Below are 65386 nucleotides of genomic sequence, written 5' to 3' on the forward strand. Positions count from 1 at the left end.
TCCAATTACAGCCTACCTAAAAGTGCCAAAGAAAAAGTTAGCACTGACTATAGACAAATTAAAGAACCCCTCCTTCAAACCCAATGCAATGTGTGTGTGTATGTGTGTATGTGTCTGTATATGTGTGTGTTTATGTGTGTATGTGTGTTTCCTCATAATCATTTCTATGCATCTATATATGTGTATGTGTGTGTATGTGTATGTGTGTGCTTATGTGTAAATGTGTGTGTGTGTATGTGTGTTTCCTCATAATCATTTCTATGCATCTATATATGTGTATGTGTGTGTATGTGTATATGTGTGTGTGTGTGTGTGTGTGTTTCCTCATAACCATTTGAATGCATCTATATATGGGCAAAGATTTATGCTTCATTTTGTTATCCTTTATACTTTTTGGCATTAAAATTGTCTTTATTATATAAAATTATAGTGGTAATATAATGTTTAATGTTCTTATTTGGAAAAATGAAACATTGATGATTCTGTATTATTAAGTGAGATTTAGAAAATTTTGCTAGGCTATGAGATACAAATGTGGAAATTTTATGGCACAAAGTATCTCCCAAAGCAAGTCTGTTCACTGAAATTAGTGTGTTAATTAAAGGAACTAACACACACTTGATCACTTTGAAGAAAAGGGAAGTTGATCAATCTTTTAGAGGACATAGTCACAAATAAGTTTCCTAATCCATCCTGGATTTCACTAGGTGCCTGTGTCAATTTTTAATTTTGATAATTAGGAATGAAGTTGGGATACATAAATTAAAAATAGCTGGTAGGTAACCAAGCCTCAGTGGAAAATTTCAAGGCAGGATCGGTGTGGGAGAGCATACAAAAGAGCATGGCTAGGCAGTTCTATGAGCAGACCAAGGACGCCATGACAGTCACTTCTAGCACCTGCTAACACCGAAGTGATGGTCTTATCTAATCACTGTATCTTCTGTTGACATTGCCTTAACAACTCTTTGCAGGTGAGGCTTCCAGCCGCCAGGTGAAGAACAAAACACAGAATCATAGCAATGGAAACGGATACACAGATAACACAGTGAAGATGGGCCCCCAAAAAACCAATGATGTGCTCAAAGCACCAGGCTGGGAACTGCTTACATACTTTAAACATCTGTGTCTCTATGCCAGTAGTTGTAGACCCAGGTGTTTTACACCATGACGAAGGCAACTTTCTAAAAGAGAAAGCATTGCCCAGGGGTGGTTTAATCCCACCTTTAATCCCAGCACTTTGAGGCAGAGGCAGGAGGATCTCTGTGAGTTCAAAGTCAGCCTAGTCTACAGAGCAAGTTTCAGGACAGCGAGGGCTACAGAGAGAAACCCTGACTTAAAACACAAAGAAAGAACAAAAATAAAATCCAGGAGAAAGCATTTGGTTGGGGGCTTGCTTATGACGTCAGAGGTTTAGTTCATTATCACCGTGGTAGACAGCATGATAGGAGGCAGGCAGGTGCCAGGGCAACAGCTGAGGGCTACATCCAGATCTGTAAGCTGGGGAGGGAGGGAGGGAAAGAGGGAAGGAGAGAGAGAGAGAGAGAGAGAGAGAGAGAGAGAGAGAGAGAGAGAGAGAGAGAGAGACTGACTAGGCTTGGTATGAACCCTTGAATCCTCAAGGCCCACCACTTCCTCCAACAAGATAGACCTTCTAATGCTTCTAATCCTATCAAACAGTTCCACTCCCTAGTGACTGAGCATTCAAATACATGATCCTGTGGGCTCATTCAAACCCCCACACTTGGAACTTAATAGCATGCCATCTCATCATTGAGAGTTTGATGAGACAAGGAAAACACAGGGAAACGGGAGATTTGGTTCTTGACTCTATGGAATGTGTAGTTTAGTAGACCCCTTGCCAGAGACAAGACAAAAGACAGCATAGGGTAGGGCATCCACACTTGACGGTTTCATTCTCCCACACAGTATTAGTTCATCATACTAAGCCAAGCTAGGATGTCGAGGGGAGTGTGGACCCTGCGAGAATGTAGAGGCGGGGTCTCGTCTGAACTCATTCGCTCTCATCAGCACCCTGTGATGACACAGGGGTCCTCTACTTCACAGGGGTGGTTCAGTGAGTTATTCTAGATCACAGAACTGATGAGTGGCTGACCTAGCACTTATAACCCAACTCCAGGGTCCAGCCTCTTTGTTGTCCATTGCCTATGGACACATATGATAGGGAAAAGTGAAGCCTGGGAACAGAATCCCCAGATAAAATCTGTTTGCTTCAAGTAACCTTAAAATAGAAAGTTTTAGCCCACAAGCAATGCATGCACACGAGTGTGTCGTGTGCACATGCCCCCGTGTGGACCTCTGCTCCAGTGCTGGTTGGATTGGACTTTCATGGATTTCTATGTCAACTGATCCATCTAAAGGGTTCAGAAGCAAGCGTTTTTAGTTTTCTATCTTTGGTTCCTTTGACTGTTAACTCTTTCTGTCCATCTGTCTACTGATCAGTCCAACCCATTTTCTTTCTATCTGGAACCTTCTGGCTCCTTCGTGCCTTAGGACTGGGTTATTTTGGTTATGTTTTTACTGTTTATTTTTTCTGTCTCCTCCAGCTGGCGGGCCCTGCTTTCTCATGGTCAGACACACTCTTCTGTTGTGAGAGGAGGTGTCCTCCTCCCTGTTTCTTGCCACTCAGTTCTTGGCCATTAACTGTGATCCCCATCATAGCCAATACCATGTGGGAGAGCAAAACCATCCTCGGGGGGTGGCCAGCTGACCAGGGAGCTGGAGCCATTTTTACTGGAAGTAAAATCTGCCTGGGAAGGAAAGAGTTGCCTAACAGGTTATTTCAAGGTGAGGAGAGTCATACGTAGACTTTACATATGAAAAGCAGATGCTGTCTCATTTCTGATTTTGCTTCTTAGCAGTCTTCTGTATTTCTGCATGGTTAGTATTCCTTGACCTTAGAATTTGGCTCTTCCCTAAATGCAGAAATGCTTCTACTACAGCTCTTGCTGTCGTGACAAATTCCACACATGCAGAAGCACATGATTTCTATCATACAATTTCATAGGCTACAGGTTTCTCTGGGGTCCCGATGGGTTGACATTAAGTTGTTGACTGGGTTGGTTCCTTCCTAAGGCTCCAGGAGCAATCTGTTATCCTGCTCTTTTAGCCCCTTGGGATGCATTCAGTTCTTCATGCTTGCATGTAATGTGTAGTTTTGTCTGTACCACTTTGTGTTCTTGGCTGGTCCAACTTGTGTACCTGCCCAGGAGCTGAAAACACACACACACACACACACACACACACACACACACACACACACACACACACACACACACACACACCAGTTATTCTTAAAATGCCGTGGCTAACTCAATGTCCTCCTCTACACTTGCAGACTGGACATCTTGCACCTTTGTGGTGGTTTCCCAGCTTCTAGGGGTAACTGTATACCTTCATTCTTAGCTTCTACCTCCATTTCAAAGCCAGAAAATGGGGGTCAAGTCTCTGTTGTGGGCTGAATCTCCCTGTGATTCATCTGTTTCGTCTCCCGTCTTCCCTTCTCTCTCAGTCTTCCCCTTAAAAATAGACTTATTTTCATGTCCTTCATGCACACACACACTTGCAGATGCCCATGAAGGCTAGAAGATGGTGACAGATTCCCCTGGAGCTGGACTCCATCATGTGACATGGGTACTGGGAAACCAACTCTGTGTCCTCTGTAAGACCAGTAAGAGCTCTTAAATGCTGAGCCATCTCACTTGTCCCCACTCCATACCCTGCCCCCTTTCTTTCACTTTAAAAAGCAAATGTTACGGGGCTGGCAAGATGACTCAGTGGGTAAAGGTGATGCTACTAAGCCTAACAACTAGAGTTTGATTCCAGGAGCCCACCTAGTAGAAGGAGGAAACTGACTCCTCCTGCAAATTGTTCTCAGACCTTCACATGCACCTCACCCCAAGCAAATACAAATATAACAGGAAGAACAGGTCACTAGAACGTGTTAGAATGTCACTGCCCCAGACAATCCAGGATTGGCCCCCTCCCTCTGGGTCTCTCACCTTCTTACAAATCTTCAAAGTGCCTTTGTCATGTTGGGTGACACATTCACAAATCCCAGAGATTAGCTGTGGGTATCACTGGGCCATCTTCCTCCTGCCACACCCTGTAAGTCTGTCTTGGCTTACCCACCTCCACAAACCCTTCTATGACTGACTTGCCTTGGTTTCTTCCTTTCCACCCTCGGCTCTCTGCCATTCTCAGGTTTACTTCTACCTTAAAAACAACGCCTCACTTTGGTGGGGATATACTTCTATGACAGGCACAGCAGTGGACACCAGTAATAAACACCTGAGGGCTGAGTTGGTAAGGTGCTTGCCTGGCATGCATGATGCTCTGGATCCTGTGCCCAGTGCTGATAAATGCCTAAAATCCTAGCGCTTGGGAGGTAGAGGCAGGAGGATCAGACGTTCAAGGTCTTCCTTGGTTATGATGAAGTAAATTCGAACCTGGAATACTTGAGGCATTGTGGCATCTGTCTTCAAGTAGCTCACAATTGCACGTGAGAATTTAACTAAAGATAATTTGTTAGAATATGTTTTGCACGTATCAAGTCTCTGTAACATTCCTCTTCACTATTCAACTCCTCTTATACTCAGAATAGAATAAATACTGTAACTGAAAACTGAAAAGGCTACACCTGCAGGTGACAGGACGTATACCACTTAGGGGACACTTGGGAGTGTGCAACAGACTGTGGTGTGGTCTACGGCTGTGAGTCCGTGTAAGTGTGGCACGGACTGCTGTGTGTCTGCTGTTTCTTGCATTCCTCCTTCCCAAGAAAAGGATGCTTGGTCAGGGATGGCCATACAGCCTCAAACCTCGACTCCTTTCTCTCTTGCTTGTTTAAGTCTCTGTAGCCAGCAGTTTCTTCCCTTTCACTCCAAAATACCACCTTGATGTTGCTTGCCCTTAAAGCTAAAACCCCTTTCCTCCACAGTCTCAGATCTTGCTATAATTTATTCCAACATTTATAGAGTTCTTGTACATTCCGGGTGCTTATCTGGTGCTGGGGATTCAAAGATGAAAGGGTTTCTGTTCTTTAAAGCAAAATCCATTTTTGTGGCTTTGACAAGCCGGGCACACTCTGCTGCCTGACCCTTTTTTTGTTTCGTTTCTTTAAGCCGAACCTTCACAAATCCATCCGCTAAGCAGATCCTTCCGTTGCTGAACTGAACTGTTCCTTCTTTCAGTCCTAAGGCACCTGGCTGAATCCTCTGTTCCATTTACTCTGGTGTCCTCTACTAAAAATGACGTGCTGGCTAGGCGCTCCCAGTATCAGGAGGCGAATCTCTGTAAGTTTGGAGGTCAGGCTGGTCTCCATATCACATTCTGGAACAATCAGGGTGACATGATGGAGAGACCTTATCTTAAAACAAAGAGCAAAACAAACCAGGACATAATAATGTTCTTGACCCCAATGTCCTCACGTGCACGCAAGACCTGCCTAATCCCCCAGTATGACTGGGAATCTGCTTGAGATGTAATATTTTTCACCTAAGTAACACAAATGCATCAGGAATGTCCGGGATGGAGGCTATTTCCTCTGAAATGAGGAAAGGAATGGCACTGCCTGGACCCTGCTGGACCAGAAGTCAGTCCCTCCAAAAAGGTGGTCTTTACTCAGTCCAAGAAGGTTTTAGAGGGTGTACAGAGAACAGAGAACATGATACTGGGGTTCAGGTGAAGTGTCTTCGACCTTCTAGCTGGCCCCTCAAAAACAGCAGGAGAAGCACATTTGCCTTCTCCCTGTAGGTGGCGTTCTTCATGAGCGTGCTCATTTCTTACCCTTAAGGAGGCTGCCATTTCTGCTGGGTATATTCAACACTAGAGATGCAAATTCTTGGAGTGCATGCTAGCCCTAGTGACTTGGAAACCTGGGGTGTTGGCCTCTCCATTAGTATTTTAACAAACGCACTAGAGGATTTATTTTATCTTAAGGCAAGGTTCAGATGCCTACCAATGGCTACGATTCAAGGTTAGTTACGTGAGTCCCTCTCTCCTCAACCCGCACTAGTCTCTCTCATCAGCATTTGACTCCTGTCAGAATTAATCTTCTCTGACTTCTGGACCACTTCTCCCGTTTTCTCTCCACCTGACAGTTGCTTTCCTCTTCATCTTTGTTCTGCTTTTCTTTCCTTTAAATGTGGTAACTTCTTCAGGATCTTCCCTCTCTTCTCACCATTGCTGAGGGACTCCCTCTGTTGCCACCAACTTCTGTTTTCAAGTAGAGACAGCCTGCCTTTCCTTCTCCTCTTTATGCCCTGATGGAGCTCAACCAATCCATCCCCAACCTAGCACAGTATAGGTTTTACTAGCGCAAACCTGTTCTTCTGTCTGGGTCTCTCCAAATTTACAACTTTGATTCTCAAAGACAGAGTATAGTCATTCTCACCTCCTCCTTCCCATGCACTGTAAGTCTGAGTTCAGCCCCTCCCAAATCAAGTCCTGTTGATCCAGCCCCCACAAATCTCTATACTGGCCCCTTCCCCTCAAGTCTGTTGTTTTACTTGGCTTCTTGTCCTCTCTTACCCTTGAATTTCTGGTGCCTTCACATTCCTCCAATTCCTCCCAACTCAGTATCTTCTCAAAACACAGATCTGAGAATTAAAGTGACTCCCAGGTTCTAAGAGACATCACTCACTACTTACCAGACCATTAAGGCATCTCCAAGCTCTGTCCGTCACCCAAGCCACTTCTTAGCCTCGAGTTCAATCATCCTTTACTGGTAAAAAAAAAAAAAATCTGCCTTCAGCCATCAGTATACAGAAAGAGGGCAACTCCCAGTTGGAATTTCTCTTCCTCTCCTCCCTCTGTTAGTGATTTGAGCACTTCACTCATTTACGCAAGCATCAGCTGCCTGAATCTTTGTCCCTTCCTCCAGTCATCTGGCACGACGAGGATATCTATTCCCTGTAGCACATAGTAGGCTCTCAAGGGTGGCTTGTTATATTGAACTGGCTGTGCTGAAACGGAGCAACATTTTAGCAGCAGCCAAACGATGGATGATATGAGCGTCTATGGGAGACAGGAGTCTGACGGGTTGTAGGGCTTGGTCTCTACAGTAGTGCTGGTCGCATCCTTTGGAGAGCGGCTTGATTGAGGAGTGTTGGCTTGCGGGAGGGAGGGATGGTTCCCTGGACATCTGAATCAGTCACAGTTTTACCCTCTGCAGCCCACCATCTCCCTCCCAAGAAGGCAGAGGTCTCTCTACTCTTCATTAGCTGAGCTTGACGGCGTGTTCCCCAGCCACGGCTTTCTTTGGTCTCTTCTCTCTTCCACTGTTTGGGATCTCCTTGTCACCCTCACTGTCTGGCTGTGGTTGTAAACAGAGCCAGGGACTGTCAGCCTGGGGCTGGTGCAGTGAACCCATCGCATGAATGTACACTCTAGAATCCTGAGAAGGGTCCTCCCTGCCTCTTAGAAGCACTCTGGGCACTGGCCCAAGCTAGCCGGAAGGTTGTGCTCCTGACTACCCCAGTGGTACTTTACAGACAGAATCATCACATGGCACATTCTCTCTACTCTTCTAAACATCTCCTTTGATCCTGTTTTTGCCAGCACAAGCCCTTGGTAACTCATTGTGCACATGGCAGAGGGAGTAGTCTGGCTTGCCTCTGCATGAGGTGACAAAGGACACTGAACGTTTCCTGCCTAATACCCATCCATGTCTAATATTCTCCTCATCTTCGAGGAACTTGGGAACTGTGCTTGACACAAATTGCCTGGCCCATTCTCAATGCTAAGTCTAAATAAATGGCTTTTCTGGTTGCAGAAAAGGGACAACCTTGAAGCTTGGCCAGAAATGTGGGGCTGTGTTTGCCCCTTCCCTCGTCACCAAGCCAATGCCCCTGCCTTCGTGTGGTCAGTGGAAAGCAGACCACCCTCTCTCTCTCCCAGGTTGATGACCTCAGTCACACCCTTGTGCTCTCTGTTCCTGGCTGAACTTGCACGGAGCCACCAGCCCCTGCAGAGTAGCGCTTGTAGTCAAGTCATCAGCAAGAGAGCCACACAGGCATTGCCATCCTGCTGGAGCCTGCGGTCCTCCCCCAACTGCGTGGCTGCGCATCATCTGTCAGAGTGCCCCTCTCCCCTCCCTTTGCCTCCCCGCCCCCTCCCCTGCGCTCGCTCGCTTGCTCTTTCCCTTTTCATGAGATGCAAAGCCCGGCGCGGAGCAGAGCCCTGGGAGCAGCATGTTGCAGGAGCTCTTCTAGGGGCCCGAGGTGAGGCGGCCACGCTCCACCACCCTCACCCATGTACCAGGAGAGGGCTGACTCTGTCACTCAGGGCTTCACTGAGCCATGCACAGCGGTTGTCGACACCAGCCACATCTTTCCAGCTGCGTTGCCCACCACCAGACAGGTAAGACGAAAGCCGCTGTTTCTCTCGCAGGGGCTGATGGATTCTTGGACCGGCCAGCTGAGTCTTACTGGGAGAAGCAGGACAGACAACAGAGAGCAGAAAGCCACGTCCCCGGTCATAATCTCCACTTATTTTCTCCTGCTCAGAGCAGGGAGGGCAAGCCCTGCCACCCTGGTCCAGATTAAGGATGCAGGGATAGCCTGTTCTTTCTAGTTAGTAGAGGATTCTCTTTCTTTCCCTTCCTTTTCTTTTTCCTTTTCTTTTCTATCTGTCTCAACCTCAACTCCTCAGGACCCCCAAAGTCTGCTTTCTGTCAAGCAAGGATCCTGTTTCTGGCCTCAGATTTCTTGGGGGGGGGGGATTTGTCCCTGAAAATATTGTCAGTTGATGTCTGCACCGTGCCACAACCTTCTTATTTTAGTTCCATTCAGCTCAGCTGTTGTTTGGAACGGGGGTCGCCTGCACAGCAGCCTGGCTGCACGTAGCATCTGTCTTGTTTCTAGTCAGCCAAGCAGGTCGGCTCTGCTGGTGACTAACACTAAGTGACACATTCCGATGCAAAGGGACTCACAATGGCAGTGAGCTGGAGGGAGAGTAAAATGCATCAGAGGGTCCCAGTTCCTAAGTAGCAAGTTAAGGACACATATACCAGCAACAAGAGGTGGTGGGTTCCTGGTGTGGTAACTGCTGGTTTTTTTTTCTTTTTTTTTTTTTCTTTTTTTTTTTTTTTTTTTTTTTTTTTTTTTTTTTTTTTTTTTTTTTGCGTGGGGTGGGGTGGGGTGTCATGTTGGGGGAAGGAGGTTGTTAGTTTCTGTGTTAGAACTACTTGACATCCATCTACTGTCTGGCCATGTACTAAAGATCAGGCTTTCAGGTCCTGGTGTGCTCTCTGTGACTTTGTGAGGCTTCTCTCTGCAGAGATGCAGGAAAGCTTAACCTAGCCTGAAACTTGGCTTAAGTTGGGGACACTTGTTCTTACAGATTTGGAAACCTTTAGGGTTTTCTCAGAGGTTACAGCGGGGGAGGTGGGAGCATGGGCACTATTCCCCAGGTCGGGTCAGTGATTCGGAAAAGTTAAAAATCTGACATCGGACGACGTGGGATTGTGCCCAAGGTGGCGATTATTCTCCTTTTCGAAATCACCCCAGCCCATGACTATCCTCGTTGTAGTCTGGTCTTTGCTGGCGGTGTCCCTCTCTCTCGGAGTAGGCTTCCTGGAAGGAGTTTGTGTCTGGGTTGGGGCCTGGTGGGTGTCAGGTGAGTGGGGAATAAACTTTCTATGGCCTATAACTCAGAGCTGCCGGGCCAAGGTGAGTTCTACTGGCTATCAGACCCTTTCGGCTTTATTTTATTCCTATTATTATTATTATTATTATTATTTATTATTATTATCATTATTTAATGACACTCCCGCATTAACTACTTTCCTGTTGGCTGTGATAAAATACCTGAGGAAAGCACCTTGAAGGAAGGTTTATTCTGGTTCACAGTTTGAGGTGCAGCCCATCACAGCGAGGAAGACGCGGCAGCAGGAATATGAAGCCGCTGGTCACGTTGTGTCTGCAGTAGATTGCAGAGAACGATGAATACAGACGGCCAACTCCCTCTCTCCTTTTTACTGTCTGGGAGACCAGCCCATAGAATGTTGCCCGTAGAATGTGGGTTTTTCCTACCTCAACTAGCCCGATCCAGACATGCCCAGAGGTTTATCTCCTAGGTGATTTTAGATCCTGTCAAGTTGGCAATATTATCCATCACAGCGACTAACATCACAGAAAGGAATCTGAAAACACACGCAGATTCTGTTTAGTAAATCTCCTGCTCATGGGGCCACGTCTTTCTCTCAGGGCTCGGTGAACCCCAGGGACTGGGTCTTTAGCCACGATAGCCATGTTAGGAGTGCCAGGTGCTCTTCAGAGACGCTCAAGAGTGTGGCCGGCTGGTTAAGCAGAACATGCTTCATGAAGTCACTCCTCCCTAAAACTGTGATCTCAGTGATGGGGCGACAGGTGGGGGTGCAGAGAATTGCTGCTAGGGTAGAAGAAGCTCTGGTAATCCTGGATTGCAGACTTCCTACCACCACCAGCTAATTCCCTGGGGCCCTTTACCCAGAGACACTGAGCAACTTCATGCTGGTAATCTGGAAAATGGGCGCAAATAACAAATGTCGCTACTCCCGAAGGGTTTTGTGAGATTCAGCTAAAAGGAATGAGATAAAATAGCCTCCTGTGCTGAAGATGCCCCGAGAAACTCTGTTCGGGAACTTGCCCTTTGTTATGAGGTTTAATGCCCGAGTTCTTGGGAGATAAGATGAGGCTCAGTGAGGTTCAAACCCACGATCAGATTCGGCTGAGAAGTGAACGCACTGTCTTGACTGCACGAGTGAAACATCTGTGGTGTATGGTGGCCTTCCAGCTGCCAGTATTGGTCCTGACTTATTGGGATGGAAGCCAGGACCTCATTCATTCACGATGGTCCTACACTCTACCTGAGTGAGCTACATCCCTGGAGGTGGAGCATTTTCCCCCATGAGTTCCACCTCTGGAGATGCTGACAAGCTCCCGTTGCTCAGCTCCACGATGTGTAGGTAAGAGTTTCTGCTATCCAGAAATACCAGTCCTCTCCTCAGGGTCTTTGTCCAGATTCTCTGCTGCAGTTTCCAACAGCCTTCTGACGTTTGCAATAAGCGGTTGCTGTAAGAGGAAGAGTACCTTGGAGAAGCCGAGTAGCTTTAGGTAAATGCTTAGCCGAGAGGCCTTGCCTGTCAAGGCAAATCTTCAGTGAGAATTTGCTTAACATCTCTGTACATCAAGGTGCACCCACACAGCCCCGTCCCTCCTCCCACCCCCAGGGCCATCACTAATGTGAGCTGGGCATCTATCTTGGAGTGAGGCATCTGAGGGAGAGCACTCATTTCCCAGAGGACTCTGGATTCAAGAGCATACAAAGAGGGTGAGTCGTCAGCAGGGGCCCAGTTTGCACAGCAATATTTCCTGTGGCTACAGCTGTGACACCCTTCTGTTTCATAGTCCAGGCTCTGGTGGCTGTAGGTTTTCTTCTCTGCTGATCCAAGTGGTTGCCTAGGATGATACTTGATGGGAAGACAGAAAGCCATTGCTTGAAGCAGATAAAATAGAGGGTTTGAAAGACTCTCTCTCTCTCTCTCTCTCTCTCTCTCTCTCTCTCTCTCTCCCCTTCCTTCCCTCCCCCTCTGTGTGTGTTTGTGCGTTCATGTGCACATGTGTACATGTGTGTGTTAAAGCTGCTTCTGCCCACAGTTATGGACCCTGATGGAAAATGGTGAGACTTTTGTTACTGTCTATAAGGGAAAGAAATTGATAACCCAGTCCTGATGGATAGGAAGACAGGATCATGTGTCATCTCTGGCCCCACCGCCCTTCCCACTACTGCAGCCCCATCTCTATCTCCATTCGGTCTTGGCCTTTGCCTTGTCTGATTGACGCTTATTGTAGGACTTCATGTTTTCTTGAGAAGGAATAATTGGCAATCCACGTCTGCTTTGACATTTCCATGAATTCTTCTACAATGACAGAGAGGATTGGCTTCATCTTAGTGACTTTAATTTCATAGGTTTAAAAAGGGGGGGGGGGAATCAAGATCCTAAGGAAAGGCAAGCCTGTCACGAATAGGTAGAATTGGAGCCGGAACCCGTATCCCTGATCCCAGGAAGCCTGTGGCATTTCCATGACTTCATGTTGGCCAGCACCCTGCTCCAGGCCAAGGCACAGTCTCACTTGCTTTACTATTCACAGGCTCAAGGCATTTTGACACTGTGGTGTTTCCTTGGTTTCAGGTGCCATGCTAAGTGTGTGGGACAGGCAGGTGGAAATGTCTTTTGCCTATGTAATGCGCTTAGGTGACACCAGCATGGCACATGGCTTGGCATAAAGAATTTCTTAAGGTTCACTTGGATGGAGGAATAAATACATGAATAAATAAATAAATAGATAAATAAATAAATAAATTCCTGTGTCCTTGAAGGAATTGAAGATACCCCACCCTGCCCCTGTGTCTGATAATGAGGTAGTCAAAGCCTCAAGGGTATAGAGGGCACTTGCTACACGGAGATGGGCAAGGGGGGCTTCCTAGAGTTGAAGGATGAGTTGGGTCGGGCAAGTCACAAGAATTCTAGGCAGATGGTCTGGAACAAGGAAGGGATAGGGACAAGAGCCCTGGGCTGAGAGAGTGAGCATCCTCGGGGTGTTGGAGTTTGAAGCTCAAGCAGGGGGAATGATGGACAAGCTCTCAAGGGAGGCAAGACCCAGGTCTGAGGGAGTTTGTTTATTAAGGCCTTTATTAAGCTTGACCCTTAGGCTTAAGCTATGGGGTGGTTTATAAGCTGTGTGGAGAAGGGAGCGTAATCATATTTGGGACTTAAACATACCGATCATGGCTGTGAAATGGAGCTGAGTTGAAGGCCACATCCCGGGTTGCAGAGAGCAGACTCTGTGAGGAAATCAGCTGGGACCACGAGGAATGAGTCAGGGTAGTGGCGGTAGGGATTCAAGGCAGGAGATAGGTTTGAAAACCATGAGGAAATGTAATCAGCATGATTTGATAATTGGCTAAAAGACGGGGACTGAGAGAAGAGGGGTTGCCTCCAATCACTTCTCTATTGTTGGCTTGAATTACTCAGTAGATGGTGGTATCAAAACCCGATCTCACCAATGCCAGAGGGAGCCAAAGGGAACCAGAGGGAGTCAAGAGTCGGAGGGAACCAAGGGTCAGAGGGGATGGTAGATAACATAGGTCAGGAAAGGGGATGTGAGATGTGTTTGGGTTGTAGGTATATGTTTGTATTTGTTGTGCCCGTGGGCTACCAGAGGACTGTGTCTGGTAATCCACGGGTTAGAGGAATCTACATGACTGGGGGAGCCCTCAGAGTTGAATAAATGGTCAGTGCACCCAAGGCCACCGAGGGTGAGATTACCGAGGGAGCAGACAGTAGCAGCAGGGCGGACAGTCAAGGTTAGAAAGAAAGCATTTATGGGATGGGAAGATGAGAGCCAGCCAAATAGCCGGGGAGAAGGGGCCGCCCGCCCTCAGATCATTAAGCATCTAATCAGGGCTCATAGTTTTCTAATTGCCTCATCAAATTTTAATCATTTTTGTCTGGAATTGGAATGTGATATAAGGTCTGTGTATTGCATTAAAAAAATGTTGAAAAAAAATCATTGTCCAAGAGATGGGATTGATTGTATAACCATGTCTCCCGATTTTGGGTCATTTTCTCAGTGTTCCAAGTTTTAGGAGCCCCAAGGAGCATCCACAGACTTAGGCACCAAAATCTCTGTGGTTTTAAAATTCCTTTCTAGACACATTTAGAAAGGGGAGTTACAGAGACAAGAGAATAAAAAGGATAGAAAGAAGAAAACCCCCGTGGCGAGTAGCTAGGAGACAAATGGAGGCCCAAGAGGGACAAAAAGAATCAAGAAAGAAAACGAAGACCAGAGGCTCTTAAAAACTCAGGAATGTATTATCTCGTATAGTTTGTATTGCCTTGGTGAGCAAGTGGTAAAAAAAAAAGTCTTTAAATAATAACTTCTATAGCCCCTTTCCCACATAGTTTATTAAATAGCTGAGCAGACATCATCTAGGTAATTCCTGTGTCAAGCAGGGAAGTAGTAGGAATCTCATTCCCATTTACAGCTGGCCAAGCACTGTTGATAAGGCTGACAGTAACACAAAAGTGCGTCACAATTAAGGGCCACTTGCTACCTGTCAAGCATTGTGGAAAACACCCTATGCTATTACCTCACTTAACCCTGGTAATAAGCCTGTGACATTGGTGTGGCTGCTGTCTTTATTATATCCCACAGTGATTATGACATCCAGAATGGATGACTTGCCCACAGCCATAAGCCTGGAAAGTAATACTTCTGTGATGGAGACTCTGGGCCGACAAGTCCACTGGCCTTTCCCTCAGCTCTGCAGTCTCCACTAGATTAATAACCTTACTTTTAATTTTTTGGTCTATACTTGCTCACTGGCAAAGTTCTATTTAAAGGGAAACCACAGCCGCCTCCAAATACAATACCAGAAGACCGTGTGCTGGAACTTACAGAGCAGTCACAGAATCTTTCACTTTTTTATTATTATTATATATATATTCATCTTGGAAAATAGACATGGCAGGTGTGTTTGAGTCTTATGATAAGAATTTTGAGAGTGGTGCGGTGAGTAGTGGTACAATGATGTCTTTAGACCCTGGTCCTCTTGTCTCTCCATCCCAAGGGCTGGTCCTGTGGGTAAGCACCACCCGCTATGCCTGACTCAAGGAGAAAATTAAAGTTCAAGGTTTCTTGGCCTCGTTAGTTGCTGGCAGAGACCGGCCACGGTACTAACGCAGGTCTTTAGTGTTGCGGTGCTAGTTAACGAGCGATAAACAACAGCCCTTTGCTCTGTACTTCTGTGCTTTCCTGCAGACCTACTGCAGGGCTTCTCAGCATTAGCTACCGACCTTCTCCCTGACCCCGTGACCTCTCTTATGGAAACCCAGAGAGGTTATTACAAATTGAGTATCGGATGCTTGGACTGATGGACAGGGAAAGGGGCTGCTAATGCTCAGAGGGAATGCTCCCGAGATGCATGTTTCTGTTGTTTTAAAATCGGGATTTTGGGTCAGGTGTCCCCTTTCTGTCCTGCCCTTCCCTGTGTCCTTCTGATCTCCATGGAAACCCCAAATCAATGCGGCATATGTTGATCCAGGTTTCTACTGTTACTAGGAAGCTGAGTGGTGGAAAATTGCTTTTAAAAGATTTGTGGGAGAGCTCGAGCACCCTGACCAGAATTCAAATCTGACGTCCAGATGACTTTTATCGAAAGCTTTGGAAATGGTGCTGTCCTCCGTGGTATAGCGATAAATAAACGCACAGCAGGCATTGGGCAATAAACCTCTTCTTCCGTTGTGGCTTTTAAAAAACATTATAGTGCAGAGTTTAATTCCTCTTATCTTCAATTTAATTATATTTGTGGGCCTGTGTGGCAATGCCAGGTGCCCCCTTCACTCCTGATTAACTCTACCCTGCACAGATTGGGCTGCTGGGACAGTTTATAAAAGCCTAGGCTACTGTCCCCCGAAGCCATCAGTGTTCTGCTGACCTCAGTCCTGACCAGGAGACTGCAGAAGTCTCAACATATTTCTGCCGTTAAGAAGGCTTGGTGATTTTTCTTTTGTTTTCCTTTTTTTTTTTTTCCTTCAAAATTTCAAAATAAGGGCTGACAAGATGGTAGTTGTCACCAACCTAGATACTCTGAGTTTGATTTCTGGAACCGACATGGAGGAAGGAAAGAGCTGACTTCCGCACGTTGCCCTCTGACCCCTACGAATGTGCTGTGGCATGCGTATAGCACCGCCCCATAAACGAACGGAATAAAATTTAAACGAACTCATAAATGACAGCTAGCCGTCGAATTAAACACCTACACTGTATGAAGCAATGAGAGTTGGGTGCAAAGAGAGTCAGCTGTAGAGGCCGTCTTCCTGGAGTGGAAATCAATTTGAGAGGATTGGAAAACCTCAAACGAAATGAATGAACTAGGCTGTGGTTCAGGCTGTCAGAATCATCCGGCAAGGTGGCGGGACTGGGATAGAGGGGCTCCTGTAATTGGAGTCACTCTGAACGAGCTTAGAAAGGGAGCTTTTATCTCAGAGGTAAAGGGATTGGCAAAGGAGCTCCGAAGCTGAGAGGCAGATCCAGGGTAGAGAATCCGAGCGGAGGTAGCAGGTGCATGGGCGTGTATGTATGTATTTGAGAGAGCAATAAAACCAGACAGAGAAGCAGGACCAGCTTATTGTCAGGCAAATAGAGGAGCTGCAACGGAGCCCATCAAAGATTATTATACCGATGATCTGCCTATGGCGTCTGTTCAGTGGGTAACTGAGGTTTGCCGGTGGGCGGGGGAGGAGTGGGGCAGGGAGATCTGTGCTGGGAGCTGAATAACCTCTGTGCCAATGGATGGGAGGTGGGGATGGAACTAAGGAATAACTCAGAAACACAATGATCAGATTGAAACACCGATTTAGCAAGAGGAATGAAGGAGATGCCAGAAATATCTGCACTTGTTACCCCAGGGGTGAGGGTACAGTGATGTCACGGGCAAACACAGGGAGCCCTGCGGGAAAGAGCGGAGGGCTGAGAGAAAGGTTGCGGGGGGATACCTGGAGCCTTTGGGCCTGAGGTGCATGGGGCTGTGCAGCAGAGCCCTATGTCTGCAGCCCTCATTGCAGAGCGGTGCTGACTGGTCTGTGCCCGGTACGGGGGTTACGGCGCAAAGTGCTGAAGAACGAAGAACGGAAAGAGCAGAGAGGATTCTGGGTCACCCATGGAACCAGATCAGGGCTGGCCATCACAGTTTTCCTGGGAAAAGCCAGAACTTGGGGTGAGGGCAGTCTTTAGCCAGGATGTCAGGAGCAGCAACCACAAAAGCCTGATATTACTGGCCATGGCTCTAAGCCTGGGGAACACAGGGGCCAAGTGGGTGATTCTGGCCTTTGGGAACTGTACGATCTTGTCCTTTTCCTGCCCCTGTCATCCAGGAAACCACTGCAGCATGCTTAACTTCGGAGCCAGCCTAGTGTTTACCTGGCGAGTTTGTTGTCTTGGGACAGGGTCTTGTAGCCCAGGCTGGCCCCCTCCCCAGGGCTGAAATGACACCTCATGTCCCTCAGGAGTTCCTCACACAGGCTATAGCTCTTTGGAAGGTTTTGGTAGAGCCCTCCCATTAGACAAGGTTGCATTAGCTTTGTACTTCTCCAGCTGTGTATTCTATGGTTCCACGTTAGTGCCTAGGAATGTGTTGGTAGAAACTTCTAGACTAGTTTTGGTTTTCTTCTTTTCCTCATGTTTCCCATGGCCATATTCTCTTTCCCCTCTGTTGTTTCTTTCCATTTTCCTTAAAACTTTATTAATTACGGTATCTTTCCCAATTCATTTGACTTATTGACTGCATTATTTCTCTAAGGCTAATTGAAGATTCTGATGTCTGGTTAGTATTGATCAGCTCCTGCCTCAGACCCAGGCTCATCTGCCCCCTCCCCCTCTCCCCAGTGCCCTTCCTTCCTGAGTATCAGACAACAGGGAAACTCTGAGAAAGCTTTTCCTTGCTTTAGCCCTGGTGGGGAAGAGTCAGCTAATGACTTCACCTTTGTTAAGGGAGGGGCACGGAGACACCAAACTAGACACCAGACATCAGCTCTGCTATTTACAAATGACTTGTCTCTGTTTTTCCACCTGTGAAAGGGGCTGATAAAAATGTTGGCTTTGTAAATTTGTTGGGAGAATTAAATGAACTCAAGTGAAGTGCCAGGGACAGTGTCTAGCACAACAAAATGATCCTTAAATATTAGCTCTGTGGACTCATCTCAGGGTGCAAACATACCCTAGGTATCTTGGTTATCCATGGAATTTTTTTTTTCTTATAGTATAAAACACCGGGGAAGGGTCTAGAATGTGAAAAGTTCTCTTTCAGCTTAAGTTTGAATTCTAGCTAGCATCATGTTTCAAGACATCTCACTTGGTAACATGAAGTCGTCTTTGCCTAACAGAGGGATGGTGTGGACATTATTGGAGAGAGACAGTGAGTCACTGTGGGGGCAGCATCCAGATCTCTATTTCATGGTAGCATCAGGCAGTGGATGATTACAGCACATTAATTTCACTGTCAGAACATGGGCCATGCACCAATAGGTATGCCCAGAGACAGTGTCCCAGCATGGCACTGGAGCAAAAGCTCCCCTGTCAGAGCCACGAGACAAATTTTGGCCCTTGCGCTGTGACCTTGTATTCTGTCACGTTGAAGAAGGAATTTTATCACATCTGGCCTCAGCTTTCTCATCTGTGGCATGGGTTAATAATCATCCCGAGTGCGGTACAAGGCATTGTTGACTGACAATACATGAAAATATTTTATACTTAGTAAAGGTGGATGTGGCTTAGGCCGTCCTTGAACTCCTGATCCTACTGCCTCGGCCTTGCAGGTGCTGTACTATCAACCTAGTTTTGCTTTAAATATTTAAAAAATGTTGAATAAGCTGGACCTGATGGCATAGGCCTATAATTCTAGCTGTTCAGGGGGCTAAGATAGAGGGATAGCAGTTTCAAAGCCTGCCTGGGCTACAGAGTGAGTTTAAAGCCAGTCTAGGGAATTTAAGGAGATTCTGTCTGGGGGAAAAAAAAGAAGGTAGAAGAGGGACCAGGAACATAGCTCAGTGATAGAGCATGATAGAAAGGTAGAGATACTCTAAGTAAAGCACCTAGAATATCTAAAGCCCTTGGTTCAATCCCTAGCAATGAACAACAATAAATCAGATAAACAAAGCAGATTACTTTTATTATAAAGCACTACTTTCTATGGAGATGCCGTCTAACTTCTGTTTTGAGAAATGATTTGCCACAGAGGCCAGGTGTATTTGGAGCTGGTTCCTGAACAGACATGGGAACACCCTTAGCGACTCGGAGTGTGATGGGAAGACAAGGCCCTATCAGGATCCCTGGGTGTGCTGGGTTGCCACCAAGTGTCTCCACATGGGACCTGAGTACCGGCATGCTCAGCGTGCTCCCAGGGGATGCTCAGACCTCTAGTTTGGGTACCACTTTCGGAGAACTAAGACCACAAACAGGAAAAATCATCCCGTGGGAACAGAGGCAGGCAGTGTGAAGGTCTATGTGGGTATAGAGGTTTGGAGATAAGATTGAAAGAAAGAGAGGAACACAGAGATGAGGAGCAGAACGGGGCGGAACAAAGGGGAAAGTTGCACTCCGTCACAAATGCAAGTGGGGGGAGTTGCTAGGTGATGGATGAGGGAGAGAGGTGAGTCTCTACTGTAGGAAAAACCAGGTGAGAGGCAGGAGTTGGAAATCTGCACGTTCCAGGAGGGAGAGGAGGTGGAAATTTTTTCATTAAGGAGTAGGGAACGGTGTGGTTGGTCCTGGTGGGGTGGGTGGAAAGAGGCGAGGGGAGAGGTTCCTCTGTCGGGTAAGGGGACAGCTGAGACTTGGCAGAGAGGGGTAATTTCGGGGCTGTATGGTTTGGCTTGGGAGTGCAGTGCAATAGAATTGGGAGAAAGGGGGTGGAATTTAGATGTGCGACCTGCCCCGTAGCTTTCTCCCTCTCTGCATTTATCACATCACATCACACCCAGCAAGACAGGCCCCCTCCTCCTGGCTCATTAGGAGATTTGATTCGGCTTGGCTCCTGCTGTCAGCAGCTGTCTGGGGCAAGATCTTTATGCTCCGTGCTCCCCGGTGCAGCCACCAGCCTCCAGCCTCTCAGCCTCCCAGCCAGCAGCAGAGCTCATTAGGAAAGTACCCTTCCCTGGATCTTCAGCTACCTGGCGGCCTGAGAAGAGTTAATACCTACTTTTGGCTGGGGGGCAGAGCAGCTGCGGTGGGCTGGGGAGAGACTTCTCCCTGAGCTGCAGCCAAAGGAGCTGTAGGTTAGTGAGGCCAGAGGAGGAAGGCGCAGGATGCATGCCAGGTCAGCTCTGCTTGGGGGCATCTCCTGCGTCCTGCCAATGAGGATGGGCGTGCAGACTGTGCCCGGGAGCTGAGCCGCCGCCTGCTGGGTGTAGGCTGCTTCAGTATTTACTGGATGTGACAAGCAGAGAGAAGAGCTTTTGGGGCCGCTCGCTGCCTGGCTCAAGTGGTGGGAGGTGTGTTTGTCCGTGCATGCTCATGTCTATGTGTATGCATGCGTGAGCCTATGTGTCCCTGCCAACATGCCTTCCACCTGCCAAGGACTTCACTGCTAAAAGAAAGATCTACTCTTTCCTCAGAGCTCCTTAACCAGAAATATCTCTGACCATCCACTTGGCAAAAACCTGCAGGCCATGAGGACCGGCCAACAACAGTAAGTATTGGCTCTGCCTTTCTCCCTTTTTTTTTTTCTGAGGTGTTGGAAAGCTGGTTGCATTACACATATTTAATTAATCTTCCTCTTCATGCATATTGATTGCTTTCTCCCCGTTGAGCTTAATTTCTCTTCCCTTCTTTATAAATCTTTGCTTTCCCCCCCCCTTATGCCCTCTCTCCACCTTGGATGTCATCTTTTTCTATGCTGTCTGCTCCAGTCACTTGTGACTTGGTGCCCACTTCTAAGGATACATACACTAAGGGGTTGGGGGGGGGGCGGCGACACATCCATCTTTGAACTTCCCAGGTTCTGGGTAACCCCTTATCTGTCCCTTATAAGTCAGTCTGGGGCTAAGTGGGGATAAGAGCCCCGAGGGTTCTGGATCCTAGAATAGACAGGCAGCTGGGGCAGAGCGTCCAGCTGGTTCTGATTTGTGAGTCCAAAGAGGACCTCTCTCACGGGGTGACTTGGGAGGCACAGGGTGGGGGGGATGGTGCTGGAGAGGAGACAATTGGATAGCACTAGAAAGCCAGTGTGGGCTGACATCAGGAAAGGCAGAGAAGAGAGGCAGTCAGGGACAGAGCCAGTAGTCCCCTGCCCTAAACGACCTTGCCTGTGGTGTATACGGGCTGTGACCTCTGGTGTGCTCAGCTACAGAATAATGAAGGCCCCTGGCAAGATCACCTCCCCCCCCCCTGGGAACATATTCTATAAACAAGAGGAAATGAGGCGTAGGTGCCCCAGACATGCTTTCTGGAGACCCTTAGCTCTGTAAAGGGCTTTGATAGCCTCACTTTTGGAAAGCAGGTGCGATCCCAGTTAGGACAATGATTAAGGAGATGTCCCCTGTTGTTGGAGAACATGACCCAGTGGGATGAGCCTTTACACAAAGCCCGAGTTCTGTTTTTGTTTTCTGTTTGCAGTGTTGATAAAGTCATCCGTCCATTTTGTTAATGACATAATTACTCTGAATGTGATGTGTAAAAGTATTCTGTGAACTGTTTCAGGGTAATACCAAAACCATTTAAATGGCGCAGTCACACAGGATTCTTATTTATCCAAATTAGGTTTCTTTTAAAATGGATTCTACGTTTGGTGGCAGGGTTCCCCAGGGGAACCTTTTATGGATAGGCAGGTAGCTCTATCCTATCAGCTCTCTTTTGTGGGAACAATGGTTTGAAACACTGCCAATGACACCCAGGGGAAGAAGAGGCTACAAGCCAATCATCCTTCAGCCTCCATATACCCTTCCCCCACCCCCAAATCTTCCCTGGTTTGGGTCAAGAATGGGCCAGGCTGAGGAAGGCTCACCCCCCTCCCCGTATGAGCTAAAGTGACTTGCATATTCATATCTTCGGCCTGTGTCTGGGATCCTTGCCAAAGAGTATGCCCAGTGGTGAGGGTGTCTGATGGCTTACCTCCAAGTTCCTTCAACCCCCCTCCTTGCTCCCCTTTTCTCAAATGCTGGCTCATTTCCACCTGGGACAGGTGTCCTTGGAGGGAGATGGGAACCAGAGCAGCATCCAATCAGATTATTTTGGAGCAAGTGCTGACCTCTCGTTCCTGGTCTCTTCCGGGCTGGTCACTTGGGCATCAGTCTTGTGAGATAAAGAGAACAGTAATTTTTGGGTTGCAGGCCCATGCCTCCCTAAGGGTGCTGTCCCAATTTTGGTTGATGGCCAGTGGTTGGGGAAGTAGGAACTTCGGACCAACAGTGGAGCCACCTGGCATTTGCTCCTGTCAGTCTTTGGTCGGCTGCCCTTGCTAAGAATGTGCTGACGTTTGGTGGGGTGCTGTGGGAAGTACTCAGATGGTGGCGAGCCATCAGAAGGGTGTATCTTGCAGACAGATGTGAGGGGGTGAACCCTCTTACAGCAGACTCTTTGATTTTAGGTGAGAGGACGTGAGAGGGTAAATCCCTGAACCCAGCAGTCTTATTTCCTACCCTGACGTCCCTGCAAACAAGCCCAAGGGGTAACCATAAGCGGATGCCTGTATGGCTGCCTTACTGATGCCACGCAGGTAATGAATTGATGACCTGTCTTCTTGTCCCTGCCCCTCTCTTCTTTGCTCCTCCTTCCGGTCTCTCATCTCTCCTGCTGTAAAGCTCTCTGTGGTCCTCTTGCACTAGTTCTGCTGGGTGTCCAGTGTGTGCACTGCGCTATTCTTGCCTTTGTGCTTCTTACAAAGTTATAGCTTAGTAAGGCGGACCTGCATCAGCCCCACGCCCTCCTGGTGATTTGGTAGAAGCTCTTGGTGGTGACTTTAGGGGTAGATAAGGGCCATGAACTTGTTTGAAATTGTGCGTTACTGGGACGGGTTTGTAGCGAAAGATGAGGAAGTGATCGCCTCTCTTTTCCTTTTCCTTTTTCTTCCCTTCTTCCTTCTCTCTCTGGCATTTCTTCCTTCCTCTTTCCCTCTCCTTCCCTTCCTTCCTTCTGTCCTGGCATTTCTTCCTTCCTTCCTTCCTTTCTTCCTTCCTTCCTTCCTTCCTTCCTCCCTTCCTTCCTCTTTCCTTCCCCTCTCCCTCTCTACTACCTTCCTTCTGTCCTATCTTGCTTGCTTGCCCCCTTTCTTCCTTCCTTCCTTCCTTCTTTCCCCCTCTTAACCTCTTTCTCCTGTGTCTGCTTCTATAATTTCTTCCCTGGCTAAGGAGGTTGTTATTCAGCTCTTGACTAGAAATAGAGAAAACCATTTTGCCTCCAGTAAACTATTTGAACACCTCAGAGAGGTCTCGGGAGCAAGCAGTGCCCTTTAAACTAGCCTGTTCGAAACCTTGGTGCATAAATGCTGGTGTGAATTTGCCTCTTTTCAAGAGTCCTGTTTGTCGCTCTTGAGGTAGGGACCTGACCATTTTTTATGATTGATGATCCTAAGGCACCGGAGTCCGCTGCAGGTTGGGGCCTGACCCGTGGTTCGGCCTGAGCTTGAATTCTCGGCAGTGATGATTCATAGGGCTTTTAATCAGTTGCTTGAATGGCCCGGGTACCCTGTGATTTGTAAGAGTGAATGGGCACAGAAGGTGCTCTCTGTTTCAGGAGAAAGAAGAGCTGTCGCAAGCCTTTTGAAATGCCACAGAATAGATGGCAGCTCTGTGCAGCCTGCCTGGGAGGAGAGGTGGGGCAGAGACCTGCAGGCAGATTTCCTGTGGGAGAGGATATTTCTGGAAACTTGGATGCTCCAGCTGAGGGGGCTCTGCCGAGATGTGCTGTGGAATACAGATGTCCATCCCTGCCAAGTACGGTGCCATCGCAGTAGACAAATGTCAGATAAAATTTCTGTGAACGAAGACAGCGAACCGGCCAGGGAGTGGAAATCCATTTGAAGTTAATGGAAGTGAACGAATTAGATGGCCCCTAAGTCCCCTATCTAGTTTTAGGGTTTGTGAAAAAGAGGGAAAGGAAGACAGGCCGGAAGGACTTGCTGCTGGCGTGCAAAGATGACCTGTTGTAGGGCTGTTTCCATGGTGATATCTGCCATGATGCCTATGGTAATTCCTTTTTCAAGTCAGACTGAAGACCTGGTCTGGTTATACCAATGCACCCCCCCCCCCCGTTTACTTTTGCCCTCAGTGGGAGGAATTGTGATGATTAAAGGTAAGAGGTTAGCAAACTTCTGTTGTCATGAACCTGAGAGTAAATATTTTCAGCTTTCCTATAGGCCAAGCATACGGCCAATGTTGCAGCTACCTAACTTTGCTCTTGAAGTTGAAATCATTTTTAGACCGCGTGAGAGCAAATGGTGGTGGTCTGTTCCTGTAAAGCCATGTATATACACACCTGTAGGAAGGTAGTTTGCCAGTCCCTGGATGAAGGTAAATAGTGCAATTTAAGCAGGCATAAAGGACTGTGGAAGGGGACACTGGCTCTCCTCTTTGGGTGGCATCCATTGGTATTCCATTCTTGCTGGTCTGGAGCCATTTGTGTACTGACAGGTGGTATGGGCTGAGAGAAACCGTTTGGGGACTGACCTGCCTCTAAGCCCCTCACTCTGTGCTCTGACCCTCTCTGGTGTGCACCCCTGCATTTTGAGTCACCCCTCTCCCCTGTGTGCCCGCCCTGCTTTCATGGCTTCGTAGCTAGTTAGGTGCTGCAGCCACCACCAACCGTTTCGCTTTGCCCTGCTAGCTGGAAAGCGAAGTGGGGATTGTTACTTTGTAACTGCTGTGTTTCCACTCCCTACAGAGAATCCTAATTTAGAAGTTCTCCCAAGCTAATGACCGCCACTGCCTTACCATCAACTTGCCACATCAGCTTTAAAAAGCTTTCAGCCTTTAGGGGAAGGGCAGAAGAAGGGCCCCACACCTATTATTGCTATTTCTATAGTGAAATAAGGTGTGAGCGCCGCCCTTGCTTCTGCTCTTGCTGATGGACTTTTCAGGGGCCACCTGGGGTGGGCAGGGGAGCAGGTCCAGGGCATAGAGCTGGCAGTTGTGGCCATGACATCCCCTTCCTTCTGCCCCTGCCCACTGCAGGAACAAAGGCATGAGGACTCGACTGGGATGCCTGTCGCACAAATCGGACTCCTGTAGTGACTTCACAGCCATCCTTCCGGACAAACCCAACCGCGCTCTCAAGTGAGTACAGCATGGCTTGCCTTGCATTCCTGGGTTCCCACACTCTGGGGTGTTTTTGGGACCTTGTTCTCTAGCAAGTAGTCGACCAGATAAACCATAGGACCATACATTCTGTGGTCTTTTTGCTACTCCTACACGCAAGTGATACAAAGACATAGCTCATGTGGGAAACTTCGTTCTCCTAAGAACCCATCCTTCCCATCGTGCCTAAAGCCTCCCTGGATAGGGAAAAAGAGTACTTCTGGATTCTACACACTTGTCAGCCTGAGCTCTCAGTCTGGAGATAAGCATCCAACGTTACCCTAAAAATACGCTTAGATTCAGAGCATCTGGATTTAGCACCTGCTTTGCGCAGATGCTGTACTCAATGATGTCACAGATGTCACCTCGACTCACCCCCCCCACCTCTGCGAGGGGCATCGCTGTCTCCATTCCAAGAGGTGAAGACTTTGAGGTGACAGGAAGAGGTAGAGTTTGTGAGCTGAGCCTAACTCTTTTGTCTCCGAGACTAGTCACCCGCCCCACCACCGCCGCCGCCATCATCTTGACATCTTGAAATTGCATAGCTACACACCTTTATTGTCCAGACCAAAAGTAATGTATAGGATTCTGAATACCCACCCAGGTTGATTCTCTTTCCAGGTACTGGGGAAGTGAACCGAGACCCTCATTATAACCAGCAGGCACTTTACCTCTATGCTGTAGCCCCGCCCCCCACCTAGAGGTCTCCCCAACCTTTAGTTCACAGCAGTAGAATTGCAAGACTCCCGGTATGGTACGCATTTGCTCTCCACCAATCCAAGGAGTCCTGGGCAGAGGCGGGCTGATGGCTGGGGGAGAGGCGACGATGACATGTCAGAAACACTCAGAGATGCTCTTGCCTCCCAGGAGACTCTCCACAGAAGAAGCGACGAGGTGGGCAGATTCCTTCGATGTGCTTCTCTCTCACAAGTGTAAGTAGAATTCAGGCCGAGTCACACTGAAGCAAATCACCCATGTGGATAAAGAGGGAGCGAATGCTTCCCGGGCTCCAGGACACAGTGCTGAGGCAGCAGCCCTCCATGGTCTTGCATACAGCAAGAGGAGCAGATGGCTGAGAGAACTGGTGTCTTAAATGCAGTTAGGTTAGGCCTGTGTTCTCCTGTTTTCTCTATTCAAACCAGTCCCCAGAGACCCCAGGTTCTCCATCATTTTATTACATTATGTTATATATATATATATATATATATATATATGTGTGTGTGTGTGTGTGTGTGTGTGTGTGTGTGTGTGTGTGTGTGTGTGTGTGTGTGTGTAATTTATCAGGTCTGTGCTCTCGTTATTGACCTATCTTGGTTACTAGATACTTGGTAGTCATGGTAGAGTCCTTAGTTTTGTTTTTTTGTTTTTGCTGCTGTTGTTTTGGTTTTTTAGCAGATGCCTTTATAAGAGACTTTGCTTTTCCAGGTCGGGGAAGGTAGCTCAATGGTTGAGTCCTTGCCTAGCATGTGTGAGGCTCGGGATCCAGATCTCTCCAATCCTTTTCTTGAAACAGGGTGTCTTATAGCTTAGGCTGGCCTAGACTTTGCTATCTAGCCAAGGATGGCCTTGAACTTGGGATTCTCCTGCTTCCACCTGCCACTTTCCAAGCCCTGAGATGGCAGGCAAGTCTCACCGTGACTGGCTGCTCAATTTTGACCAGAGAGGATTCAGTTTAGGTCACTGGAATGCTGAGCTGACCGGATGCAGAGGAGTTCAGTTCCAGGCTAGGTCTATAAGGGAAAATGGTCCCCTTCCCCCAAGTCATTGGAGAGTGATGGCTACTTAGTCAAATGAACATCATGTGTATTTTAGCAATCCCGTGGCTCGACAGGATACCGGCTGCGTGTGTCCCCCCTCCCTGTCCAGAACTCCCCCCTGCCCTCTCTACCTCCTCCTCTGTCTCCTCCGTGTTCAACTGCTGTGTCTTTTGTTTCCCACAAAGACAGGGAGGGTCGTGCACATCACAGGGTGCAGAGGACAGTTTAGCATTAGGCAAACTTTTCAGCTCTTCTCTCTCAATGTCGTCGGCAAGTCGAAATTCCTTGGGCTCTGAATCTCTCTGGCATTAAGCTCATAGAAGTGGCAAAGCAGGGGCGGGAAGGAGAGAGGGGGTGTTCTGAGGCGACAGGAAAGTTGCAGACAGACATTCAGTGTTCTCTCTCAATTCGTCATGGCAGCACGAGATCTGGGAGCAGAAGGGCTGCCTGTGTTTTTCCTACATTGGGGAATGCATTTCTGGACAATTAAATGGAAGGCTGTGGTTGGGATTCAGATCTGTGCCCTCAATAGTTGACCTGGCTTGGTTACTGGATGCTGAGGTGGTCATGGTAGAGTCCCTTGGTTTTTAGCAGATGCCATTAGAAATGACTTGGCTTGTCCAGGTCTGGAAAGGTAGCTGAATGCTGAGGCTCTGGGTTCAATCCTCAGCATCGCTGCATCATCATCATCACCATCATCACCACCATCATCATCACCACCATCACCATCATCACCACCATCACCATCATCATCACCATCATCACACCATCATCACCACCATCACCATCATCACCATCATCATCACCACCACCACCATCATCAACATCATCATCCCCATACTACAAGAACAAGAAGTGATTTTGCTCTTGATTTGATGAAATTATGTCCTCTGACTTTGCTTCTTGTTCTTAATAAACAAATTAAGAAATACTTTGTGTGGGTGTGTGGGTGTGTAGGCTTGTGGGTTCATGCCTGCCTCAGGGCACTTACTGAGGTCAGCAGATAACTTCTGGAAGTTGGTTCTCTGTTTCAACCGTGAGGGTCCTGGGGGTTGAATTCAGGTGTCAGGCTTGATTGCAAATGCCCTCATAGCTAGCTTGCTAGCTATCTACATCGTTGTTGTTGTTGTTGTTGTTGTTGTTATTATTACCGAGACAGTCTTTCAGTCAACCTGGAGCCAACCAGTTAGGCAAGATTAGCTGGCCAGTGAGATCCAGGAACTGTCCAGCCTCTTCTTTCACACTCATTGTTTTACGTGGGTGCTGGGGGTCTGAATTCAGGTCCTCAAGCCAGCACCACAAGCGCTTTACTAACCGAGCCATCTTTCCACCTGAACAAATACTTCTGAGTAGATTTAAAAACAGGCTGCGATATCCAAGAATGAGTGCACATTATAAAACGCTGGTGACTTTTGGCTTTCCATGGGGTATACTTAGGCAGGAAAATAATTCAGCATAGGGTCTGCGGCATATGTGACACACAGCCGAGCCCCAATAGGAAGATCGCAGGGTGAGTCTGCCCAGGTAGTGGCAGAGCCGTGATGCCATTTAGGATTAGATAGGAATTGCTTTTTCTATTGATGGTTTTCCCGGAGTCATGTTCTGCAGATGGAATGTCACCACCACCCTGTGTCTTCTTTTCGAGCTGGCTTTGATTCAAGGTCATCCTCAAGTTCCATTTCTATTTCAGCCTCAGCTCAAGTCCCTCAGGCTGTTCCCTCATTCTAAAACGGGGTTAGAGATGCCTCCTTGCCACCGCCGGCAGACAGGAAACGAAACAGGCGATTGTCAGAACTGTGGCCTCTTTCCTCAAGATGTGATGTAATGATACCTCGGCTCCGTTTTCTTTATGATACGTTTATTTATTAGATGCAAAACACAGACCTCAACAGTGAACTTTGTGTCCAATTAGCAATAGTAAGCCAGCGCGAGACCTACAGGTTCACTGACTCTTAGGATCTGCAGATGTGTGGTCCTCTTGTCAAGGAACACTTTGGTTTCCAGGAACACTGTGATCACAGCAGGCACCAATTTGCTACTTTGCCAAAGTACTAAAAAAAAAAGAAAAAAGAAAAAAGAAAAAGAAAAAACCCCACTGTTTTTGAATGAAAGGTCTTTAATTCTTAGAGTCCAAGTTTTTTTTTTAAATTATTATTATTTCTGTTTAATATAGAAACAAAAAGCCAGCGATATGAGAGTTCTTAGGAAGAAAAGGGTATTTAGGGTCACTGGCAGAAGAACCTCAAGCTTTTAGGGTTTGGATATTTATTGCCCTTGAAAGCTGTGAAGCAACCAGAGCCCAGACCACCTTAAAAGGCGCTGACAGCTTTCTAAAACTCTAATGAATTTGGGTTGGTGTTGTGACTTAATCAGGGCTGATTAAACGTCTTCAGTGGGATTTCACATGTGCAGGTCCCCAGCAGCACTAATGGGATGTGTGTGGAGTTTCCGATTAAGACAGCTAATACCCTAAGGAGTAAAGTGTACAGAACCTCTGCATGGCTGGCATCCAGAACAGCGGGGGTTAGTCTAGAACCCACTCCTCTGTCCTTCTTCACACTGAGGTCTCTGTCGTCCCCCCCCCCAGGCTTTTTATTCTATGGAGTCAGGTAATTATCCATCGCCACTCCCACCCCTTCTCAACCTCTGGAGCTCTTTGCTCCCCTTGTTCCGGTGTTGTTCAGTTAGTTCTTAAAGGTTCGAGTATTCACGGTGCACACAACCTGTGCAACAGGGAGGTAGCACATGAGAAAGAGGCCGTGGTCTCTCTCTGATGGAGAGTGAAGGTCTCAGAACTCGGGCTCTCAATGCTCATGCAAGGCAAGGAAAAGAACCAGTGTTCCCGTCTCTGGACAGGTAGCCTCGGGACTGCAAACAGAATCCTGACTTATAGCACAGCTCTTACACCCCGCTTCATCAGTGCTGAAACTCCTACTTGTCTGGGACGATGGGACTTCTTTGGGACATTTAAGTGATGAATATGAGCTGGTGGCAGATCTATGATCCTGATTGCGTGTGTGTGTGTGTGTGTGCACGAGTGTGTGTGTGTATGTGTGCGTGTGTGCATGCGTGTGCGTGTGTGTATGTGTGCGTGTGTGTGTGCATGTGTGTGTGTGCATGAGTGTGTGTGTATGTGTATGTGTGGTGTGTATGTGCGTGTGCGTGCATTTGAGTGTAGGGGTGTGTGCATGTGTGTGTGTGTGTGCGCACGAGTGTGTGTGTATGTGTGCGTATGCATGCATGCATGTGTGTATGTGTATGTGTACACGAGTGTGTGTATGTGTGCATGTGCATGCATGCATGTGTGTATGTGTGTGTGTACATGAGTGTGTGTGTGCGTGTGCATGCATGCATGTGTGTATGTGTGTGTACACGAGTGTGTGTGTGTATGTGTGCATGTGAGTGTGTGTGTGTGTATGTGTGTGCACGCGTGCGTGTGCTCGTCTCATTTACTCCTGGAGATTGAGGTGGCCCTAATAGAAACCTCAGCTATTTAGGAAACCCGATTTCTCACCTGTCGGACAAAGGAGCTGGAACTGGATGTGTCAGCAGCTGAGCTCAGTTCTGCCCTGGTCCCAGGGTGTTCTCTGGAGCAGACATGGAGACTGGGTGATAACCAATCACCTGTGGCAGGTGGTTTGGCTAAGTACCAATGCCTATATGGTTACCTAAGTGTGTTTTTATCTGAAATGGTCCCAGCAACCAGAAGGGGGACCAAAGTACCTGTGTTCCTCTCCCTTTCAAGCACTGCATAGGCTCAAATCTCAGGGGAAAAAGGCCACTTTACTACCTTTAAAACCTTAGAGTTTAAAAAAAGCACGTGGGAGGAAAACACTTAGAGTAGTTCTATTCTCCATCATATTTGTTTACAGATGAGCACAGAGGAAAAGCGCTCATGGAGCCTAAGAGGTCATCACTTGCTAAGTGCTTACCTAAAAGCCAACAAACACAACTGAAATCGGCATCGCTGGTGGCTTCATTAACTAGATGGGTTTCTAATATGTGCTAATTTGGAAGCTTTTCCCTGTTCACCCAGATACAGTTAGACTTGATATCTGAATTGTGCATGTAGTCTGCCCTGGAGGGGGGGATCTGAATGTGTGTGTGTGTGTGTGTGTGTGTGTGTGTGTGTAGAAGTCTTTCTTCTCTGAAGCTAATAACTAACAGAACCAAACCTCCCAATTTGTGGGAAATCTATTCTGTCAGGCAACTTGAAGACAAGGGAAAAAAAAAACCCCACCAACAAAACATGTGTTTTTACCTTTTTGCTTTTATTTTTCACGTAGTTCAGGCATGTGCTTATTTATCCTGCTTTTAGAGGGATATTTAGCCCCGAACTCTAAAGAAATATTCTCTTTCTGATTTTTCCCTTTCTTTCCTCTTTCCATCCCTCCCTCTCCTCTTCCCTCTTCCTCCCCTCCCTCCCTCTCCTCTTCCCTTCTTTCCCCACCACTTTTCTCTTTTTCATCCTCTTGCCTTTGCCTTGCTTCTGCACCCCTCCCCCCTTTCGGACGTAAATTTTGAGTTAGTTATAAGTAAGCCTGCAGGCTTCGAGTTCATCTCCCTCTTCCCCCCCTTTCTGTCCCTGACCCCACCTGGACCGCCCAGCACCTCCCCTCTGGGACCGATGTGGAAGGTGATCATGTTTGATAGTTTGCATGGAATCTGAGGGAAGGCTTATTCACTTGGCCCCACTGGCCCCAGGGAATGATACGTTAGGGAAGTAAGTCCTTTCGCAGTTGCAGCATTGTCTGTCTCTGTAAACCAAGACCAATGGAGACTGTGGTGCATAGAACTTAGCCCCCTTTCAGGGAATGTTTGAGATATAAAAACACAAAGTAAGCTGCTCACACAGCTACTACGTAAATGACCCCAAACAAATGATCAGATAAAAATGAAATGATCAGCTTGTGGAGGACTTTACATTGTTCATCCAGGCAATCTTTAGCTCTAGGGCAAATAGGGAGGCTTCCGCTCACCACGCAACTTTCCCCATACTGTCTAGAGTATGGGGACTTCTAGAAACGTCTTATTCAAAGTGCGAACCAAGGCGTCTCCAGCAACACCTGCAGGAGCTTGTAAGAAATAACATTTTAAATCTTATCTCAGACCTGTGGAACCAGAATCCCTAGGGACTGGAGACTGGAGTATGGTTTTCCCAGGAGTCTTCCAGAAATGCCAAGTCCCTTGGAAGCTTGGGAAACTCAGCTTTCAAGCACAAGTATGCAGAACAGGAAAGGACAGTGTCCTGGTGGGGTGGGTAGCCCAGGCTGTTGGAGAAACAGAGTATTTGTGTTGTATGGAGGGCCTTAAGGCCTCATGGTGGCACCTGCCTGCAATGGAGCATCCAGATCACAGGTCCCACATGTGTGGTGTGGAGGTTCCCATAGGTAGTCAAAAGAAAAGAAAGAAAGGGACGAGAGGGAGGGGAGGGAGAGGGGAAAGGGAGGGGGGGAAAGGGGGGGAGAGAGAGAGAGAGAGAGAGAGAGAGAGAGAAGAAGATAAAACAAAAGGACAGAGGCTGAGTTAGATACGTGGAGTGGAGATGGGTAGAGCTCTTCTGTCATCACATCTGCATGCTGTAAGCCTCCCTTGTATCTTGCTGGGAGGAGCACCAGGGCAGCTCTTGGATACCTCTAAAAGGTCTGAACAGAAGCAGCTGTGCAAGTTCCTAACACCCCCATCCCCTCCTGTCCCGTATCAGCTCTGTGACCTCATGCCCATCACCTAACGTCAAGGACTCTCTGTTTTCCTCATCTGTGAAAGGGGAATGAAGGTTTGTACGGTGTATGGATTCAATACGTTGCTGCTCCCCAAATGCTATACAAGGTGATTGGCACAGGAAGGCCGGATAAAGGATAGCTGTCTGATTGTTTTTGCTGTAACACATTGGCTGACTGGGAAAATATGCATCTTGTGAGTCCCACGTGCCTGAGCTAATGTAAAGTTTACTGATTCTATGGACAGCTTGAGGCAGCAGATGAGAGGCAGAGTGGGAGTTCCCAGTGCGACTGGATGCTTCTTCCTACTCAGCCCTCCTGAGCGTTTAGGATTCCCTCTCGTCTTCCTCCCCACCTCCCCTATCGAATGTAGGAGAACCCTGCTGGGGTTGGTGGAGTTTTTACAAGCCTATGGGGTAAAATCTGGTATGTTCCCTTGTTTGAGGGTCCCAGAAGCATTCTTCCACAGAACACATCTGAGAAATACTCTTCGATACTGAATGTGGAGATCTTTTAGGCTATGGACTGGCCTCTGTGGAGCTTTACAGTGTTTTGCTGTTGCTGTTGTTGTTGTTGGTGGTGGTGGTTTTGTTTTTTGAGACAGGCCTCCACTATGTAGCCCTGGCTGTCTTCTAACTCATTCTGGCCTTGGACTCACAGAGATCTGCCTGCCTCTGGTTCCCAAGTTCTGGGATTAAAGATAGTGCAACCACCACCTGGCTTTATAGTACTTCTTTACTGCATTACTAAGATCACTGGGATAGCGGCTGGAAGCCCCGTATGGCCTTTCTTCTGCTCCTGTATCTTAAGAATAGGAAGTCTGATGATATACTTTTTGTTAAATTTTTTTATTAGATATATTTCCTTACTTACATTTCAAAGGTTATTCCCCTTCCCAGTTTCCTGTCCATAAGCCCCCATTCCTTCCCCCCCATATGGGTATTCCCCCTATACATTCCCCTTATTGCTCCCCCACATTCCCCTGCACTGGGGGTCCAACCTTGGCAGGACCAAGGGCTTCCCCTTCCCCTGGTGCCCCAACAAGGCTATTCTCTGCTACATATGCAGTTGGAGCCCTGAGTCAGTCCATGTATAGTCTTTGGATAGTGGTTTAGTCCCTGGAAGCTCATATACTGTTATTCTAACACACACACACACACACACACACACACACACACACACACACACACACACACGCATGCGTGCGCACACACACACAATATATATATATATATATATATACACACACACACACACCAGTAAAAAAGAGATCATTTAAGCATTTAAGAAAACCAGTAATTGTTAAGTGTGAGATTATAATTAGCAACACAATTGCTGGCCAGCAAATATCATAACTGGCAATAGTTTGTTCCCTAAGTAAAATCCATACACAAATCTTGATTAGCCACAGTAATTTACTTCAAAACCTTTGTCTCACAGATGACACAGAGGAACAGAGGAAGATTCTGACCCTGATGTGATTCTCACTGCAAATTCCAATCAGTGGCTTGGTTCCGAGTCAAACAGGATTTGTCCTCTCCAGTAGCTTATGCACCTTAGCTTGTATAAACACATTTTCCTGTCCCTACCCTCGGCGCCACTTGGATTCTATTCAATGGGCTGTTTTCTCCCATTGATCAGGAATGCAAGAGGACGCTGGCTTTCGAGAGAGTACTTTGGTAAACACAGTGTTTAAAAATAAATCTTTTTTTTCTTGTTTGTTTTGTGTTTTTCCCAAGCCTGGGAGCTGATGGAGGCTCAAGTCCACCCTTGATGCCAGCTAAATCGGGACTGCTGGACCTTGAACTGTTACCTAAGCCACCCTCCCTGCTGTACCAGCTGCACTGCTCATTCATACTGACCCAATTTCTCCCCTTATGTAAGCACCCTGCAGGAAAGAACCAGAGGGAGAGAGCCGGCAGCCGGCAGCATGTGCGGCCACGGCGTGTTCTTGGAGGTTCTGTGGCTGTTCAAAAGGACGCCAATATCCTGCCCACTGTTCCAGGAACCCTGAACACAAGCCTGTCCCTTCCTGCTGCTGGCAAGGCACCAATCTCACAAACTTTGTGCTGTTTTCAGAGCTTCGACTCCTGGGAGGGTTGTTCAGAGAGAGCCCAACTGAAACGCTAATAAAATAACTCTTCCAGAGGGCCCCCACCTCCCTCCTCCTCTCCTGTTTTTCTGAACTGTTTGCTGTCTGCCCACTGCCTTCAGTTGGCCAGGACTGCATTCAGTGTTATGCATTGAGTTCTGGATCATGACTCCATCAGAACATGGGAGTTACAGTCCCTGCTTATAAGTCAGACTCTACCTGTCACGTGTGTGTGTGTAAACCCCTTGCAGTCCCCTTAACCTTGTGGTGGAGATGCTGTTGGTATCTGCATCTTATAGCCACCCATGAGAACCAAAGAGCAGAGAGGCCATACCTCGCTACACACTAGCGTATGCCAGAGCCAGGGCGCAATAGCTTCAGGGGTTGGAGAGAAGTTGCCCAAAATGTGTGGGAGGCCAGGAGTGAGGTTCTAGAGTGCGGTTCTGGATCAGAGCTCCAGGCTTCCCCAGCTAGTGTGCAGAGGACACGGGCCTCTAGCTTCGGCAGCACTGCTAATGCAAGCATGGCTGCCCCCAGAGATAACAGCAGATGCCGCTGAGCTGTTTAGCTGCGTTTGGAACCAACCACGGTTTGTGGACAAACAGAAGGCAAGGAGGAGGAGGGTCCGGCGGAGGGAACGTGAATGGTGGGAGGGCAGGGGAGAAAAATGGTAGAAGAAACAGGACAGGGGTGGGAAAAGGTGCGGAGGAAACAATGCAAAACTTGCTGGGAGAAGGATGGAGAGAAAAGATGTGGGTGAGAAGACAAATATGTCACTGCTCCTGTCCCCAGTAATTCACTTGCTGGGTCACATCAGCAAGAGATGTGGACCAGGCCTGGAGCAAGTGGTCCACCCTGAGGCTGCTGCTGCCTCCTGCCATCGGCTACAGGCAGGAGGAGGCGGGGCTACTGGAAGGAGGTTGGGCGCTCCTGAAGCAGTAGTGTTCCCTGCACCCCCATTGTCCGCCCCTCCTAACTCACTTCTGTTGTTCCAGGTGGAACTTCTCTTTGCTCAGGGACCCTCTATGGCCTGCCTGCAGCAACACCTGCTCTGGGTGTATTAAATGGATAGGGGGAGGCTATGGCTGAGAGAGTAGGTAGAGAAAGTGGGGAGTCTGAGGAGGGATGAGGGCGGTGCATCTGCAGGCCTTTGTGATGACTGCTGCCTTTGCTGCAATCTGTCCTTGTTGCTTCTCAGGTCCAGACACCCAGGCGAGTCCATGGTAACAGGGCCACTCTTTCTCTTTTCCTGGCCCCTCAAACTCTCCCTTGAAATCTCTAATAACTCCATTTTGGAGTGAAAGTCTGGGTTTATTCCTTGCTCTCCTGAATCCCATCCTGAACTGCAGGCCATCAATTGATTTGATGCCCGGAAGAGCACAGTGTATTGCTAAGGATACTTGTGGTCCCTGGCTAAAGGCTGGAGAGGATGCTGAGAAGGACAAGTTGGCTCTCTCTCAGTGAAAGACCCACTAGTGGGAGGCTGACTGTCGGGGTTGCGGGGTGGAAAGAATTTAGGTCTTCCAGGCTCTTGGCGGTTCCTAATAGCCTCAGTTCTCACCACAGAAAAGGTGATGGGAGGTGTCCTCCAGCTGGACAAGCCCCAAGTCTGTGAGCCAAGTGGCGCCTTTGCAGGGCTGTGGCACACATATGCTCAGTGTGTTTGCCTGATTGGGGTTACCATTTATCCCCACTTTGAGGAAGAGAGGAGGGTCGTGCTCTGACGTTACCCAGATGTATAGGCAAATCCACCTTGCTCCTTTTACTGGCTTAGTGACCACAGGCAATTCTACACTCAGATCTCACATTCCTCTTGTAAACCAAGCTTAAGGGCTGGCGTGATTGACCGCTCACAGTGAGTACCAGGCATTTTTTCATAGATTGCTTCACTGGAGCCGTGCAGTGCAGTGAGTTCTGGCATGGTCTCCTTTCACAGGTAAGACTTCGTTCCATCTCAGGCTTCAGGATGTTAGAGTATTCTCCCAAGGTCATATGGGATTCAAAACCAGAGCCGATGTCTTTGTCTCTCTCTCTCTCTCTCTCTCTCTCTCTCTCTCTCTCTCTCTCTCTCTCTCTCTCTCTCTCTGTGTGTGTGTGTGTACATACATGTGCAGATGCACAAGCACACGTGTGTAAGTGCTGTTGGAGGTCAGGTGTCTTTTGTCAGGAGCCACCCACCTTATTTGATTGAAACAGGACCTGAACTGAGGTCCTCACGCTTCTGCAGCACACCTTATCGACAGGGCCATCTCTCTAGCTCCAGAACCCTTTCTTAACTGCACTGATGTCATGATGCATGAGGTTATACGGCTAAGATGACAATGGCCCTGAGTAAGTCCTCTGCGTGTGGCAATGATGGTGTTGAGGGGAAGGAGGAGATGGGATGGCTGATGAGGGCAGGTCTAAGTACACAACAGAGCAGTAACTCTACTTGAAAAATGTCTTCAAATCCACTCTGTCCTTCTACAGTGATGATCATGAGATCAGTAAAGCCTAATGTGTCATGCGAGGTCACATATAAGTGTGGGCTTGGCTGTGCTCGAATTGGTGTTCTCAGTGAGGCCTGTGCTGCTTCCACTTGTGGGCAGGCTGGTTATCTTTGGCGGGCTGCTTGTAAAGCCAGGGGTCCTCTAAACAGCTCAGCCACCTTCACAGCCCTCTGATGTTTGCTTCTTCACTTGGCTTTCTGCCACGAACGGGTTACATGACCAAGGCAAGTCATTTACCTTCCCTAAGGTTTGTTTTCCTCTCCTCTCAGATGGTAAAACCATCGAGATCTATGCTGTGGATCTACCATGAGGTTCAGAAAGCACTTGGTGGGGCCAAAGTAGGTGCTCAGTAAATGCTTGTGGAGAGCGTTTCGAGGTGTGTGTTCTGACTTCAGCGTGGTTTTAAGTTTCCTTCTGCTCTTCTGCCTTTCTTTGTTCTAACCTCCAGTTCCCAAATTGCTGCTCTCTAGGGTCAAGGTCTATCCATCAGCCTGGACTGAATGCTCCTCTCTCTGAGGGATGGTTACATCCTCAAATGAGAAGTTTCTGTTTCCTTCTTTGGGCGTGGAAGCTCTCTCCAGGAATCAGAATCTAAGTTATCACGATGCTTTCTAAGTGCGCCCTGCTGCACCTGGGTTCATGTCCCCTAAATTAAGCGGCTGCTCTGACTCTGTGCTACTCTCTCAGGTGCCCCACCCCCCATAGCACACGGGGCACTTATCATGACACAATCCATTATCTTATATTATTCCTTCGCTCTCATTACATTACATTGGCTGGAAAGCGAGGTGGTGATCTCACGTGACTTCTACGTGCTGTAGTGCAGAACCTAGTACTTGAGAGTCGCCTCCTTCCCAGCAAACTCACCCCCAAATGAATAAAGGTCAAGGCTGTCCCCTCGGATGTATCTCAAATATGTCCCTCCCCTGACTGATTCTGTCTTCACCACTGGTTTGTTTACTTCATCCTTAAGGAAAGCAAACCCTGCCCTTTCTTCTCAGTCTCTCGGCCAGACCTACCTTCTCCAATGCTAGCTTTGTGCTCGCCCAGGACTCACTTTACCTGCTACTTTCCTTCTTTGAACACGGCTCTAAAGACCTTGCTCTGGAGTCATGGGGGTCTGGTAAGGCATCTTGGTTCATATCAGCTATGTAGCTGGGCCATTTATTCAACTTCTCTAAGCTTTAGTTCCTTTCTCTACTCTCGTCCCCACCCCTTTTTCCCCCTCCCCCCTCATCTCATCAAGCTGGTCTCGAACTCAGCTGGGAATGACCTTGACCTTATGATTGTCTTGCCTCCCATCTCTCCTGCACTGGCATTATGGAATTACACACTCATACTGTAACACTCAGTGTTACAGGCTGCTGGAGGTCAGAACCCAGGTTTCGAGCATCTAAGACTAGCACTCAACCTACTGAGGCAAACCACCAACCCCTTTAGTGTCTTCCTGTGGAAAATGTGGGATGCTATCTATTATTGATCAGCATTGCTGGGAGAATTAATTCAGCTGGGGCTTTGTAGGATCTTGAAGAAAAAGCCTGAGATACAGTAAAGAGAGTTCCAGCACCCAACTCCTAAACGAATAAACATTAGCCCATCACCTCCCACAGGCATCGTCGGATAGAACTCCTCCTTCCCACCGTAAACTCGAGGCTCCTCTGCACTGTCCCACAGTCCTCTTTCTTTCTCTCCATCGGAACTGTGTGCTTAGGCCACCTTTCTGCCTTCCTGGTCAAGCCTTTCTATAACTCGCCATACTCAACAAGTCTTTTCTGGCATGTCAACATTTTAAATGTATCAAAAGTATCCTGAAAGCAAACAGAAACATCTCTGATCTCAGGCTTCCCCTTAACTATGCTGTCCACTCTCCATCCCCCCGCCACCCCCAAATCTCTTTCAAGAGACACCTGAATGAACACTTCCTTCCCACTTCTTCTTCTCTGTTCTACCGAGGTGCAGCCAGGGCCGCTCACACCCCTGACACTGTTTAAACCAATCGTTGCCAATAGCGGCACAGAGCACTCTCAGTCCAGCCTGTGCACACATCGGCCACTCCCTCCTTCATGCAGAGCTCTCTCTCCCCGCCTTTGTGCAGGGCTGCACACCCACCTCCTCCTCTCTGGCTCCTTCACAGGTCTCTGAATGCCTGTCTGAAAGCGAGTTTGATCTTATTAACTACCGATCTTTCTAGAGGGTTCCACATTACACTGATGAGTGTTTTGAAGTTCTCACCTCTGTACATGTGGCTCTCTCTTCCTGGAATCATTTCCATCACCCCCTTCCTTCTTTCATGTTGTTTCCTTCTCTGTTACTTCCCCCAGCAGTTGAGGAGCTTCTCCCTGCAGCTCTTTGTTCCCTCCTTAGACTCAGTTCAGGGCATTCGGGGTTCCTTCAGGGTGCCTTGTCCTTCCCTGTCGTCTAAATTACCCACCACATCATAATCATCCTGATCACGATTTCCTCTTTTTCTTTTTCTTTTGCTCCACCTACCTTTTATTGGTATACTGGTTAATTTTCTTATTGCTATGACAAAGTATCTGGCAAAAGTGACTTGAGAATCTTTTGGCTCATGTTGGAGGGCGTAGCATGGTGATGTAGGGAAGTTATGGTGCCTGAGGTATGAGGTGGCTGGTCAAATTGCATCTTCATTCTGGATGCAAGAAGAAATAAGTGTTGGTGCTCAGCCCACGGTGTGTGTAATACCTCATTGTGTCTGTTCTCTGCACGTGTTGGAATGGCCAGGTCACCTAACAGAGTGACTGCATGAATCAGTAAAAATGGAGTTGTTATTATGGTTAATAATCCTCAATCCCTAACGCAGTGTGTTGTCAGCTATGAGGTCAGGCGAGTTCTTTCTCAGCTTTCATAGACTTCTCTGTAAACTGGGGAGGAGAGCCACACCAGGGAGTACAGTGTAGGTATAAGCTCTTCTTATCCTCAGCAAGACCCACCAAAGCTAGGATCTAGGTGAAGAGAGATAAGGTCTTTGCCCTAGAGAACAAAATAGTCTTTCCATAAAGCGCTGCTTACTAATACAGTAGAGGGAAGCAGAAATGTAATATTCCTTATCTGTGACTCCATTAAGTGTATTCTCAAGCATCTGTTTCTGTTTGGAAGGAAATGAGACAGTGAACTTGAACTCTCCCATTTAAGGAATTTAGTTCCCTCTAGCTTACAAACAGTCAGAGCTCGTCTGAGTCACTTCCCAGGTTTTCTAGACCAGTGGTTTTCAACCTGTGGTCATGACCCCTTAGAGGTAAACTGACCCTTTTACAGGGTCACCAGAAAACACATATTTGCTTATATGTCATAGCAGTAGCAAGATTACAGCTATGAGGTGTTGGGAATTGGTTCTAATGCTTTGTCTTAATACGGCCCCAAAAAGGGAATCTTCATGTCCAAACGCTGAAGGTCTCTGTCTCCAATTGGTCTGTGATTCATTCATAAAGAGCCAATGGCTAATGGCTGGGCAGGATGACAAAGGCAGGACTTTTAGGTTCCTGGGGGAAGAAAGGAGAGGAGAGGGTCCACCATGAGAAGGGATAGGGTGGACCATGCAGGGAAGGAACAGGAGGGAATAATGGCTGAAATGTATGTACAAGAAGGAAAGCGCTCCCAGAAGGGCTGCCCAGAAGGAGCCAGGACAGCAAAGATAAAATATAGATTTAGGAGGTCTTAAGTCAGGAAGGCTGGAGGAGAGTGTTTGCTGGCTACCAGGAGTTTTAGGAATGCCCAACCATTGAGCTAGTCAAGACATATCAAAATGAAGTTGACATGTCTTTCATTCATGAATCCAGAGAGCTCTTGGGCAAGTGTGCAGGTGCGACCCACCAGGAGCCAAAGCGGTTCAACTAATTCACCACAACAGATGGCACCCAACAATGAAGTAGCAACAAAAATAATTTTTTTTTTGCTTGGGGGGGCTCACCACAACACTCGGATCGGTATTAAAGGGCAGCAGCATTAGGAAGGCTGAGAAGCACTGGTGTAGACAAATGCACAGTTTGAGGATGGTTCATGCTTTTCCGGGCCTCTCCCTGACTGCAGTAGAAAGTATGTGGAAATGAGGCAAGTACCACATGACTTCATTTATCCACAGCACCTAAGAGTAGATCTTGTCAAGGTTTAGAGTGGCAGCTAGAGGCTCTGGAGAATAGGGAGGGGAAGTGGGAGAGAGGGACCCAGAAGGGCTGTTCATAAGGTATAGTTGGAAAGGAGCAAGAAGGTCTGGGGTATACAGGAGAGTGACTCCATATTGCATAACAATGTGTCATAGAAGCCAGACATGATGGCTCACACCTGTAATCCCAGCCCTTGGGAAGCTGAGGCAGGAGGATTGCTATGACTTTGAAGCTGGTTCCAGGTCAGCCTGGGCTAAAGAGTGAGACTCTGTCTCTAAACCAAACCAAAACAAATGTGTTACACATTTCTAAAAGTTAAAAGTATTTTGAAAAAGTTTAACGCCAAGAAAAGGTGTTTAAATGTTTGATTTAAATATTACACAATGTGTAGAACATATATTATCTCACTATGTGTAATTTCTATGTTTTATACATCAGTTAAAATAATTTTATTATGAAAAGTAGTCACTGCAGAGAAAAAGGAGGGATGTGGGGAGACTCTGTGGTCCTTGGGTTTCCCTGTGCCTGCTGTAGGTCGCTGCTCAGAGTCCTCTCTTGCTGACCCAGCCCTTTCTGGGGACTTTTGTCTTCCTATCTAACCTCTGCTTGTAGCTTTCACTGCAGAGGATCGTCTGCAAGCAGTGACTGTCTCCTGGCATGCATGCTTGTAAGCAAATCTGAGGTTACTCCAGAGCACATAGCTGTGTCTGTATGTCCTCCCTGGGGACCTTTGAGGGCATAGAATGTGGGAGGGTCCCAAAGAGAGCATCTGCAGGGTGCTAATGAGTAGCCATTTTATGATTTGTTATCTGATATATCTCATCCAGTGTTTGTCTGTAGCCTGTGCTATAGGCAGCCTCTTGAACAGAACTTGTAGACTGCTAGTCTGAAATCTGTATCAGATGGAGTCACTCATTGTTTGTCTCTTGGATTCCTAACTTGCAGTGTTCCTACTGTTTTTTTCCTAGGGGTTTGACCTGGGTAGGAGGTACCTAGAACATCCTTCTCTCTCTTGAACCTAAATCCTATCAGTCTCTTCTTCTTCCCCTGGCACAGGAGGGCTTTGATTTTCATCCTGTCCAGTGGGAAGGAGCCTTACATGATATACTGACTTCTCCATACTGGATATGTCCTAGGCCTTGCCTGTGGTGCTGTGACTTAAGCCAGTTATCCAATGCACTGAACAACAATGTCCCTTCCATGTAGAAACCTCCAGGGTGGGACCACCCTACTTAGTCACTTTAAAACAGCCCTCCCCACCAAAGCTTAAATCTCTTTAGCTTAGCTCTGCGAGCCCCATGAAATTCTTTTACTGGGCTGGACAGAGGGCTCAGCGGTTAAGAGCACTGGCTGTTCTTACTAAGGACCTGAGTTCAATTCTCAGCACCCACATGGCAGCTGACAAGTGTCTGTAATTCCAGTTCCGGGGACCTGACACCCTCACACAGACACATAGGCCAGCAGACACCAATGTACATAAAATAAAGATAGGTCATAAATTATTTAAAATAGAAGAAAATGCTTTTCTTTCTCAAGTCTTTGGCTCTTGCCATAAGAGGTTGTAGCTTGTAGGATTGTTGTCCTAGGGTGGACATTGAAATACCTGCTTAGGGCGAAGTGTGATGAAGACCCCAGCACTCGGGAGGCACAGGAGGATGGCAAGTTGAGGGAAAGCCTAAGTTACAACATAGTTAGTCTCTCTAAATAAATAAATAAATAAAAACAAAAGAAGGCAGACGTGTAAAATGACTTTTTTTGTAATCAAGAGAAATAAAAGCATTTTAGAATAAACATTTTAGGGTCAATAAGATGGCTCAGTGGGTAAAGACACTTGCTGTGCAAACCTAATAACCTGAGTTCAAGTCCCAGACCCCACATAAAAGTGCCTGGAGAGAACTGACTGCACGAAGTTATCCTCCGATGACCACATGGCACATTACACATTACTCTCCACACACACGATGCAAATACAGACGACAACAACAACAACAACAACAACAACAACAACAACAATTATATTAAAAAATAGATACCTAAAATCACATGTCCCACCAATGCTCTGAGCTGTCCTGGCTAGGGCCCTCTCCTGGCATATATCAGTGATTATCAGATGCCCAGGTCATTGATGACATGGAATTAAAAGGTGCTGGGGCTGGGAGATGGCTTAGTGGGTGAGAGTGCTTTCTTTGCAATGATGATGACCTGCATTCTAATCCCTAACACTCACGCTCCTGGCTGGGCATGACTGCACATGCCTGTAATCTCAGCATTAGTGGCGAGAGACAGTGGATTCCTGAGAGCTTGCTGGCCTTAGGGGTCAACTTACATAAAACAAGGGTCAGTTTCAGTGGGAGACCCTCTCTCAAGACAACAAGGTGTACAGTGCTGGTTCTGGCCCCAGCATGCCCATTCATAGGTGTGTACAACTGCACACTCAGGTGTATGCACCACATACATAAACACACACACACACACACACACACACACACAGAGAGAGAGAGAGAGAGAGAGAGAGAGAGAGAGAGAGAGAGAGAGAGAGAGAGAGAATGAAGATTGTTAGGTTAGGATCATCTGAGCGAGCCTGGCCTCTCAGCTCAGCCCCACTCAGGAGCCTGAGGCAAGGTTACAAGGTTGAGCCCTGCTTGGGCTATGGGTTGACATTAGGGGAGCAACAAATGACCAAGAGGGACAGATGGGGACATAGCTCAGTGGCAGAGTACTTGCACAGTATACTGAGGGTTTGAGTTCAATACCCAGCACCCAAAAAAGGTAACACTTTTGTCCTTACATGAATTTTACAAAAGAAAAAAAAAAAACAGTCATCGAGTCATTTTTTAACCAGGTTGGTACCTTATTCTAGGGTGTTCCTCACTGTGAGAACTCTTTCCAGAAGAGTGCGATTGTTTTTCCAGCAAAAGGGAATGCTTCCAGAGTTGGGACAATTGATTAAAAACTTTTTCAAACAAAAACAACTACTGGAAATCTAGGCTATAAATAGCTGTTATTTTCTCCTGACCCAGGGTGGTGACTCTCTTTATGTGTGCGACTGGAAGCGCTCTTGGCAATACATATGACATTGATTAATAAGAGGAAAGATTGGATTAGCCATTAGATAAATTGGCAGAAAAGTTATAACCAACCTCAATTAAAGCGTACAACCTGGTTCAGTGAGATGATTTAGCAAGGAAATGCAACTGTTACAAAACTCGATAGTCTGAAAGTCATCTCCAGGGCCAGACCCAAATGTTGTTGTTATGGTGGTGGTGGTGGTAGTGGTGGTGGTGGTGGTGGTGGTGGTGGTGTGTTCAAATTGGGCCAGAAAAATGGCTCAGCAGGTAAAAAGTGTTTGCCACCAAGGCTGACCACAAGTCTTTTGACTTCCATGCTCCTGCAAGTTATCCTTTCTCTCTCTCTCTTTCTCTCTCTCTCTCACACACACACACACACACACACACATAAATGTAATTTTGAAAAATGTTTTAAAGACTCTAATTCAGTAAGCAAATTTCAAAGTAAAAAAAATGAATAGACCAAAACACCAAAACATGCCCTCAAAGGTTTTCTAAAAGAGATGGAGAACACATCCATGCAGCAGGATGTAGTGCAGACTGATTTCTGTTGGCTGTTTCTCCCATAGTGGTAAAGGGTTGGCCCAGAGACACTCATATTCCCGTCCAGTTTGTCTTACAACTGCCTGTGTCTTCTCTCTGGTGTGAACTCAGCTTAGGGTATAGAATGTATAGTGTCTATTACCTTGGTTAGGGTATAGAATGTATAGTGCCTATTACCTTGGTTAGGGTATAGAATGTATAGAATGTATAGTGCCTATTACCTTGGTTAGGGTATAGAATGTATAGTGCCTATTACCTTGGCTTACCAGAAGACTCAGGGTTCAGCAAACTCTGCATTAGTGGAAGGGCAGTCAACTCTGAGGCTTTAATCAGAAGTGACCACTGTTATCACTATGGGATTTAAACATTTCTCCCTGATACCTGCACTCTGACCCATGGACAAGAAACATGCCTTGCTCCTAGGGGTGTCATCAAGTGAGGCTGCTGGCAAACTAGTATTGTGTCTCCCGCATCTGCAACCTTTGGTCTTAAGCTCCTTCCTATCTGTCTTTTCTCCCATCTCCTTCTGCACCCATAGATGGGGTGGCAGCCTTCCGTGCCTTCCTGAAGACAGAGTTCAGCGAGGAGAACCTGGAGTTCTGGCTGGCCTGTGAGGAGTTCAAGAAGACCAGGTCGACTGCAAAGCTAGTCACCAAGGCCCACAGGATCTTTTGAGGAGTTTGTGGATGTGCAGGCTCCACGGGAGGTGAGCTTGTCATCACAGCCAGCTCCTGAGGTCTTGGGGGGGGTGGGGTTGAGCCATACCCTGGGATTTCCTCCTATTCCAATGGGTCTCCTAACTCGAAGACTTGCATCCTGATGAGAACGGGAGATCCTGATGAGAACGGGGTAGTTTTTAAGGAGTAGAAGCTCAGAGTTTGCACAGAAGGCCCTATATGAGGAGTGTTTTTGCTGTCTGCCTGACACGTGTTACCCAGGATGTGTTTTTTGCCCCAGTGATTTTGCAAGAGTAAGTGCCATGGGGTGCATGCATGTCTGTTTTCCTGTTGCATGCAGGCAGCACCGGGGGCCTCTGAGCTGGCTCACTGGGTAAAGCCTTCTGCTGCCAATCCTGATGACCGGAGTTTGATCTCCAGGACCCCACATGGTGCAGGGAGAGAACTGACTCCTGACAATCGTCCTCTGACCTACACACACACACACACACACACACACACACACACACACACACACACACACACACACCACTGAACAAATGAACAAGCATGCAATAAACAGCCTTTAAGGACAGCAGAGGTAGGGGTAGGGGATTTATCTCAGTGGTAGAGCACTTGCTTAGCAAGCACAAGGCCCTGGGTTTGGTCCCCAGCTCGGGGGTGGGGGGAAGGAGGGAAGCAGAGGTTAACAGAATACGTAGCCCTCTTTTAAAGGATTTTATTTACAGTCTAATTTCGGCCACAATGTGGGGACATTCTCAATTTGTTCAACCACTCTGAGCCTTGTCCCCGCCCCCTCGCCTCCTGCCTCACACACACACCCCCCCCCCCATATAAGAGAGGCTATGTCACTCACCTTTCTAGGCTACTCTAAGTGTTAGAGATAAAACATCTCCTGAGCATTTGCCATTGCTCATTAATGAATATTTATAGTCACTCTCATTGCTGGATTAGAATTATGTATAGCTGTCCTGAATTTTAATACAGCATGTCCCCGGGAGGGTTGAATTGAACAGTTTGCTCTCTGTATTTAGGCAGCTTTGACTTGGGTGTAAGGTCTTTAACGGTTGGGTTGAATGCTCTTAGTCCCTAGTAGTGGCATATAGAGAGACAGATGTATGTTTACCAGGGTCTGTCTGTATCCAGCGTCTGTTGACCTGGTAGTTAAGAGAGAACGAGAGAGAATGTTTAAGGGGACCTTCATTAACAAATGGCTTGAGATTCACATTAGTCTGGTATCAATATTCTTGATTAAGGTTCATTAATTTGAAGATTCTTGCCACTGTTCTCTTACTTACCTCTTCTGTTTTAGACAAACTTTGTAGTCTTGCTCCTCTCTCTCTCTCTCTCTCTCTCTCTCTCTCTCTCCTCTCTCTCTCTCTCTCTCTTTCTCCTCCCCTCCCCCTCCTCCCCTCTCTCCTCTCTCTCTCCCCCTCCCCCTCCCCCTCTCTCTCTCTTCTTCTTCCTCTTCTTCCTCCTCCTCCTCCTCCTTCTTCTTTAGACATGTCTCTTTACATATCTCTGCCTTCCTGGAAGTCACTATGTAACACAGACTGGCCTTGAATTTACAGAGACCCAGCTGTGTCTGCCTCTCGAGTGCTAGGATTAAGGTGTGCGCCTCCAAACCCAGCTGGTGTCCCGTGTCTTCACTCACCTTATTCACAACATGAAACTAAGCCTATCTGGACTTCAGCCTCCACAACATTTCTTCTGGAATCCCAAGGAATAAAGCCCAGGAAAGCAGTTTGAAAAGCATTAGTGAACCTAAAGAACGATGCTGTCATTGATGGGCTCACTGCCCAGTAGGTGCCTTGGCCTCCGAGGGCCTGTGACCTTGCTCTCTGTTTGTATCTCCAGGTGAATATCGATTTCCAGACCCGAGAGGCCACGAGGAAGAACATGCAGGAGCCATCCCTGACTTGTTTTGATCAAGCCCAGGGAAAAGTCCACAGCCTCATGGAGAAAGACTCTTATCCTAGGTTCCTGAGGTCCAAAATGTACTTAGATCTGCTGTCCCAAAGCCAGAGGAGGCTCAGCTAGACCTCAGATGGGGACTCTTGAAAGTCACTGGCTTTCCTTTCCCCTTGCTGCCGAGACCACATTCTAACGTGAAGTGTCATAGATATCCAAAGGCGCTGGGGTTTGGGGTGGAAGGCTGGGGGGTGACAAGGGAATGAAGGGCTTTTCCAAAGTATGACCCAGCTACTGGAGCCAGGACTCTCTTCCTTCTACCCAGACTTGCGTTTTGGTTAGAGGCAGCACTGCTGCTGTCACCCTTCTCTGGGTGGGCCAGTAACTGGCCCTACATAATGCCTTCCGTCATCTCTACTGAGAAGGCAGATTCACTGTGCCGGGCTAATTTGTAAATAGTGCAAACGCAGTTCCCATCACCTCCACACCACACCCTCTTCAGTAGGACTCCTGACCTTCACCTTGTCCTTTCCCCAAGGGAGGAGTACCTAGACGCCACAGATTCTCAGTCATGATGGATTGTCACACCCCAGTGGCCCAACCTGAGTGAGTACCGGGACCTCAGAGTTTAGAAGAGAGGTCTCTTTGGAATTCAGTTCCCTAGCAATGTTGACGGGTAACCTCTGACAAAGGACATATTCCCTGGAGTTGGCTGTGTCTTCCGTTTCCACCGGACCAAGATGGAGTCTGAGATCTCTTTTTAGACTGAGGAATTCACTGAACTTCCGTACACTTGCAATTCCAGAAAGTGTCTTGGTAGATTTCTCCCATGGCTTCTGAGCAGAGCTGTCCTTTTTGAAAGATAAGAGTCTTCTTCAATTCTATTAAGAACTTTTCTAGAAGCTGAGTGACCAGGGAATGTAGCATCAGTAGACTTTTGTGCAATGCAGCTCCATATAACCTGTCTGTTGCCTAATGTATTCCATGCCCTCACCTCCCCATGGCATCACATAGCACTGATCTCTTAGGATGAAAGACGGCTTGGCAGAGGGAGGTAAATTCCCATAGCATGACAGCTTTTTTAGTGCCTGATGCTTTCCCTGTCTCTCCACCTCCTCCTTCCATGCCGGCCATGTAACTCTGATGGGGGAGACTGGGTTCCTAGGCTGACACTCTCATTGCAGCTTGCTTCCTGGACATACTTTCTTAGAAAGGGTCCACTTTTGGTGTCGAGAAATAGCTGCCTTCTTGGTCTCTAGCCTTTGGGACTGACCTTGGAAGATCACTGTGAATACCAGGCTATGGAAATTCTCCTGCAATGCTTGTGCGGTGCCCCAGGGGAACTCTTGGAAATGCACCACGATATTCTTTCTTAGAGGAGACAGGAACATCATGGAACCTCTACAGCTACCCAGGAGAAAGCTGTCCCTGCCATCTCCTGCAGGGACAGGAAGATGATGAATCTTCAGCACAGAGAGCAGAAGATGGAAGACGAATCTAGAAGCTGCTGGTCTCTGGGTGAACCGAGGATGTGGTGAAGACGCTGCTATGACAATTTACAACCAGTCAACGTGGGCTCATTCAAGAGCCGTAAACGTTCAGCTTGAGTGAATAAAAAAGTCTGTGGCCAGGCTGCCCTAGAAAGCCGGTGGTGGAAGGCTGGGCTGACACTCTCCTTTTGTGGGGTGCTAGCCCTTCTGAAGTATTCTAGGGTTTGTATTCTGGTCTTGGGGAATCAGTTCCTTCCTTGGTTGTAGCCAGACAAGGCCAAGAAGGCCCTTGAGTCCTACTGTGTTAGTGCCAACTGCCCTCCAAGTGTCACACTGTCATCTGTGAGTGGGCGTTAGTGTCTGGATGCGAACCAGAGAGAGAACATCTACTTTCTAGGCCTCACACTGAAGGGACCTGTGGCAGTCACATTTAATAAGACCTCTGAAGCTTCAAATGGTGTTCCTAGTTAGAGCACATAGATTTTTTTCCCCACCCTCATATAAAAATATTCTTAGCTAAAGCTGCCAGAATCAATGTAAAGATTAAATTCTCTCACAGGGTATTTTTTAAACATTGTTTACATATGAAATGTGCATCTGCTGCCAATGCTACTGCCCACTCTGAGGTGCGTGACACTGGGCCTGCAGCGATGGAATCGTCCTAGAAGGGCCTTCTCACCATTGGCACTATCCCGATTCAAAATGGCTCCACCCGAGAGGTGCGGCACCCTCACTTGGGGCCTAGAGTTCAGCTCTTGATGGGATGAAGGCTGCAGAAGGTGATGGTGACTCCTTTCCGCGTGGGAGGTATGAAGGACCAAGTTGGAGTATCCTGAGTTCTGTAGCTAGACGAGGACATGTGAGTTTGTGTCTGTGTCGAGGAGCAGAGAGCTCTATGGGACTCCTGTGGAGCATCTGGCGCGCGCGCGCACGCGCGCGTGTGTGTGTGTGTGTGTGTGTGTGTGTGTGTGTGTGTGTGTGTGTGTTTGGTTGTGAACTGTGAGTCTTGGGCAGTACACCACAGACATGCTCTTCCCGTGTAAGTAGCTTTTCACATACCCTATCTCCCCTGCTTCTCATAGAAGGTGCAGGGCTTCTAGCCCTGGTACCTCCTCTTAGGCACTTTAGTCATGCTAGCCCAGATTCTGGTGTGTGGTGAAACAGAGAAATGTTTACAACATCTAGAGCAATATCCAAGCATACCTCATCTCCGAGCTTCCGTGTCCCCCAGTTCCCTCCCCTCGTCTCTTCCGCTACAAGCCTCATCTGCCTCACCAGGTCGTCATCAGAGATGCCACTGCTTCCATTTAATGTCTTCCTTTGCTCCAGTCATGCAAGTGTGCTGACGACTGGCCCCGGACTCAGGCCAGCCCAGGCAGCAGGACACAGAGCCGTGGCTTTCCATCCCCGAACGGCCTATTGGTCCCACTGGAATGTTGACTTGCTTTGGGTCTGGTGTGTGGTTTGCTGTTGCTCTCGTGGGCTGACTAGATCTCAGTCATCGACAACTGGAGCATCCTGGGTTGAAAGGGGAGTGATACTCTGAAGCAGCATTTATTGTTGAGCGTGAGCATGGATCATAGGGACCACCTTGAGAGCCTCTCACAAATGCTAATTCCCAGCTTCCACACCCGGAGGAGGTGCTGATCCTGAAGACCTAGGCAAGGGACTTATAAAGCAACATTGAACAAAAGAATGAAGTTCCTGGATATGGAATGGCCTGCAGGCATTGGACAAAGAAGGCCCAAGATTGGGTTCTCAACCTCGCCACTCACTAGGCTTGCCAGGGGGAGCAGAAAAACAATCAATCAATCAAACAACAACAACAAAACAGTTCAGTTTCTACCATAGAGTAGCTAAGTCGGAGAGGCTCAGAGGGAGTAGTAGTTTTTTATAATGTCCCACTAGTGGCGCCAATGTGCAGATGTGGACTGGAAGCAGCAGCCTAAGCAACAAAGAGGAACAGAACTGAGTAAAACAGGACCCGCCAACCCACCTGGATGACAAAAGCCTAATATTAAGCCAAGGATGCCCTGCCCTTTCTGCAGCTGACTCTCACGGTGGTTGCTTCGTGCCTCTCGGTCTCACTGGCTCCTTTGAGGTCATGCCTGGGTTCAGGCTAAATGAAGTAGTCAAAGTCAGGGAGCATCAAGGGCACTTGACTGAGAACTGGTTTGCCAGGCTTCCCCGGCCTTTACCATAGTGCTTCCTCCAGGCCTGCACCATGAACTCTATCTCCCTTTGTCTTCATATACTCTTGTGTTTGGCCATTGTATGTCAGGCTGTGCCCCTGTACCCAAGGTCACGCAGTAGAGTAGCTGGAACATTGCTAGTGAGTGAAGAGTGTCTCGTTAGTGACGGTCATGGTACAACAGCTTCCAAACCTCTCTGAGGAGGGTGCCCCTTCCTGGAGAGGATCAAATCTGGGAGGATTTTCCAAGACTACAGTGCAACACGGATCCCTGCTTCAAACCCTCGTTAATTTTTCTGACCCTGTGTTGGATAGGCAGCAAGGAAGCTGCAAGCGGGCTCTATTTTCTGGTGCTTTCCCCAGAACTGGCTGCTCTGAGAAACCAAAGCTGTGAACAGAAGAATGATCTGCCCAGATGTTTGTCCTGGACAGGTCTACACGCCCTGGACCATAGAGAAGCTCTCTCTGCTGGGAGGGGAAGGCATGAGAACTGGGGGAGGGTGGGCAAGTTGGGGGAAGCATGAGGAAGAAGGGGCAAGGCAGAAGAGACCCTCCCCCCAGCTGCCAGCATGACAGCTGCTTCTCTGTGTCCCAGAGGGAAAGGTGAGGGGGGGCACACTCATAGGCAGGATGGTCTTCTAGCAAGAACCCCAGAACTCCATTGACCCTGAAGAGGAACTGTGGTTTTCTACCCTTACCTTCAGTCTGCCAAATGTTAGCTTTCCTGAGATCCATCCCCTTCCAGTTAACAACAAGAGAGGTGGTACCAATATTCCTGGCGCTGGGCGTCTGTGCCACCGTGTCAATTGGCACGAGACAAGGAGGGAGAGGCCAAGAGGAGAGATGGCTTTCTGTCCCCATAGCTTCTCAAGGACCCTACAGGATGCTGTGGGACACAATGAGATACGTCAGGACAGGACTACGGGCCTCGCCAGGTTTGGAGTTTGGGTCCTCTCAATAAACTGTCTATTTCTTGAACTTAACCCCTCCACTCCTTCCCCTCTGTCAGGTTAGGAAACGGCGAGTAGGCCCCATACGTGTCCCGACCACAGTAGCCTTAGCGGGTCACTCACGGAGCACAACAGAGTTATAGCAGCTCATCCGCCATATAAACCGCTTGGCCGACCGAGTCCTCACTGAATTCTTTCATTACCATGTAAAGCGAAATACATTCACCTTTACTATACACAGGCTGTGAGAACATAATAAACAAAACCTGAACGAGCTGCCCTTCGCTCTCTGCCCACATTGCTGGCTGTCTGACTCTCTATGAGGAAACTCTTCACACAACACGTGGACTCCCCGGGGGGTGGGGGTGGGGGAGCTTGTGGCCGGGCCCTGCAGTGTCTGGCACGGGGCTGGCCACCAGGAAGAGTAGGGGTGTGGATAGACACGGGTTGACTGAGAATGGTCTGGGGCCGAGCGTAGGGGGTGGTTATGAGAGTGGCTTTGTGAAGTGCTATACAAATGCCAGGTGGTATTTTTTTATTTGTGCCACCCACGGCTTGAAAATGCTGGGAGAGAAAAGGCTGGCGACGGTTTGGAAGTTTGTTCAGCTGGGGCCATCTGAAACTCAGTGGGTTCAGTAGCGCTTATGGCTGGAGATGGCTTTGTGCGGGGCCGCATCCCTGAGAGGTGCCGCATTAGTCATCCAGTCTTTGTGCCTGGTGCTCAGCTCCTGCTGAGGGGACAGAAGGAGACTGAGCCACCGACTCTGCTGCCAAAGGCTTATTCTTCAGGTGGAGTGAAAAGATGGAGATGCATTGAAACTTTATAATCCAAATAACTCGAAATTAAATTAAAAGCAGACCAGGGAAGGGCCCAGCTTTTAGTAGAAAGTTGATTTTTCTTCTAAGGTAAAAATCTCTGGGTTAAATGAAGAAGGGGGTTATTAAGCAAAAGATACCCCTCAAATCTCAATTTTGCAGACCGGGAATGATGGCCGGCAGAAGGACTTCAGACTACAGCCCTCCCAGGAGAATACGTGTGGTGGCTTTCTCTTTTTCTAGCTTTGCTCTTCTGCTACTTCTTTTATTGCCAACAGAGGCCATCTCCTATTGCCAGGAGACAGTGGAGGGCCAAGGACCCAGTGTCCATGCCCTAGTGTGAATGCTATCTAGCCTAGGCTGTGGGCTCTAAACTGGAGTGGACTCTGGTACACTCTTCTAATTTATTGGTGTCTCAGGAAACACTCCTTACAACACCCTCAATGGGAGTGACCTCCATTCTGGCTGTGCCTGCTTTTTCCGGGACTATGCCCCTGTGGTTTGGTGGCCCCTGAAGTTTACATTCCCTCGGGTCCCAGGAGGACCCTGTGCTGACCTTCACGTAGGATACCCATGACGGGTCCAGTGGGAATGCCGAGGCCTGGTAAAGCAGAAGGTGGGCTTTGTTTGAGTCCTTTAATCGGCCTAACATGACACTGGTTTTTCTGGGCTGAAATCAGACCCCCTTTTCTGGGCTTTGGGCATCAGGGCACATGCCACGCTCTCCAACGGACATGGAACCTGCTCCCTCTGAGGGTGAGGTGAGAGTCAGGCACCTCTTCCTCCTTCTGGGGATGGGGAGTGATAGGGCTCCCAGTTACCAACACCTTCCTCTGTAAAGCTTCACAAACTCCCCTGCCTTCTGCTCTTTGGATGGGGTAACAGAACCCTCTGACTGGCTTTCCACTCCTTCCCTGAATGGTTACTTGGCTTTTGTGTCTGACTGCTCTCCTGAACCCTGACAGAAGCCCTAGCAGATGTAAGAGACTCGGTGGCTACACCTAGAGTTTCCTAACACATGGTATCTAAGGGGAAAAGATAAGTCCTACATCCACTAAGTAACAGTCATTGCCACAGGCAAGAGATCCTGCGGGAAGCTGTTAGGCTGGGCCTGTCTTTACCATGGAGTTGTATAACAAAACACCATAGACAGGGACTGCGTACAGACAATAGACCTGTATTTCTGTTGTACCAAACTCTAGGTCATACTTCTGAGCTGCAAAGACAGAATGAAATCAAAGAAACACACACACTCTCTCTCTCTCTCTCTCTCTCTCTCTCTCTCTCTCTCTCTCTCTCTCTCTCTCTGTCTCTCTCTCTTTTTATAAAAGGATACAAATTCCCGAAGCCCATGCCTCTCACCCTGTGGCACAGAAGGGCATCTAAGTTCACAGCCCAGGTCACAGTAGCTAGATAAGAAAGGCCACACTGTCTTTGATGGGGCCAGAGCTATAGGCTCTTCCAAGGAGTTTGGAATCTGACCCTAAAAGCATCTGCGTTGGAATTCCAGTTTTAATTCTTGCAAGGCATGTGAGTCTGGGCGAATTCCCATCTGTAAAACTGAAATATTAACAGAGCAGGACTTTGCTGCGATCAACAGGTAGTTAGCGCAGTCTTCTCTCCCTCCTCTTTCTTTTCTTCCCTCTGGGGATGGGGTGCGATAGGACTCCGGGTTACCAATACCTTTCTCTGTAAAGCTTCACAAACTCCCCTGCCTGTGGTAACCTTCTCTCCTTCCTCAGTGGTTACTTGGTGTGGAACTGGCTTTTGTGTCCGAGTGCTGCTACAATCACGAGTGCAAATACAGTGTGTGTTAAGTGGAGTTCTCTCTGAAACGTTCCTCCTTTTGGAACTCGTTTGCTTCTTGCATGACTATGGAAGATGAACCATGGACCAGTAGGAGGTAGAGGTGACTGCTGTGCAAATCTGGCAGCCTGAGTTCGATCCCCAGACCCCTCGTAAAGGTGGAAGGAGAAAACCACTTCCTCAAAGTTGTCCTTCAGCTTCCAAAATGCACTTCATGGCAGATATGCCCACGATGCTGCAGAAATAAAGAAAGAATAAAAGAAAACCACAGAAAGCTGACGCTATTATAGAATCAGTGTGCTGCCTTCTCTTCTCTGCCACACTAAACTCCCAAGGGAAGAGACTGTGTCTTCCTCATTCCTTGCTCTGCTCCCTAAATGTTTACTGAGAATGTTGAACCCACAAGTGCTTTGGGGGGGCACCCTGTATGGCTGAGACATTAGTATTATGTAAGGGTTGAGGCAAGAACTCTAAAACCTGGGACCTCAGTGACCTTCCTCGGCTCTTACAACGACTTTCCCTGGTTTACAAGCATTGGCACCTGATGGGTGAATGTGGGCCGCCGTGCACTTACAAGCAGGAAAAAAATGAAAAGGAAACAAATGGGAGTCAGGAGCTTAGCTGAGCGACTGCAACGGTCCTGTGAGACGTTGCGTTAGTTCGCTAGGACTGTGAGAGCAAGCTAGCGCTTTTCTCCTTCTGTGACTCAGTTGCTTCTTGCATGACCATGAAAGAACCATGACCAGTGAGATAGCACAGGAAGTAAAGGCAACTACCTTGTGAGCCTGGTGGCCTGTCCTACCCCCAGAACCCACGTAAAGGTGGAAAGAGAAAACCAGTTCAACACCTATGACCAAGACAACAGAACTTTATTGTCTCATGACTCTGGAGCTAAACATTCAAGATCAAGGCCCTTCCGGGCTGGCTTCCACAGGTATCTCCCCTGGACCTGGCTCTTTGCTTGCTGCTGAGGAGAGGGTCATCCCTGAACTGCAGGCTTCCGCAAGTCACGCCCCTAGTCCTCCTTCAGGCACTAATACCATACGTGTGAGCACCTATAGGGTGCTGCAGAGATGGGCAAACACAGGGGACTCAGATCTAAATGGGCCAGAGACTCATCGCTGGCTTTGTACAGCACCCTCTGAATGGCTCTTGACTTCCAAGCACTGGATTTTATTTTTCCTGCTTGAAGTATGGAATCTCTTAGGCTCACTAGGTAGTTGCCAATGCTTGTGATCTGTAGAGTCTTCGGAAGAGCCAAGGAACTCCTAGAGTCTCTTCCCTTCTCCTAAGGACAGTAGCCCTAATGGACAGATGTGCCCTTCTCACATAACTTCAACGTCATCCTCTTTAAAATCCTGTCTCTCCAACTTCTGAGGTACTACAGGTTAGGTATCAGTATTGTAAATTTAGGAGCAAGCAATTCAGCCCGTTATAAGGTAGACACTGTTGTTATCGCCAAAACCACAAGAGAAAACGGAAGCACAGATGGGTTATATGATATCTCCAAGATCACACAAGGGCGAGGCTGGCAGGCGTGGAGTTGAGAATCCTGGCGCTCTAAATCCAGAGTCAACATCCCAGTGTCTACTGTGCCGTGGACAGGAGGTTCTCAGGGGATGAAGTGGGTGGAGCTGGTACTGGAAGGAACTTGGAGTGCTAGAACTAGGCTGTTCATGGGAGGGGACCAACGAGTATACACTGACTAGAGTAGAGGTGGGGGATACTTTCTGACCTTTGCTCATTCACAAGTCTGGTCTCCTGATAGAAAACAACAATGGTTGAAAGAAACACTGCAAAGCCTGCCTGGGGTTAGATTGGCCAGTTATATGCCATGGCTGTTCCATGCGTACATATGCAGTCACTGAGTTTGATGTGTGTCTGTCCTGCCCTTTGTACTGTCTGCACTGGTCCATCAGTCTGTCCTCTGCAACACGACAAGGGCACAACATCCTTCTTAGGGTTGCTGAACCACAGCCCCCTCCCCAGACTGAGGACATGTGGCTCTATTTCCCTCATCTGCTGTGGGAAGGCACGTCTCCAGTGTGCAGACCTCAATGTTATCTCCATCCAGCAGGCACTAATACTAGCCTCGTGGGCATGAATAGGGGCTGACTCTTCCCGGAGGGCACTCGGGGGAGAGCACAGAGGATTCTGGCCCACAGAGGCAGGAGCCTGGATACTGATGTTGTCTAGGACCCTGCAGAAGGAGCCTCTCCTGGCCTTGCTTTGCTTATTAGCAAAAGGGGCTCAGTCAGTACATTTCCTGGCAGGGTAGCCACAAGGATTATGGGTAATTTATTGAAACCACCTGGAGCAGGACTGGGTATTGGGGAGACGCTTAAAAAATTGTGGCTCTAGGTATTGGAGATCCTGGCCCTGGTGTGAAGAAGCCATCTTAATATATAGTCTCTTAACATTATCTGGGATCAGTTGGCAGTTCATCAGCTAAGGTGGGTGAATATAAGCTATGCTTGCAGAAAAAAAAAAACAAAACAGGACCTCTGTTAGTTTGTAACCAAGGCTTCTCACCTAAGAGGGTGCTGTGCTATACAAGTTAGATACGCCAGGACTGGCTTCTTGTCACTTAGCTCCTCAAATCACCACCCCAAACACAAACAGATTAACTGGATGTTTGAGCTGGCAGAGTTTAAAAAAAAAAACAAAAAACAAACAAAAACCCAAACAGCCTCCTTGCATCAGATCTGATCAGGCACTGAGAGCATGCTCTTACGTAGTGTATTTCGACAGGAATCGAGCTATACTTTTGACTTGTAGACTCTGGGGAAACACAGGTGGATGTTCATCCTCTGAGCACGCCCGGGTGAACTGCTCAGGAATGAATGGAAACAGTCGCTTCCAACTCACAATAGAGACGTGTAGGCTTGCTGGGGTGCGAAGGGAAGTGATTTCAATCGCATGCTCTAAAAACGCACGCGTTGGGGTTTTCCCAGTGAGGGTATTGTTAGGCCAGTTGTAGCTAGTGTGCAAGGATCATTGAAACCCAGCAGCCCCTCAAGGAGTGATGACTGGCAGAGTCTCCCAGAAGATGGCAGGGAAGTGAGGTGTCCTCAGTGGCTGGGATGTGGTTTTCTCCACCTAGGCTTCCGGGAGCTTGTGTATCATGATCGCATTCACATCCGGGTCCATGCGGTTCATGGGAAACTCTTACTCCGAGGTGGGGGAGTGGTCCCTGGGGAGGTGACTATGGGTAATTACTCAGTAGTCCATTTGCTTCCTCTGTGGCCTTGGTCTGGGTGAAAGAGGGAGACGGGCAACCCAACCCTGAAGCAATCAGGAGCAAATAGCCTTGCATACCTGAGCTAAAGCAACCTGAATGAGGAGGAGGGTGCGTGGGGGTACAGGAGAGCCGTCCGACCCTCGTTCCTCACACTGCTAAATGGCTTTTTTTTTTTTTTTTTTTTTTTTTGCAGGCAGCCCTGCAGAGGGACTTGACTCGGGCAGGAGGAAGCGTTCTCACACAGAGGGACAGCATCTGCAGCGACAGAGACAGGCTCGCTTTGTTGAGGGAGCAGCTGTTGGCCACTTGCTCACTGGCTTGGGCTAATCCCTCTTTTGAGTGGGAGCTGGAAGCCGGGATTCTAAAATAAAGGAAACCCGAGAAGCATCACAGCATGTTCAGTGCCCGCTGTCTGGGTCATTAGCTACTCGAGGTGAGCCCAGTGTGCTGATTTTGGTACACTCCCTGCTCACCTCATCCAAAGTCCTCGGACCGTTCCCCTCCCCCCACGCCCCACCTCCACACGCAGCATCTTGACATCTGTCCGTCCCTGAGGGCCTTTTTGTTTCCCTGGCACCTGCCCCTGTTCTCTACAGTGTCCAGGGCCAGAAGGAAGCATTCCAGGCTGCACGGAAGCCAGAGAAGCCTGGCCACTTTGCATTGGGTTGCCATCCCTTCCCATTTATAGGACATAACAGCCTATAGGTGTCTGGGCAAAGCCAAGGACCTTTAGTTGCCTGCTTGTGGGCCTAAGTCGGAGGTGGTCGGAGGAGTCTGGAGATGCTCTTTAAAGCTGTAGAAGAACTTTCATATACATGGGCCACCCATCCAGAGAAGAAAGAAATAGATCAGAAGTACAGAAGTAGTACTTCTTGTGGATCCCTTAGAGAGGTCAATGAGAAAGGGGGCGGGGAGAGGGCCATATTCCATTCCTATCGTAGGGATGCTGCTATTCAATCTCCTTTAACCTTCACTTCAGCACGTGCGATGATTCCCCGGCTCTGAAGGGTTAAGAGTTTGCTGATGGTAGCAGCTGGGGTGGCAGACTCTACCTCTGTGGTGCCCTGGCTCCCAGCCCGGGCTCTGCCTAGGCTTTTCCTTCCCGAGGAAAAGCCCCAGGCCTCTCTCCTCTGTGAGGGGACTAAGGAGCTATTCAGCTGCTGTGGCACTTTCTTTACCTGGACTCTGAGGATGCGAGTCAAAGCTGATACCTCTTGGCTGGCAGTTCTGTTGCCCAGGACCCTGGTAGGTCACGTGATTCCCATCCTGGTTCTCATGATGATGAGAAGAAGTAACCCTAGATAGCTCTTCCTGCACAAAGCTGGGATGCCTCACTCTCCACCTGTGGGGCTTCAACACTTGGTTTTTCAAACTGATCCCTGCACTTTTTCCTCTAATCTCAGTTTGAACCTTTAGCACAGCGGCTCTCCAACGGGGACCCCTCTGACAAACCCCTAGCTCCAGACATATTTACATTATGATTCAGAACAGTAGCAAAATTACAGTTGTGAGAGTAGCAATGGAAATAATTTCATGGTTGGGGGATCAGCACGCCGTTGTGAGAAACTGTATTAAAGGGCTCGCAGCTTCAGGAAGGTTGAGAACCACTGACGTAGCAAGTTTCACTGGAAGATCTAGTCTACGAGCACTTATCTAGGGCCATGGGAAAATGTGAGGCTCCTGCTTGAGTCTCAGGGCTTTCTGGGGAGGGCCTGTATAGACGCTGCAGGAAGTCCGTCAGCCGCAGCACAGCAACAGCTGGTCTGCCTAGGGCACATTTGCCTGCTAATTCTAATTTTTATTTGAATGCCCATCTGCCCCATCCTCGACATCACAGTGCAGCTGTGGTCTTGTTTTCCCTTCCTGTTGCATGCGCCCAGGGCATGGTCTTGCACTCACTTCTGGGCAGTTAAAAGGCTCTGTGGGTGGCCTCACCCTGATTAGCCTGCGTGTTGGTTGGGTGTGGGTGTAACCGACAATTCGAGAGCAACTAGGGAGGCTTTAACTCTGGGTCAACCTACCCTGGGGGAGGGGCACCTGCCAGGGAAGTATGGGAGCGTCTCATCTGGTCTGAGGAGGGAGGCAGTACCCTGAGAGATGACTGCCTTTGGAAGCCCAGAAAGGGCTGCTTTGTAGTGAACAGCTCGGCCCTGCAGATTAAAGGACCACATGACTCTTCATCTGGACTAAAGCCGGGGTTCCGGACCAGTACAGACCAAGGCCTATTAAGCACACATACAATGAACTCGTCAGTGCCAACAAATAGGAGTTCTTATTGCAAGATAAGACTGTGCTGGATGAAGGTCTCCTCATTATTCTGATTGCCCCCTAAGCCTCTACTTTTTCTCGGCTCTATTCTATGTGGCCATCCTGATTCTGGGTGCTTGCTTGCTGTGTGTTACTAAGAACTTTCAGGAATCTTTCTGAGACTCCACTTCCTCATGTGCTGAGTGGACCTAGTAGTGCTCTGGTATATGCTCGCCACCAAACATCAGCAGCACTGTAGGTAATAAACGACTGAACATTTTAAATAGACTTTTATAAGAAAGATTAATACCTTTACAGGAATATCATGCAGCTGTACAAAAACAAATAATAGTGACACTCTAATCCCCTCTATATGTGTGTATGTGTGTGGTGGTTTGAGTATGTTTGGCCTAGGGAGTAGCACTATTAGGAAGTGTGGCCTTGTTGGAGGAAGTGTGTCACTGTGGGGGCGGGCAATGAGACCCTCTTCCTAATCATGTGAGAGCCTCCTAGCGGCCTTCAGATAAAGATATAGAACTCTCGGCTCCTCCTGCACCATGCCTACCTGGATGCTGCCATGCTCCCACCTTGATGATAATGGACTGAACCTCTGAACCTGTAAGCCAGCCCCAATTAAATGTTGTTCTTATAAGAGTTGTCTTGGTCATGGTGTCTCTTCACAGCAGTAAAACTCTAACTCTAAGACAGTAGTTGGTACCAGGAGTAGGGTGTCGCTGTGATAGGCCTGACCATGTTTTTGTTTGGATTAATGTTGGTTTTGAAACTTTGGATTTGAGAAGCCATGGAGTGCTTTGATTTTTCTTAAAATTTAAACACAATTAAACTGTACATACATAAATATATATTTGATTTGTTTGCTTTGAGACAGGGCTTCACAATGTAGCCTAGAACTCACTACATAGACCATGTTGGCTGCAAACTTACAAAGATCCACTTGCCTCTGGAGTGGTGGGATTAAAAGCTATATATGTTAAGGTCTTCTTAAAGAGAGCAAAAAAATGGTAGGGGATGTGTTTGGCCTGGGTGATGGGAAGCAGGGGAGGACAAGCAAGGAGCACGGGAGAATGTCTGTAATTCATATCCATGCTCTAATTCTTGGGTATAGGTTCAAGTTTCTTTCCCACCTTGTTGAAACAAGTGGGTGAGAGAAAGAAGAAATAACAAAGACTTAAGCATTGGGTCAAGAAGGATAGTATAAAATAAACCAAGGGTTTTAAAACTTCATTTGATTTTGTATGTTTACTGTGGTCTATGAACAGATACAGTTGTAGGAACTGCAGGACACAAGAGAAGTGCATCCCATCTTTCTAGGGTCCACATCCACCAGGAGTTCAAGAATAACTCTTCCGGTAGGTAGGGAGAGGAGGGAGGAAAGTGAAGGCTGGATGGCCCGTACAACGCCTTACAAATTATCATCAAACAAAGCAAACAAAAATTAGTTGGCAAAGGTGAAGGATTTCTATCCTTGGGCCTAAAGCCCAGGAGAACTGGAGGAAGCCACCAGCACGCAGGCCAGAGAGTCTGAAGGTGACTTGACTCGTTATAATATTAAAATGCATATTCATGGGTGGTGACTTAAGATGCTAAGGAGCTCTGTGGTACATGAAGTTGTCCCTAGAACTTCATGTCACAGAGCACACACAAGAAAGTGTTGTGCCTTTAAAATGACCCAGCTCTGTCATATAAGAACCCTACCCTGTTTGCAGCCGGGGCTGTTCGAGCCACTAACCTTTCTGGCTCCCTTCCACTCTTAGAAACCTATCTTTTTCTAATAAACTGTCCCTGCTTGTACAGCTATCCACCCATCTCTGTTCAATTCCTTGTTCCTGGGCCTAAGAACATGGAACTCCCTCAGAACTGCCAAGCATCCCTGGAACCCTGAGATTGGCCAATGTCACGATGTAACTGTATTCTTAGTGCTTCAGGGTGGACTCCCAAGTCACCCATTCACTTCCATGTCCTTCGTCTCTTGTTCTGCTTCTGCCTCCTGAGACCAAAGCTTCCTTATTCTACACCTCAGAGTTAGGTGGAGTATAACAACAGCTGATTACAGATGCGTGTAGGCATTAAATGTCCCTATAGAAATTTGTCTTCTATTTTCCCTGCATTCAGTCAGGAAATAAGAAGAAAACATGGTTCTTGAACATGGAGATCCTCGAGTTTCGGAGGCCCACTCATAGGGACCATGATGTTCCTGTGCAGAAGGGAGCTCAGCTGCTGTGATCTTTACTATTTTAGGAAGGTGACAGAAGAGGTAACCTGAGGTTGCATCCGAATCGTATCTATGGCCTAACAGAAAAAGCTTTAGGCTTGAATTGTAAAGACTGGGTAGTGGTGATTTCTTCTGTCACTGTGACTAAAATACTTTAAGAAACAACTTATGGGGACAAAAATAAAAATTAGTTTGGCTCATGGTTTCAACCAGTCACAAAGGGACAAAAGAGATGAAGGGTGAGGTTCTGCCCTGGGTGGCTGGAGGAAGTCGTCTAGCTTCCATCCGTGCTCCCTGAGCTGTACACAATTCAACATGAAAAATCGTACGATCTGGGTCTACTTTTCTCAACCTGTGTGTCAGATGGGAAGAGACACCAAAAACAGGCCTGGAAGGAAGACGGAGTTCAGTGAAAAGCAGCTCTGGGAACGCGAATGGGTGTGAAGGGGAAGAGGGCTTTAAAAGTGTTAGTCTCGGGGTTGGGGATTTAGCTCAGTGGTAGAGCACTTGCCTAGGAAGCGAAGGCCCTGGGTTTGGTCCCCAGCTCCCAAAAACAAAGAACCAAAAAAAAAAAAAAAAAAAAAAAAAAAAAAAAAAAAAAAGTGTTAGTCTCTGTGGCAGTTCGGATGAAAATGCCCCCAATAGGCTCAGGGAGCAGCACTATTAGGAGGTGTGACCTTGTTGGAGTGGGTGTGGCCTTGTTGGAGTGGGTGTGGCCTTGTTAGAGTAGGTGTGGCCTTGTTGGAGGAAGTGTGTCACTGAGGGTGGATTTTTGAGATCTCAGATGCTCAGGCTATGCCCCGTGTGGCAGTCTCTTCCTGCTGTCTGAGAATCAAGTGTAGAACTCAGCTCCCTCTCCAGCACCATGTCCGCCCATGTGCCGCCATGCTTCATGACGATCATCGACTAAACCTCTGAAACTCTGAGCCAGCCCCAGCTAAATGTTTTCCTTTATTAGAGTTGCTGTGGTCACGGTGTCTCTTCATGGCAGTGAAACCCTAACTAAGATAGGCTTTAGTCTAGGCACAGGGCACACCTGTAGTCCTAGAACTTGGGAGATGGGCACAAGGGTTTTGAGTTCAAGGACAGCCTAGGTAACACAACAAGTTCCAGGCCATCCTGCCTTATAAGTGAGACCCTGCCCCAAATACCAGAAACACGTTAACAATGGTTGCTAGTCGTGGTTTCAGAAAATGACCTCCTTCTTCCTAAAGGAAGAACGTGGTCTGGCCCAGAAACAAGACTGAGATCAGGGTTGAGAGACAGACGGGAAGCCCAAGTGAACAGCACTGGCTGCTTTCATTGTAGACGTACAAACTGAGCATATATTATGTGCAGGGCTACGTTTCTCTATACCTAAACACAACTTACTATCCGACCATTGAGTGTCTCCAGATACTCATTTTCCAGACAAGAAACGTAATCATGAAAACTTAGGTTCGCTACAGTTAATTAGAGACAAACAGTGAAAATGTGGGCAAAGAAACCAGGGGTGGAGGTGGGGTGACTGATGGAGGTAGGAGTTGCGAACCGCCCCAGACAGGAAGCACCACATCCTGTCTGGGGTCAAGCTTGCCTGTCTCGCTCAGAGGTGGGGGCGGTGTCTGTGAATTTTGAATAGGCAGTGACTTACGTGTAACATCCCTGCCCTTAGTGAACTGCTGCACTGCTGTCCTGTGGGAAGAGGAACACTGTCTGTCTGACTGGTGTTAACTGAGAGGAAATCCACCCAGGAGAGAAGAGGTGCTGAGAGCTCTCAGGCATCAGTTGGGATTTTGGGTTAGAGGGAGGCCCTTGGGCACCGACTCATAGGATTCTTTTTTAGTTGAAACTGTGGCCTGCCACCGCCTTTCCCTATTGTGGGTATTTTTGCTTGTCTTTGTGAGCAGGGAAAGGCCTTCTGCTGTTGAAGCTCCTTTTTAAAAGATGTGATCTCTGAAAGTAGATTATAAATAGGAAAGGTTATGTAAGTAGAAGTGATGGCTTTTATTCCTGCTGTCCGTGGAGCATAGGTGAAGGTCTCTGAGCTCATCTTACTGGGAGCCCGGCCCGGATGGGATGCTCAGAATGACATCTTATATAACACTTAGATAACTCGAATACAGCTCCTCTTCTCAGTCCATATTTAGTTTGGTTTTTCGATTAACTTTTTTTTTTTTATTAGAGTGCTTACTCCCAGACAATGTGCATTGTTGATGATGTAAGGAAAACAATTCAACCCATGCCAGGTTTCTGTCTCCGATGACTGGACAGTTCAGGGGAATGGCTAAGAGGGGAGTGGAAGTCTTCCTGTTCAGTGAAATTCTGGTGACATCCTCAGTACATAGAAGGCAGAAGGGGCAGCGTCAGCTGAGGTAGAGGTAGAAAAGGGGAGAGGAAGGGAGGAGGAGAGGAGGGAGAGGAGGAGGGGAGGAGGGGAAGAGGGGAGAGGATGAAGTCCAGGGTTCCTTTTGGTAGACGTCACCTTCTGCCCTTAGGCCCTTCTAGGATTCAAAGAGCCCAGTTTAAAAGGCATCAGTTTGCGTACAGTTTTCAGAAGGCTACAGGAGGGAATACTTGCGTAGTTTAGGGGTAGACAAAGAGCCTTAGGACATAAAAGCAGCAGGCAGAAGAAGAGAGTCTTAGACTACAGTTAAAATTTAAAACTTCTGCTTGCCCCATGACAGTGTGGAAATAGATAGGAGAGCTGGGTCAGGAAATTATTTTTGCAGCACACAGATCTGGCAACACGTGTGTATCTAGAACTCTTACAACCCAAGAGAAAACTGATCAAAAAACAGCTTACAACCTTGACCCAAAGATAGGAAACAGGCTCTTCATAAAATCATGTATCTAAGTGGCCAATAAACCACATTTAAAGATTAGGGGTTGGGGATTTAGCTCAGTGGTAGAGCGCTTGCCTAGCAAGCACAAGGCCCTGGGTTCAGTCCCCAGCTCCGAAAAAAAAATTGGTTCATAATCATTAGGGAAATGCAGATTAAATAGTTTACCAACTGTTTGTTTTATAAATAGTGATGCCAGAACTGGAAACAGTCTGTCTTTGCCCAGTTCCGAGGGTCCCTGTATTGGTCAACACTTTTACTAGTGTGTGTGTGTGTGTGTGTGTGTGTGTGTGTGTGTGTGTGTGTGTGTGAGGTTTATTTTGTATTATGACCCTAGATAGTCAAGTCTGGGCCTTGGTTGA

At 47.8% G+C, this 65386-nt stretch overlaps 1 protein-coding gene across 1 annotated transcript; it reads left to right on the plus strand.

Annotated features, from left to right (window-relative positions):
* Positions 1-19865: 19865 nt before the first annotated feature.
* On the plus strand, positions 19866-52155 carry Rgs8 (regulator of G protein signaling 8). Its single transcript, XM_032915060.1, is given in 7 exon segments — positions 19866-19968; positions 20177-20250; positions 24728-24829; positions 25718-25782; positions 45179-45309; positions 45311-45346; positions 47175-52155. Coding segments are annotated over 6 exon segments (537 nt in total). The 5' UTR covers positions 19866-19968; positions 20177-20230; the 3' UTR covers positions 47358-52155.
* Positions 52156-65386: the final 13231 nt, after the last annotated feature.

This window comes from Rattus rattus, chromosome 10, assembly GCF_011064425.1.
Source record: "Rattus rattus isolate New Zealand chromosome 10, Rrattus_CSIRO_v1, whole genome shotgun sequence".
Taxonomy (NCBI): Eukaryota; Metazoa; Chordata; class Mammalia; order Rodentia; family Muridae; genus Rattus; species Rattus rattus.